A 69,346-nucleotide genomic window follows, 5' to 3' on the forward strand; every position below is an offset into this window, starting at 1 on the left:
CTGTGGAAGACACGGGAATACAGTATTGTTATTCCGGTAACACCATATTTGCTCTTCACTTTGGAGTACTCAAACACATCCATCTGTTGCTATGTAGGGCTTTCTCTCACTTAATCTTTGCTTGTTGTGGATGCTGTCTTTCAGACGTCCCTCCCAAGTCTACATTTGGAGATTAATCATACACTTAGAGAATAAGGGATCTTAACCCAGGGACCTATATTCATCTGTCCCACTGTTTGCCGAGGACATTATACAGATCTTCAGTGGGAATAGTCAGATGGGGGGGATTGATCTCAAAGTGTATCTAGGTTTTAGGTCTGAATGTGATGACGCAAGTATGAGACCAACAAACATCTAACTCCCATGAGCCTGTCAGAGGTCCCAACACACCATCTGTGTATCAAAAGTGGCTTCTTTTCACTGAAAACTTGTTCAAAATGTGTTACATTACATGCAGCATTTTAAGTCATTGTCAAATAATTTGTGATACAATGGCTGGAAACAAAAGACAAAACGGAAGAAAACCCATTGGTAGCCTCTTCGTCAAGCTTCTTTGTCGTATTTAACAAGTATCAGTAAGGAAGATCGGCGGAACTGTTTTCCAATAATGGTTTCGTCCGGTACCCCTTTGGCCAACTATTTTGGTACAGTCGAAAGGCGCGCGAAAGTTTTGTGGCAGCAATGGCGTCTAAAGCAGGTGGGTGTGTTATGTGCTGCTGAGAAGAAATACAACTGCGTAATTTAGTAACATTAAAGAGATGTGATATATTTTGTCTGGTTGATATATAGGTGTAGCGTGTTACATGACGGCTGTCATCTATTGTTTTTTTCTGAAACCTTCCCTGTAGGCTGCATGCTATCATCGAGCTAACGTTAGCTAGCTTCATGGTCAACAGTGGAACAAATCATTAAAACTTTATTTGTCGAAAAGATTTACATCAGCCAGTGAATGCCTTCAATCACACAAGTGTTTAGCAGGTTAACGTTATGTCGGCTACGCTGACTCGCTGCCACGTCCAACGTTATCTTCTGCAACACATACGCTGTAATTAGTCTTTAACGTTATTGAAAGCGGCTTCTGTCATGACAACAAACATGCAGCGAACATCACGTGTATTTAGGTCGTCGAGGGATTAAGCGCAAAGCTGAAGTTCAGGCTGAGGAGGAGAAACTCACCGTGGAGGAGAAGAAGGAGAGAGGAGAGGGAGAGAGCGGCCAGGAAGGCCAAAGGGTGACCATTGAACACTGGTAAGCAATTTATTGGTAGCACAATGTAGCCTGAATAAGTACTTATATATTTAACTTTTATTAAGCAGTAAATCACATGTGAAAGTAATACATTAACAATTTACTAAAATGTTAAAAGTACTCAAAAGTAAGTTGAAATTTCATCTTCCTCTGCTGTTACTGAATTTATTGTTTCTCCTGATACTGATTAGTGTGTGAGCAACCTTTCAATGTAGATACTCATGGCAGCATTAAGAGTTGTGTAGTTCTGGTTTTGTTTAGCTATTTCTTCAAAGTTCACACAAAATAGATATGTTGGATTCTAGTGTGCTTTAAGCTTGTGCTTAAGGACAGCAGGTGAGTAAATGTGTGTCGCTGCTTTGTCATATGCAGCCTTGTTCCTCATGGATATCTTTAGTAGCCTGCACAGATGTCCACCTGATGGCCAATCTGTTATTTCTGACAGTAAGAGCTGACGAGTGTATGGGCGTAATGCTGAGGAGGTGAAATCTGCCCTCCTGGCTGCCCACCCTGGGCTGACTGTGGTCCTCAACCCTGAGAAACCCCGCAGGAACAGCTTTGAGATCACTCTGCTGGACGGAGGCAAAGGTGAGGAGGGCGAATAGGGGAAATCCGGCCATTTGCTGTCCCCAAGGGAAAACCATCTTTCTCAGCCATGTGCCATGGGTCTTGTACCCATTAGTAGTTTCATTTCACCAAAATCACAACAACAAAAACAGTGTTAAATTAACAACTGCTTGCCATGTGTAACCGGTCTGGTCTGACACTCAGGTTTGCAGCTCTGCGTTGTGTTGTGGGTGGTAAGGAAGGAGACGAGGACAACCTCTGCCTTGCTGAATTGGGGGATTATTCTCTGTGCAAAGCACATAAAAAATCATTACAGCAGCTTCTCATGACCAGCTTTCCACAGCTACAGTATACCTCTCCTCACAGTGTCCGAAAACGACTGAGGTCTACTACTTCATACACTGCTACTCTATTTGATTAATAAAGCACCAAAATCATTCAAACTGCTCAATAAACTAAAATACATCTCTTTCAAACTGTACAATTACAATGACAATATGCAATTTAGGAGGCATTTTCCACCCCATCAGCGGCAATTTTTTATATTTTACAAGAACAACTGTGTACAAAAACAACATAAAGGGAGCTCACATACCTGTGCAAAGCACATAAAAAATCAGTACAGCAGCTTCTCATGACCAGCTTTCCACAACTACACCTTTAAAAAACAAGGGAACAATACAACGACCTGCGTGGAAAAACTGCCGCCATGCTCCTTTAGCTTAACTTGAGATCAGTAACTTAGCATGCTTCATAAAAGTGCTGCACTGATAAAATAAATAAATAAATAAATACAAACTTCAAAATAAATGTACAAGCAGCCGGTAACATGTGTGACCTGTACCATGTAAAATTTGTAACCCTATTTAGCATTTTCACTATATTTTAACACTTTATAGACAGGAACACCGTAATGCTTACCTTTCCTCACAGCATCCAGAAAACGACTGAGGAGGGTAGCGCGAATTTACTGGATGTGGTGTAACTGAAAGGTCGAAGGTCACACAACAAAAATACATCACATCAAAATAAAAGCTCCCAAAAATAAATACAGAAACAAGTATAAACACACAAAAAATCAAAATCACAAAAAGTATGAACAAACATGAAACAGAATTTGGTGAAATATAAACCGATTACAATTATACATTCACAACACATGCACATAGTTTGGTTTTATTTGTAAAGAAAGAAAAATCTTGCCAACACTTGTTCTCTGAGTGAATGTCTCTCCTGCCTCATTAAGCCATTCTCAAACAGTCTACAGGAGGCTGCATTTACCAGGAGGGCAGAATAGCCACCAGAGAGAGAGAGAGAGAAAAAAAAAAGTTTCCACAAAGAATAAGACGTGCCAAGACACGTTACTCCTGAGTCTAATTCCTCACTGTGTGCCATGTGTTTATTGTGTTAATGTGATCATTTTGCTCTGAAGGTTTGCACACCAGTTACTGCTCACTTTTTGAGCACTTAGCTTTTGAGTATCAGAGCCTACTCGTCTTAAAATATCCTGAAAGTATGTGATTGAACTGCCATCCTCTTGAGGCTCTTGTAACACATGAATAATATTGCTCATCTTCTCTATTGTCACTTCAACTGACCCTGTTCTATTCTGTCTCATCCCTGAAGAAACGTCTCTGTGGACTGGCATAAAGAAGGGTCCGCCTCGTAAACTGAAGTTTCCGCAACCTGATGTTGTCGTTGCTGCTCTACAGGAGGCTCTGAAGGCTGAATAGACATCCAGTGAAGGTTTGTCATTTCAGACGTAGAAAGAGGGCGATTTAACATAGATGCATACATACAATATCCGTGAAGAGCTAATGTTGAAAATGTCATTGTCCAAAAGGTTATTTAGCTTAATGTTGTTTGGGTTTTTTGTAAAATGTAAATTAATATGAAAAGCATTTCATGGAAAGGATAAGGAAAGATGGATATCAGCATTTATTTTCATCTGCCCCTGTGAAATGTTCACTGAAGGCCTTTGGCTTTCTTAGTTTACACTCAGATTGCTTGTTGGTTGTTGGTTGTTTTTAAGCAGCATCTTGTAAGATTCTTTATTTTGCCTAGATTCACTGTTCCTTTTTATATATATTTCCATATGTTTCCCCCGGAGCCATGTGTCATAATCTAAACTTGAGATTTCCTTTCATGTTGTTGCATTTTATGAGTCACCAGCCTCGGGGAGACGCCAACTGCTTGTTAGTCAAGCTTATGACATAGTGTCAACCTTCAGCAATTAGGCAATAGCTTTAGCTGGCTACTGCAAGTGAGTCTGAAAATGAAATGCATCCTAGTTTCTTCTCATGTGGAAATAGGTTTTAATAAACTACATGCAATCAGTTTCATTCAGTTCAGTCAAAACTATTTTACCCAGATGCTTTGCAGAAGTGTTTATGCTGCTGCTGGTTGATGCTGATGGCCTCATAAGTAACTAGGCCTGTGAAGCGAGAGGAGCTGTGGTATAATAACATTTAACAAGATTTTCTTTCTTTCTTTCTTTCTTTCTTTCTTTCTTTCTTTCTTTCTTTCTTTCTTCAGCCAAGATTTCAGGAGATGTGGCTCGAGGAAGCAGAATGATGAGGAGTGACCAATGGGATGCTCTCAGTCCCTCCTCTGATGGTCCCAGCTCCAACAGCTCACATCTTCTGGATACATGGTGACACCTAGTGGAGCGTCTCTGAACCGTCCTGATGCATAGTCCTGCTGTTTTTTATGTGTTTTTCTTCCATTTATCAACAGTTTATTGTGCTTAAATGTCTGTTTTTGGTAAATAAAGTGTTTGTTTTTTCTTAGTTATTGATTCTACTTTTTCTCTCTTCTCTGGCCAAGTAGTCATTTGTATGTTGGGAAGATGCCTGAAGACTATTATCCAGGTCATGGTTATCCAAGAGTGGTTGAATGTAGAGCAACTGCACTTGGTTTTTTAAAGATTATACCTCTCATCCAGTGGCGTCTTCGGGTCTGAGACTACCCACCAGTCAGTATGAACTGAAGAAACACCTTGCATGAGAGGCAAGATGTTTTCAGTTGCCCTCAATTCAACCCTCCTTGGACATACTGGACAAATTTAGAGATGAATCATAACATCTCATGTTTTGCTGTACTGAGTTGAATTGATACAACCATGAATGTATTCTGATACTGTGATTAAAAACATAAAATATACACCTCAAGACGTTTAAGCTCTGAATAGACTCAGAGGCACGGTGAAAGATATAAAAGATCATTCATTACATTTAATAAGCTCAATGACATTTAAAGCTTGAAGATTAAACTTGACTCCATCGCAACAAATATAAGTTTATGTTTCAAATAAAACTATTTTCGGGTGTAGTTGACAAGGTACTTGAGTATCTGCTAGTTTTACAAGGAAAAATCCTAACATGCACAATTTCTTTACCTAAAATGCATTACTAACGTTAAACTCGTGCCTCAACAAACGTTGAACACGATTGGTTGCTCAGGACGTGACCTCATCATCACGCGACCGGCTAAAGCAGCGGTTATTCGAGAGTTGGGAACGTACTTTCTTTCTGCAATAAAGCTTGAAACTAGTCCGTAAGTATTATATATTAAAATAATCATCTCGTACACCTTCACTTGACAATATGGGGGTAGTTTACTGACGTTTGTAGCGTTTGTAGGCGGACATTCTGTCTTTACAACTGATATTAGCATGGCTGTTAGCTACAGTCTGCTAACGTTATCTTAGAATGACCGAGCTTAATAATTCTCTCATAGTGTGCTTATCGATAAGTAAGCGTGCTTTAAAACTTTTTACATAACCCTTACTATAGACAACGCTTAAGCCAAGACTGCACTGTCTCCGGTGCGAAGGAGCAGAGATGCGTGCTTCATGTTAACCCTCAGTAAGGTTGAGAGTTGAGTTGCCACTCGAGATAAAATGAAATGCTTTTGGTTCTTTGTTTGAGTGGCTCTGATGTAAACTCTTTCATGAGTGAATATAAAGTTCAAACGCCACACTGTAAAAATTAGTATTTGATTGTTTAAATACAGCATTTATCTGTCTTCGTATAACCAGTGTATAACCAGTTTGTGCCTCTAATGTAACATGAGCCAGAGGCACAAACTGGAGCTGCTCTCTGTCATACCCCTCATGTACTAATTTGTCTTCTATATGTGAAAGTAATGCATGAATCGTGTGTTTATTTATGTGAGTCTGTGTTGGTGTGTGCTGCCATGTTGGCGCAGTTTCTCGTGTAAAAGAGATGATTATGTCAAGAACATCCCTGGTGAAATATGTTCTATACCTTTGTGGCTCAACTTTTGACAAACATCTGTCAATATTATCCACATTTTATAGAGTAAAGAAATGTATTAATACAAAACAAAAAGAGACATTAGAGACACCAAGATAACTTGTATTGTTGTAGTGATGTGTATGCATGCATGATATTATTTTCAGTATGCCATTATTGCCAGGCATTTGTATCACAGACTTTCTTCTGTCAGTCAGTCAATGGCAACAGAGGGTGAAGTGAAGACGAGTGAAGATGCTCCAACAACTGGGAAGGTCAGCACCAGGTTTGACCTGGAGAAGGAGACAGAACTTCGGTTTGAGGTGGAGGCCGGCGAAGCAGCAGAGCAAGTTGAGCTGGAGCTCCTCACAGGAATGGCAGAGGTGTTTGGCTCAGAGCTGAATCGCAACAAGAAGTATACATTTGGACCAGGGTCCAAGATCGCAGTTTTCACCTGGCAAGGCTGCAGTGTGAATCTTTATGGGAAGCCAGAGGTAAGCACCAGGAGAAGGGTCTATGCAAGTATTTGTTTTCGTGTGTGCTGTATTTTGGTTTGCTTCTTGATTAAACTCACCAATGCAATATGCTCTCACATTTAATCCTGTGTGGCTTTGGGAGTTTGACACTTGATGAATGTGAGGCTCAAATAACCAGCGTCTCTCCTTCATCACAGGTGGCTTATGTGTCCAAGGATACTCCCATGCTGCTTTACCTGAACACACACGCTGCCCTGGAACAGATGAGAAAACAAGCAGAGCGTGACAATGAAAGGGGGCCGAGGGTAGGTTAGGTAGGGTAGTGAATAAAGAACTATGTGCAAGCTTGTCAGATCCAATTGAATGCATTTTGCATTGACACTGAATATTTAATCAACCTCTCAGGTGATGGTGGTGGGACCTACAGATGTGGGGAAGTCAACAGTGTGCCGGCTGCTATTAAGCTATGCTGTAAGGGTGGGACGGAGGCCAACACTGGTGGAACTGGATGTTGGACAGAGTGGGGTAAGCTGAATTGGAGTCATAATAAACAACAACCCAGTCAACAGAAATTAGAGGAACATCACTGGATGATATTTGTATTATTTTGCATCATGTCAGTCAGACTCATCATCTTGAATTCATAAAAGCTGAATCTACAGCAAACATGGTATCTGTTTTATGGAATTGTTATGATGCCTTTCCTCTTGGTCAAGAAAGATCTTTTAGGTGCAAATCAGTGACCGACTGCTTGTGATGCACACAGTCTTTTATAGTATCTGGGCTTGAAGTGTTGACCACATCAGTCAGAGGGTGTTTCAGTACATTCTGCTCCTCAGGTGTCAGTACCTGGGACAGTGTCGGCACTCTGCATTGAGCGCCCAGCAGACTTGGAGGAAGGTTTCTCAGTCCAGGCTCCTTTGGTTTACCACTTCGGCTCTACAACACCAGGGACCAACATCAAACTTTACAATAAGGTGAGTAAAGAAAGATTCCGCATGTTTTTGAATGTAACAGCATGAGACCAAAATCTGACTGGCAAATTACAAATATACTCTGCGTTGTCATCAGTTATTTTGTTTTAGGGAACACTGATAGCAGTTTGTTTTTCTTTTTAATCTAAATTGCAGATTCTTTCTTTCAAAGGACTCTTAATTGACAGCATACACAAACATTTTCAAGACTTTTCTTTGATGGAAAAGCCAATTCTGTGTTCACAATAAAGTACTGATGATTACACGTTGATATTTTCTCCAAAACTGAACTAGGTTACAGGACCCTCTCTCACTCAAACAAATCTCAGAAGTGTTCCAGGATGCTGGCCGGATCTTTTTTGTACAAATAAAATTCAACTCAAAATGAATTGCCGTGTATCCCACCTTTTCTAACATGTTTTACTTTCCCAAAAGAGAACAGGTGCACCAAATCCGGTTACCAGGCATTAGATTGGTGCATCTTTAATGTGTTTGTCTTTGCCAACTTCAATCCATTCTTTTCTCATGATGCGTAGCTGACGTCATGCCTGGCCGAGGTATTTTCCCAGCGTTGTGAGGTGAACAGGAAGGCCAGTGTGGGAGGCTGTATCATCAACACCTGTGGCTGGGTGAAGGGCTCTGGATACCAGGCTCTGGTCCACTGTGCCTCAGCCTTCGAGGTTGATGTGGTGCTGGTGCTGGACCATGAGAGGCTCTACAATGAACTCAAACGAGACCTCCCTCACTTTGTGCGGGTTGTGCTCCTACCCAAGTCCGGAGGGGTGGTGGAGCGCTCCAAGGAGTGCCGGCGGGATGCCCGGGATGAGAAGATCCGCGAGTACTTCTACGGCTTCCGTGGAGTTACCTTCTACCCTTTTTCCTTTGAAGTGCGCTTCTCAGACGTCCGCATCTACAAGATTGGGGCACCATCCATCCCGGACTCGTGCTTGCCACTGGGAATGTCTCAGGATGACACGCAGCTAAAGCTGGTGCCTGTGACGCCAGGCAGAGACCTCACGTACCATGTGCTGAGCGTGAGCAGTGCTGAGGATGGAGAGGAAGGTGCTAGAAAGGGTATAGTGGAGAGCCCTGTTTGCGGCTTTATTGTGGTCACTTATGTGGACACGCAGACACAGGTGATGAAAGTGCTGTCCCCAGCCCCCAGACCACTGCCCAGACACACTCTGCTGATCATGGACATCCGCTTCATGGACATGAAATGAAGTAATACTTCAGGGAAGAGGACTTGGTCACAAAAGAATTGGGGGTCATGTTTGGTAGGGTTTCTCTTGAGAAGAAGTTTGTGATAGATGAGCTGTGTTTTGTTACGCTTTGCAAGAGCTACAGAGGGCAAAACAGAAAAAGACTGAAGTATAGAAATTGGAAGATGCTGTAAATTAAACCCCATTTTATCGACCACACTGTACAGATGTACGGATGGCAGTTGGTGGCAAGGGATCTGCTTTTGGTGCATTCACTGTTTTTGTGATGATCTGTTTTATAAACGGTGTTTTTTTTTTTCCTCTTGAGTAATACATTTTTAAACATAAAAAGTTCTGTGTTTTGTGTTAATTGTACTCGTTCCATGGTCAGCATTCAATCCTACACAAGCACTGTACATCAGTTCACATTTATTTTCACATGAGTAGACGAGCTACGAAAACATTTGTGTGTCTTACTTACAACTTAATCAAGCCTGGGAAAACTTCCACGGATTTTCCTGGGCTTTTACAGCCCCCCCAAAAAAACAAGTTTTCCAAACACCTGACAGCTCATCCCAGCGGTCATCAAATATTCTCCCAGCCTACATGCCTTTGCAATCATTCAAACATGCCATGTGGTGCCCAGACAAATACTGGATAACGTCTGTCATGATTTTTACATTTGGCATGTTCGTTTTTTTTTTTAAACCTTTATTCTCTTTGCCATTGTTTTAAACATTGGCTTAATCGTAGGCGGGTCTGTTGCGAAGGATTTGAACTGACCATCTGGGATCTGTGGTGAAAAACTTCACACAGAAATTGTTCAACTGAGCTGCTGTACTAAAACACTCTCTCAATTCCACATTTGTATTGCTTGTTTGGTCTTTCATAAGAAATAATAAATAATGTTAATGACAGTAGCATTACATGCTAATGCATTCTGTCCATTCACATTTGTGAAGTTATAAAGTGTCTCTGTGCAGGGCCTACTGACAGAAAGGGCCCACCGAATGGAGAATTTAATGTCAGAGTAATTCAATTTGATAACCCTTTTATTTGTTTATGTACATGTTTCATTTTTTCTATTTTTGTGCTGAATCGCTTTTGAATTCTGAATTCTGAATTTGATTAGGGAATGAATGATTTGTAATGTTTAATTGGCCGATCTTATGTAACTTTTGTAGGAATATTACATTATTGATTTATACTCCTTTCATACAGCTTTGTTGTGAATTACATTTAACTCAGATGGAGCTTAGTAGCTGAGTAGATATTTAAGAATAAATTGTGAAGCTTTCAGGTCATAATTGGACTCTTGGTCATTACCTTCATAGCCTTCAAAGCCTTTAGACAGGGCCTTCGCTGCCACTGATGAATGATATGTGTTGGACTTGAGAAGGAGTTTTCATTACACACAAATGAAAGATGGTGGGTTTTTATTTAGGAAAATGGGATGAAATGTTGGTGAATGAAAAGTTTACTCTTTTGGAGACCTGTCAGAAATTTCTTAGGAGGGTTGGGTTTTGCTCGGGGGATTTGAAATGATGACCTCAGTCATTACCACACCCAAGAGACTGCCCTGCCTTTACACCAGCAGCGACTGGTGACCTCTTCAAGTGAGGTAGTGTCTGCCTCCAACCCCTTGTCACAGGTTGAGTATGTCTATGAATTAATTAAATTGATTAAGATGAAACAATCTGAGAGTATTAGTAAAATTTACTAATACTCTCAGATTTTATTAGTAAAATTTACTAATACTCTCAGATTGTTTCATCTTAAAGGGAAAATAAACATTGCTATGCACTTACTTTTTACAACACTGGCAAACTTTTTGCAGGTCTGTCAAGTGAAATCTGTCTTCTTGTTCTACTGTTGTACCTCAGTTGTGTTGGGCTTCCGCCAAATGAATAAATGTAAAATGATTCTGTATTTCATGACAGAAACGCGAAGACTATTGACTACTTATAACTGACTGAAGTTTCCAGACAGAACTCCTGACTCAATAAGTTTCTTCAGTAAAACCGGTTCTTCAAAAATGGGTTTAGTAGGGTGAAATTAGTAGACATGTTCTTTCTTCTTGGGTAATATTTGTTTACCATTTTAAGACACATTCTTTTAACTGTATTCGGTAATAAAAATGGAAGACGATCACAACTGTTATTTTTCCTCATAGCAAATCACGACAATATGACGATGCAGGGCTGTTTCTTGAGACCACACCCCCTCTGTCTCTGATTGGCTGTCTATCCCACCTGAGCGACGACAGACGAGTTCCGGGATTCCGATGTCGGCCTAGCAAGCAAGCTAACGAGTTTGCTAACCGCTAAGTAAGCGAGGACTGTAACGACCGATCCACACCCTAGTCAAGACAGCTCGCATTTTCGCTGTTAGGTATGTCTTGTTTGTTTAACCTACTCTTCGTGGTGACTGTTTCGCTGAACGTAGCTACAGTTATCTTGTCAGCCGTTAATTAAAGCTACTCTGCGAGTGTAAAGCTTCCATGCTAACCAGGTAACGTTGCTAACTCTTTTAGCGGTGGTAAAGGACTGAGCAGTGTCGCAAAAAAACTTTCGAGGCTAGGTAAGGGCTAACTGATTAGTAAGTATGGGTCGCGTTTAAATCTCCCAATGTTACGTCCAACTAAAAGGTCGCAGAGTCTGTTATCGTTACTTAGTTTAAAAAAGTGAAGATTATCTTAATGAGGCTCATTGTGTTGTGAGCAGATTGTGGTAACGTTAGTTGCCTTGACTGAATCCGAGCACTGCCCTGGCCTGTTGTTTAACGCTTGGTCGATTTCAACGTATGATTCAAAGATGAAGTGATTGGCAGCCCAGTGCTACAGGTTTAAACAAGATATCAGTTAGCAAATGTCAGTGTGTCACCATTGCACGGAAAATTGATTAAATTAGCCGGGCCGGCCACTTAACGGTGTAGTTAGCTTGCGAACTGCAGATTGTTGCGGTGACATGACAGGCAAGGCTCGACATGGAGATTTTAGGATTAACATCCATTAGAGTGGGAGTGGGGCAGATGAGGTGATTAACAACGGGCACACTCACTGTCTGCCTTGGCCACAGCTCTGTATTTGTGAGTATTGATGATTGTTGAGAAGAGGGGTGTGTCCAAACTATCAGATTACAGTTACTCCAGATCCTTTTCCAGTGTGTTAACACCGCACGGACTAGTTTCATTTGGAGATGAGGGAAATTAGTCTGATGTGTGTGTGTGTGTGTGTGTGTGTGTGTGTGTGTGTGTGTGTGTGTGTGTGTGTGTGTGTGTGTGTGTGTGTGTGTGTCAAAGGCGGCCACCCCCGTCACAGATCGTTGTCTCCAAGGTGTTTTGAATTTCCAAAAGTGGGAGGTGTTTCATTTGACTACCTGAGGGCATTGAGATGACAGCTGTCTGTTCAACAACAGCAGGCGGCTGAACAACTCTGTTTATGAGTAATGCGTGTACACATAGGGTAACACAAGCTTTTAAGGCCAACATGTTTAGTTAGTCAGACTGATTGTTGTGAAATCAGAGTGAAACTTCTTTTTTTTTCCTCAGATGATCTGCCCTGTGACCTTACAAAGAAATTTTTATACATGGTCTTATTGTAGATACTTCTGCTTGCCGTTCTGCTTTTACGTGTACGACCACCACTGTTTATGTTGTCAATTTAATCTGCCAGGTATATTCTCCAGTTACTGCTTGGTCTGTAAAATATCAGAATACAGTCAGAATACAGTGAACATTAAAATGCCCATCACAATTTCCTAAAGCCCAAAGTTGACCTTTTCAAATTGCCTTTATTATTACCATCACGTAGGACAAACAAAGTGGTACATCTTTACAATTAAGAAGTGGGAACAAGAGGATATTTCGCATTTTTGCTTAAAAAATGTGTTGATTACCAAAGTAGTTGCCAATTAATGTAAGTGACTCATTTTGTCCATAAGTATTTGTAACATTTGTTTTGCCGCCTGACAGTGTCCTTTTTTGTTGTTTTTTTACAGTGTCATCCAACAGTTTACCCGCAGAGCCAGTGGATGAAAGACGCGGGGTAACAAGGAGAAAATGGACTAAAATGCATCAGACTATGTAACACCACTGCCGCGCATGGCTTTGTTGGAGAGCAAAATGGGAAAGGAGGTCTATTTGCAGAGAATCTGGAGGTGGGAGAGGTCTCTACACCCGGACCTGGCCAAGTGCGGTGACACCTCGCTGACTTACACGGCGCTTCTTTTTGGAATGAGTTGATTTTATCCCCATATTGACACAAAGACTGAAGGCAGGGGTCTCAAAAGATCCAAGGGACTCTGCTTGGCTATTTGAGCTATTTTAGTTGTCAAAGCAAGGCTAGGCATCCTTTTTAAAACATTTTTTTAGCAGGTTTTTAAGGAGAAATTCCACCTGGACTTTTGTTTGATATCAAGTAGCTTCCCGCAACTGGTTTAAAAGTGAATTTGTTTATTTGTTTTCCCCTGCTGACTTAGTTTGAAATGCTGGAACTTTCCCTCCTGCCGCTATCCTCAGTTTCTTCCACCCACCCAGTGCCTGAATAAGCCCTCTCGGGACAATCACAGAAGTCATCAGCAGCTGCTGCGCTCAATCCTCTGCCTGTTCTCCTCTATGTGCTTCTGCTCTCAGCCTGCTGGCCATCCACCCACTACCTCTATAATTTTCTTGGTCTTTTCTTTTTGCATTCATTTTCTCTGAGAGGCAGAATCAGAACTCAAGCACAGTGACAAGCATTAATGTAAGCACTGAGTTTCGGCAGTGGAGACAAACCAAGATTGCTCCAGTTGTAGTCGTGTCTGTGCTTCTGTGTTCATGCACAGCTGTGGTAAGGTTGCACTGGTGCCAGGGAGCAGTTTAAGATTAGATTTATTTATATTGTTGCACCAAATACAGTTACTTTAAAGCCATACAAAAATATTTATGAATTACCTACACATATTTTTGTATCATATTGCTCTTGTATAGTTTTGCTTTTATAAGCCTTTTAAGATTATGCACACAAATTAAATCTTCACAACAAGCTGTACACTTGCAAGAGAAGCTATATATTGCTAAATTGAAAAGAAGAATCCTCTGTTATTGAGCGATTGTATTAGTGCTGGGAGACATTTAGCGTCTGGACACAGAGAATCCCACATGTTTCCATTCAGTTGCTGCTTTGCATAGTGTTGGTTTCCAGTCTGTAGTCATGGCCCCTCCTCCCAAACAAACCCCATATTTGTCATTTTGACCTGGAAAGCACCCTTTACAGTAGGTAGACAGTAGATATCTACCTCTCTCTCTGTCTTCCTCTCCTCTTTCTCTGTCTCTGATGCCGGGTTTCAGTGGTGGGGGGGTTGGGGGAGGAGTAGGTGGCCCTGTTTCTGCTCCTCCCCGTCCGTTTCGGCCCAGCCGATATGTCCCTGTGTCTGCGGCCACCACCTTCCTTGTTGGGTCCACCACCCTCTTCTTCTGCTTCACGTAAGTATCTCTCTGTTTCGCTCATACGCGCCAACACACTTAAAAAATCAGGGCCCACCGTAAATCAGACGTGGTGTAAAATTGTGTCATTGCATAACTAATAACATTTTTACATATTTGTGTTTGCTGATTGCACGTGTAAATACCCCTATGCATTCCGTTTTATCTGAAGATGTCCTGATGTTTTTTGTCGTTTGTTTAGCCTTTACTTGCCCTCTTTTCTGCAGCACTTGAATTCAAACAGTTCCTCGCACACACAGCCTTTCATTTTTGGCCACTGAAGAGCTTTACTGGAGCTGTTTTGCAGTAAACTTGCACAAAGACTTATCAGCTTTCATTGATGGAATGTTTCTTGCTTTTTGTCTTGCCAGCAAGTGCAGGGATTCGAGCCTGCTTGTGTAACATCGACTTGCTGCTGTCTCTGTATTGAGAAGACAAGGAAAATATGTCAGACTTTGACATACTTGTAGTTACAGCAATTATATATCAAACTGTAATTTAGTTTCCATCCTTCTTCATACTGTCCAGGTGCCCGTGGTTGTCAGAGTATTTTTCCTCTGTCATTCCCATCTACATTGCTGTGATCTTCCTCTTCACCCTTGCCAACTTCTGCATGGCCACTTTCATGGACCCTGGAGTCTTCCCCAGAGGTAAACACGCATGAACAGTGTTCGTATGTCAGTCTTTGCCACGGAAAGTTAGTTATCTCATACTAATGATGTATGCACAATGCTGCTAAGTGTGTGATGTAACGACCACGGTCAGCGAGAAAGTCACTGCAATACCTCATTGAGTGTGCAGAGAGAGACCATAAGATCTGGTGTTATGATGACAGTAAAGCCTCACTGTGTGTGTCTTGTCTGTAGCGGAGGAGGATGAGGATAAAGAGGATGATTTCCGCGCACCGCTCTACAAGACAGTGGAGATCAAAGGCATCCAGGTGCGCATGAAGTGGTGCTCAACCTGCCGCTTCTACCGCCCACCGCGCTGCTCACACTGTTCAGTCTGTGACAACTGTGTGGAGGTACACGTACACACACACACACACACACACACACACACACACACACACACACACACACAGTAGTATATTAGAGATAAATGTCTTTCACAGTCGGGGTGGATGATACAGGCCCTGAAAAAATATCCCAATATTTCTTCTGTGATAATGATAGGACAAAATATGGAGCGCAACTTGTCAAAGATCCGGTGATGCTTTGCTGAGCCAGTGTAGTTTGTCTGCTTGGTTTAGATCTGACAATAGCTGCTGAGCTCTCCTGCGGGATTTTTGGCTCCACTCACACTCACCCGGGTGCTTCTGCTTGAGGTGGTGAAAGAAAGTGTTTGTATTGCCCCCTTTTGTTGTTACAGTTTTCTTGCACTTCTTGCAGATTACTGTGGTTTGTTGTGCGTCTGATCTTTTGTCACCAAAACACTTCCACGCGACTTAAGTCGCTCCCTCCTCCACCGGGAAGCCGGTAGCAATGTTACTTTCACTTTCAGCCATCTCATTTTGTTGTGTTAATATGACGTCATCGAGTTGGAGTATTGCCATTATAACAATATTATTAGTATTTTTTAATCATATTAAAAGTTAAAACATTAATATTGTGAATGATATGATATAGTACACCCTTATTTCACAGTATTATGTAAGTGAAAGTCATACAGGGAAACTGGGTGGAATAGGGTGACGTGTGATTATATAGGCTCGTTTTTGCCTCAGGGTTATTGCTACTCCTATATTTTTCACTTATTGATTGGATTGGACAGCACTAATTCTTGAAAAAGCTACTTGCATTACAAATACCTGTGTGTGTAATCTGTCTTGTCGTTTAAATAGCAAGTCCTGATTTCACAGTGAGCTTTTATAAACTCCTGTGTGACTTGACTGCTCAACCTAGATCTGATCTATTCTTAGTCTCCTGTGTGAGCATTAGAGATAGAAATTGTCTATTCATCTGATTTTGATGCGTTGCAGTGTTTGTTTGTCATCGTTATTTTCCGTTCTGCACTTTCTTGTCTGTGACCCTGTGCTCTCTCAGGATTTTGACCACCACTGTCCTTGGGTAAACAACTGCATTGGTCGAAGGAATTATCGCTATTTCTTCCTCTTCCTGCTATCACTGACCACCCATATCATGAACGTATTTGGCTTTGGCTTGGTTTATGTCCTGCACCACCGCCAGCAGCTGGACACGCCACATGCTGCTGTCACGTATCCTTCACTTGGCTCACTGCAGTCACAAAGATGCAGGACAACTTTTTGTATAATGATTTTTAGTCTGGTATTCATGTATTTCACTTATTTGTTGTAATCTTCTTGACCCTGTCCTCTCAGTATGGCTGTAATGTGTGTGGCCGGTCTCTTTTTTGTCCCAGTCGCTGGCCTGACTGGGTTCCACATAGTGCTAGTGGCCCGCGGTAGGACCACAAATGAACAGGTATGTACTGAGCTGGTTGTTTACATCACATTTTACATCACTGAATTCACCAAGAGAGATATTTTCTGTTCTGTGTCACCAATGTTGCCGTTGGATCTTTTTTTTTCCTCCTCCTCCTCCCTCTCACTGTAGGTGACAGGGAAGTTCCGGGGAGGTGTCAACCCTTTCACCAATGGCTGCTTGAGGAATATTTCACATGTGCTCTGCAGCTCCCAGGCCCCCAGGTCAGCCTCCCTCTCTGTTTACTCCCCTCCTTTAACACTCTGCTCCACAATTATTCTTTTTCCACTGCCCCTTTCTTTCCGTTGCTCTCTCTCCTTCCACTTTTCCACCCTCCCTCTTTTATTGTTCTTGCTTGTCTGTTTCGTTCATGCTGTGGTTCTCAAACTTTTTCTGGTATGCCAAAAAAAGTTCATGACCCCCACCCCCACAGTTTTTATCAATGGTTAACTTGGATTGAGAGCGCAACTCATAAAAAGGAGCCATGTTGAATTTTGGTGAAGTAAAAGTCAGCACGATAGCGTCAGCAAATGCTTATTCGCCTACATAAATCATATTCATTCGACTTGTGTGGCGTCTGGTGTTAGATGATATTTCTTAATAGAGCAATGTACTGCTCAGCCTGTTGTATGATTTGAATTAGGGTTGAAATGTTTGCCGATGTCCCTCTCACAGATACATGGGCCGGTGGCGGAGCCCTCAGGCAATGGAAGTACAACCACCATTTCTTAGACCGCCTCTCACTGAGGCCCAGCTAGAGGCCAAGGTCCTGGACAACGGAATCCAGAATGACCGACACAGCACCAGGGTGAGTGATGCTCAACCTAACAAACACAACCAACAACAAACAAGCTGTAATGTGGATGCAGGAGCGCCATAGATGTTGTCCTGCATTTTCATACATATGGGAAAACACTTTACTGCAAACATGGAGGGCGTTTCTGCCTGCTCAGTCTGCCTGTGTCACGGGATTATTGTTATTATTGTTGAGCACCCCTGCATTTTTTGCTTGTGGTGCCAGCTCAAAGGATATTTAATAAGCCCGCTGGTCAGGTCATGAGTCCTCTATTAGCGTGTCTGTGTTGGGTCCAGGATTGATTTAGAGATAATTATCAGTAACAGGTCTGTTCTGATGCTGAGCTTTGCTGATGTACAGCGGGTTTGCGGAACTGGGAACAACCAGGACAGATATAAAGCATCTTCCCGATGATGTTTGGGATTCAGTCTTCCAGCTGTGCCTGTCACTGTCTATTACAGTTTATGGTTGTGCAAAGGGCCTGTGTGTCCAAAGCCAGACTATCTGGTATTTACCAAGATGTGAATCCCTGCTGTGATGAATGTAGAAGAGGTGAGGCTTCCCTTATCCGCATGTCCTGGGCGTGTTCTAACTTGGAGAAATACTGAAAAGATGTTTTCCAAACCATATCCCTAAACTTTTTGACCTTTTTGGCACCACTGGAGAGGATGACATTCACCTGACTCCAATCAAATGCTGCACATTGTCCTTTGCCTCTCTTTGGGCCAGGTGTGCAGTATTACTAGCATGGAGAGAGGCTGCCCCGCCCACCCACGCTCACTGGATGAGGGACAAAGTAGCCTTTTGATGATTTTATATAATGTAATACCAAAAAGCCCTACCAAACATGTCATTGAGTTTGAAATGTTATCAGATGCTAAAATGCTGGAACATTTTACATTGATTATGTTGCGTTGTGTTGCAGCAAATGATGAGTTCCAATGTTTTGGCTGGACATCCCTGTGGTTTTTTTTTTTTTTCTAACTGTCGACCTCGCCAGACAACCTCATCACTCATTTCAATGAATGAGTTTTTGATTCAGCTCTGTTGTCCGTCCTCACGCGGCCTGTGATGCTGTATGTTTGCTAACATGACTTTTCTTCATGTCTTATCTAGTCCAAGAGTAGTCTAGATCAGATGGAGAGCCAGTCAGCTGATGCAGAGCCTCCGCCTCCGCCAAAGCCGGAGCTTCGTTACCCTGGCCTGCCTCGTGCTGACACGGAGGGTGAGACGCCTGCGCACACACACGCGCATACAGAAGCGAACCCTCAAAGTGCAGCCGTGGTACTTTCGTAAACAAGCTGAATGTTTTCCAACGGCAGACGCACCTCTTTCAAATGTCACTTTTGATTTCTCTCCACTCAGAGAGCAGCTTGTTGACTGAAGCTCCACCTACACCCTCAATGTACAAGTACCGACCAGCCTACAACAGCCCAGGAAGGAACCACACTGCCCTCACACACCCCAACAAGGTACATTTCAGTTTACACTTGCACGGAGCAATGCTCTGAATTATTATTAAGAGCATTAACAGAACAGTCATCTTAGAGTGAAGTCAACTGCATGTGGAACCACAGAGACATTTGAGACGTGTAAATCTAAATATTGTTTTAAATACTCACAGCCTTGTTAATTATTACATAGCATTGAGCTTTTGTTAAAAACATGCGGTTAACCTTATTGCACAAACAGAAGTGAACAAACAATATCCCATAGATTACTGTAAGAGATGGTCTGGGGGGTGATATGCCCTGCCCCTTCTGATTTCCTTTGTGGTTAATACCATGCCCCTCTTTTTTTTGTTTTTACTTTAAATTGATCATTCAGTGGCCATCGGTCGATCAGTAAGTCTCAGCTAGTGTCATCTGTGTGTGTGTGTATCCCTTTGGCTGTCTCTGTGTGTTAGAGTGGATCTGTCCTTTCCCCTGAAACTGCATTGACTGGAATGTGTAGTTCATGTACTGTATGTATTTGTATTTCCATTTACGTGTTGATACACACAGTCTTTGACATGCAGTGTCAGTGCTTGTTCAAGCCAGTCAGTGTTTCCAGTCAAGTAGTGTGATGATGGAGTAGAGCACCGGTCAAGCATCCAATTTCTCCCCACCACTTTTTTTTTCTGTTGAAATCTGTAGAAAGCTGTTTTTGTTGGTGCTATGTTATCTATCCTTTAGGTAACATTGTAATTTTCATCTTTCTCCCCCCCCCCCCTTCACTCCTGCCTTCATCTTCATCATACTCTTCCTCCCGCTCTCCTCCTCTGTACCTTTGGTCTGTTTCTCCTCCTCTCTCCTCTCCTCAGATGATCCGTGGAGAGAGTCTTGACTCTCCATCTCCCTCCATCCTCCAGTCCAGCCGTCAGCCTAGCTACCGCTCGGAGCCGAGCAGCCTGGACGGGGCCACAGTGGTGGGGGGAGGTGTAGGGGCGCGCAGAGGGGGAGGGGATAGAGGTGAGGGCCCCGGAGGCCATGGCGGGACTGCTGTGGGGATGTCGGGGGGCATGTCAGGGTACTCCCTGACTGGGCGCTCCTACACCTCCTACCCATCCTCTCTGGTTCTGTCCACTGGCGGCTCCCGCTCCTCCAGCCTGCGCTCAGCGCACACTGCACATAACCCGCTGGCCACGCTCCAATCAGAAGGCACCACAGACACCAGCTACAAAAGCCTGGCCAATCAGACGCCTCGGAATGGCAGCCTGTCCTACGACAGCCTGCTGACGCCATCCGAGAGCCCAGAGTTCGAGTCGGCCGCCCATGAGCTGTCGCCGCAGAAGCCCCATGCTCTGTTTCCCTCAGCGACTACAACAGGCCAGCCTGAGGTGGTGTCAGCCAGTACCCGGCTGCAGGGCTACACGTCACCCTTCCTCTCAGCTCAGATTGCCCAGCAGAGGGAGGGGCAGCTGCTCCAGGGCTCTGCCACTTTCTCCTCCCCTCACAGAGCCTACCTGCGTGCCGTCAGCCCGCCCCCTCCCTCCTCTGGGCCTCCTGAGATCCAGCACCTGCTCCATCATAACCAGGACTCTTATTCCCGAGCCTCTCGTAACCCTTCCTCTTCATCCTCTTCCCCTGGGGTACGCTCACTAGAGCCCCCTGTCTCCCCGCCACCTCGTGGCCTCTCCCTCGGCAAGTCCCATTCTTACACTGGGGAGGCAGGGCCTCAGCACAAACCTCGGCCCGCAGGAGGAGGCGCTGTGCTGGGAGGGGGAGGAGGGCAACAGGCTCCACAGTGAGTAGTGATCGGTCGCCAGATCCGTCAGCCTGCTACTCTTCCTCCTTGTTCTCCTTTTCCTCCTAATCCTCTTCTTCTTCCTCCCTGGTTTGTGTCAGCCCTCCTCTTCCTCCCTGATCTGTGTGAGTCTTCCTCCTTTACAGTTTACAGCCAGTCTTTGCTTGTTCAGTGTTTAGCAGTTGGACGTGTGTGTGGAAGTTGTGTTGGTTCAGCCAGTGGAATGTGTGCACTAGTGTTAACAGCATGCCAGTATGTGTTCAGCTCTGAGGAAGCATGTCTAGCCATGCAGTTATTTACTTCTGTCCTCGAGCCTTTTCTGTCCCGGTCCTTTTCTTACTCAGTGTAGTTACCAAATGCCTTAAAAGATCAATGGTAGAGAAACATTTTGCTGTTTGTGCTTGTTTGATGTTGTTTTTGAAATAGAACCACTCACCTCCACATCCATTTATCCTCTGTCCTCATCCCTAATCTCCCCCCCCAACTCCCCTCCCTCCTCCCCTTCCTGACGACTGTCCAATTAGATCCACCTCTCGCCCAGTCTTGGCCAATCACACCACATCCAAACCAGGGGGCGGAGTGAAGAAGGTGACAGGTGTCGGAGGGACCACTTACGAGATATCGGTTTGAGTGACAGACATCCTTCATGGTCTATCACAAGGAGAAAAAGGGGGGAAAAGTCACTGGACGACTTCCACTTACCTGAGCTGGATATTATTCACGACTGCAGGACCCTTTAGAAATGACTGTTCTTCGCGGCAACAGACTAAAGGAGCAGGCCTGTCCGGTACCCACTTTGTTATCTTTGTAACGCCACTGGCCACTCTTCTCTGCTAGCCTTTCAGATTTGATCAAAGAATAAAAAGGTGGCACTGGTTAATTTTTCACAGGATCAATTTGTCTCCATTTTAGCCACTTTGTGAGCCATAGGCTGATATGACTGTATCACCACGGCTGGGTACAGATATGTCAATAGAACACACATAGCTTTTCAATGATTTGCTGATTTTCTTTGGTACATTAGCACACAGAGTATTGACCACCGTGTCCGACACCGAAGGAAATGATGGCCTTGATCCGTCGATGTAGAATTTAAAGAGGGAGGATTTAGGACCGTTGACCAATAGCAACGTCGTTTCCTCCTCTGCCTGAACGGACCACACAACCTGTGTATCGATAAGTGTCATGGAGAGACGAACCTATAAACACAGTATCATTTTAGTTTTACAAATCCTTTTTTTTTTTTTAAATATTGTTTTATATAAATGTATAAAATCTTGCAGATTATTGGGTCAAATTTGTCAGGTATTGAAGATGACTTGATGAGGGTGGCAGGTGTAGTGTGTGTAATTATTCATGAAAGCGATTTCAAATCAGTTGCCTGTTTATATTTAATGGCTGCATCAGCCACTCATGAGCTCTTTGCTGGAAGTGACATCGTCCAAAGAGAACGATGATCCGGTGGCGGACAGCTGCAGTGGCAAACGGTCGAGCTTCACATTTGAAAGCCACAAAGAAATTCTGAATCACAGTTGCAGCACAAGCATCTTTGTGGAATGTACGCTTGTAACGTTTATGCTAGAGACATTATGCAAAATCTGTTTGTAGCTTTAAGATCATTGTATGTCTTTTTTGGTGTTTTTTTTTTTTCCTTCTTTTCTGTAATGTTTTGTCTGTGAGTCAGTCAAGATGCTAGCAGAACCTTATACCTTTAACAGATGGCCAGCCAAACAGGGGCAGCGGGGGAAGGGCTTATTTATTTCACCAGACAAGACAACGTTGTAGTTTTAGACACAATTTCAAACCAGTTTCTCGACCAGTTTGTTCTGTTATTGAGAAAAGAGGAAGTATGAATATTTTTTATGAAAAAAAAACAACTTATAAATGAAATTGTAAATGTGATTTGCCACTGAACAGATTTCTAAGGAGGGACTGGTTTGTAATTAGTTCTTCTTTTTTTTTTGCCTTGAAACCATTGATAGTGAAGCAAGCGCATTTTTGTTTTTTTCTATCGGTTTTTATTTTTTACACTTTTCTGAGCAAAAAAAAAACAGGGCAGATTAGATTTTGATTGACTTGCTCATTAAAAAAAAAAAACTTCTGTAAAGGTACCGTTTTTTTTAACTCAGCCATTTTAAGAAAGGAATAATCAGAGGAAGGGAAGTGCGTATTTGAGTTTGTGTCTTTCATGATTGGGCATTGCAGTAAAGGTTTTATTTTTTTATTTTCTTCTGCAAGGCCCACAGTAGTATTTGCCGTAGAATGTCAAAGCTGGCTGAATGTGGCACGTCTTTGGGGGTGAAGTACACGCTTGAAGCACACAAGTCTCATCGCTTAACCCAAACGACTGTGTTACGAGTTTTCGACCCTCCCAGGCTCCGTCTTTGGTGTGCATGTGATTTTTGTTTGTCGTGCTGAATGCTTCACTGGCGTGCATACTTGTGAGAATATTGTCAAACGCCCACCCGGTTCACGTGTGGGTGGCCACAAGAAAAGAAGCGTCATTAATGGCACAAGCAGCCCTCGTGTGGAGATTAAGAGAACCTGTGATACATTTCTTCCTGCTCTGGCCAAAGACGGTGGCCACTGAACAATCTGAAACTGTGGGTATAGTAAGTATCCTTCTATGTGAGATAAAATATTGCTATTGTGGGCTGTGATGAATGGAACGAGTTTCACAAATATCTGTAACGAGTACATTAAATACATTTCCAAAATGGCCTTACAAAGAATTTTTAAAAAGATGTCTTCTCAGAATAAAAAGGTCAAACTGATGAAAAGCTCAAAGCGTCATGAATCTCAGTTGTGCACACTTTATTTCCGTTTCAGCTCTCACCTTTTACTTTGGCTTTGAAATACGAGACATCGGTAAACACTGAAGGGGCAAAATACAGGGAGCGGTTTGCATGCAGCGATGAGATGTTGCTAAAAGTAGCCAAAAAAAACAATCATTACAAAAAAAGGCATTTGTTCTCAAATAACTTAAGGTCTGTAATAACATGTCCCCAAATCATTCCTCAGCTTTTGCATGACTGCATTCAAGCCTCACTGCGTCACACCCAGTCAGACCAGGAAAACATCCAGCTGGTCCAGCTGTTTTGGGGGGTATTTATTTGCCACAGTGACAGTTGACATCTAGTAGTGGTTGAATCTCTTTTCCTCTCTCTGTTCCATCATATGCTGGGCTTTGCAGTAATGTAAGGCATGGCATTATCAGCAGAACAGGAGAGACTTCACGCAGCCCCTCCCCAAAACGTCCTCCTCACCGGTCCTTCTTGCTCTCTGTGGGCTGCTCTGGGTTGTAAGTTTCAGGCGGGAGCTCGTCGCTGCCCCCCTCTGGCTGAGAGCCATTCTGCTCTTCCTCTTTCAAACCTCGACCCTTGTTCAGCTTCTTGGATTTTTGGAAGAGCTCGTTGAGGTTAAACTCTCGGATGATGTTCTCCTAGGGATGAAATATGCTTTATGTTAGCGTCTGTGAATGTGAGGCTGTTTCAAGCAACGCCTACTCAGTACATCAGGAGTCAGGAGTTTGTTACAGATCGACTGACCTCATTAAAGGTCCACGACACAGCTCTCCCTTTACTGTCCACCATTGGACGTCTCATAATTTCCCGCCCTCCTTGGAAAAGCACCAGTGAGGGCAGCTGCTTAGCCAGAGGAGAAGTACTAACCTTGTACCTGTTGAAAAATAATTCATGGGTCAATCAATACCTGCGCTCACTCAAAAAATCACAAACAACAGAGTGGCATTAAAATTACCGCTAAACCATGAAAGACCGGTGCAGGACAGCAGAGCAGAGAAAGTGACTCACGTCTGTGAAACCTCTCCATAGCGTCCGATGTCTACCTTCCCAAACCTCAGCCCAGCACAGTTGTACCTGCAGAATGTAAGGAAAGAAAGATGAAGGCCTCAAACCTGAAGTCTTGACCAAAGACCACGAGGAGGAACCAGGACATTAGTGATCTTGACTGAGACAGTGAAGCCCTCAGTATCGTGATTACAGGCTGGCTTGTATTTACTATCTCTTACTTGAGAGAAAGGTCCGCAAAGACAGGCGCGAAAGACTGGCAGTCGGAGGACCAGTTGGCGTAGAATTCAACAATCCAGGTGACACGGCTGTCTTTCTGCAGCTCCTCCTAATGACTCAAAGACACAACGTCAGATCATTTGCGTGTTGTTTCAGAACCCTGAGTCACAGCTGTACATCCAATGGCCACCGTGAAGACAACTGCACTTCATCACAGTCTGCAGAGAAACACTCACATCCATGGTCTTGTCACTGAAGTATGTGATGTACTCAGGGCCCATGTAGAGAGGTGGCTTGCAGGTCATGACGAATGCTGGAGACAAAGCAGAGATAAACAGACTGAAAACAGCGGCTGAATGTGGGTTTCTGTTTTCTGAAGCTTTGACAATCTCAGCTCAGGTTAATAAATCTACACTAAAACCCAAAAAGCATTGATTGAAGCTTAAGCTAGGGTGGCACGGTGGCGCAGCAGGTAGTGCACGTGCCTCAAAGCAAGAAGGTCGCCAGTTCAATCCCCCGGGTTGGGCGGGGTCTTTCTGTGTGAAGTTTGCATGTTCTTCCTGTGCATGCGTGGGTTCTCTCTCGGCACTCCGACTTCCTCCCACAGACCAAAAACATGCTCATTAGGTTAATTGGTGACTCTAAATTCACCTTAGGTGTGAGTGTGAGCGTGAGCTTGAGCGTGAATGGTTGTTTGTCTGTATATGTTGCCCTGCAACCGGTGTATCCCCTTCGACAAATGACAGCTGGGATAGGCTCCAGCCCCCTCCGCAACCCCGAAAGGGACAGTCGAGTATAGACAATGGAGGGATGGATGGATGGATGAAGCTTAAGATCCATAATTCAATCATTCACGTCCACAATACCTCAGTGGAATAGGTACTGATCAATTTCCCCAAATTTTGGATTATTTTATGAATATCTATCAATACTTCCATAGAAACTATGGGCAAATATATAGATCCAAGTCTCCATTTGGCTTTAATAAGGTCCTGCTTGGCATGTGAGGGCACCCCACAGTCTTAGTGTAAAAATAGGGCCACTTTGCTGAAATAAAGATGACTCTTCCAACATTATTAACATTAAGGGAAAACAGCAGATGTGCTATTTCACACAACAGATGCCTCTTATTAATGATCATCTACTAAAAAAGAGTGAATGCTAGACTAAATGTGTGACTTTCCTTCTCTGCTTAACAGTTTCCTGAGGGACACCCTGCATCTGTCATGGTGCTACTTAATAGCAAAAAGCATATTTTAAACATAAGATTTTGAGGTTGAGGTGACAGTTCACAACAGGGGTTATAAGGCCACTGACCGACACACAGCGACAGGTAAAGGATGCCGAGTCGAATGTCCAGCCTGAAGAAGAGGATGGTGTTGGCCACTTTACTGAACAGGAACAAGTTGCCTATGTGCTGCTCCAGAGTGACTGCGAGAGACAGGGAGACAGAGAGAGGGGGAACAATGAATGCAGCAGAGGATAACACCCAAGGTCAGAGGAAGATCACACTGCAGTGTTTACACAACAAAGCAAAGATTTTAGTAAAGCACCTCCTGGGGGTGGCTCGGCGCAGGAGCTTCTCCTGTTGTTAAAGGCAAGGATCAGAATCAGTTACTCATTAGGTTTGTTTGAAGTTTAAAAGTCAGGCATCATAGGACCCACATACCGAGTGTCTTTGTGAGATGTAAGTTGAACACACTCGCATTAAGTGTCTGAAGTTACAGAGGAGCATCATGGTGGTTCCCTGCTCCCAAACTGAGCATCACTGGCTTGGTGTAGTGTAAGCAAACACTTATCATGTTATGACATCAGCTTGTTTACACATAGACAAATGTATATTTTGTGTGTGTGTGTGTGTGTGTGTGTGTGTGTGTGTCTGTGTGTGTTACATACTCGCTCTCCGGTTCTTCATCATCACTATTGCACTGAGAAACATGAGAATCTCCAGTTCCCTCTGCAAAACACAACATAATACAACTTTGTGATCAGTGAGTCAATGAGCTAAGTCCTCTTACAGCTGCTAACTCAGCCCCACCATGTTTAGCAGCAGGTAACACGACCCCCACCATGCCGCATGCTTACCCAGTCGAAGTCGCATGAGTTGCCGTCCTCTCGCTGACTGGCCAGGTGCTCGCACAGACCTGGAGCCTTTCGGACCACCAGGAAGGCGACGGTCATGAGGAACGAGATGATATAATACGGTTTCAGCAGCCATTTGTATATCTGTGGTAAGTGATACAAGAAAGTACACAGTCCTGTGACTAAGCCCATGTTAGCAGACGCGACAGACGACCCAGACAGTTTGAGAGAGAATGACAGCTGAAGTACGAGCGCAGGTTTATGGACCTAACTGCGCCTGCGCGAAATAATGACACTCCGTGCCTTCTGGGTGCAGTGGCTCGCCGTAGATTTGGCGGGTACTGCAAAACGTAAACAGAGGAAGCTGAAAGATGGAGCACAGCGAAGTGGCAACACAAAAGGAGAGTGAAGGTAACGAATATGTTCAAGAGTCCACTGAAAACCAGCGGGATGAAGCTACAGGCGAAGCTTCAGCACAGGTGTCAAACGCTGAATCGGTTAGCAAGCCGCCCGAGGAGGCGGAGGCTCGGTACAACAGGCTGAAGCTGTTCAACAAAGTGATGCAGAAGAGCCTGGAAAAGGTCATCGAACATGCCAGGTAACGTGGAAATCTGTCTTAGTTTGTATCTCTCGTGTTGGTGTTCATCATTACTGTAAACTGCAGTGTAATGACATTACATGTGCGCGAGAGGCACAAATCGGAGTTAAATGGTTTTGAAGCTACCATGAGGATAATTTACAGATGAGCTGCTGTTCTGTGATTATAGCTGGTGTGAAGGATTTTCGAGTAATCAATAGATGATTTCGTTAATAAAATAAAGCCTGTTTTGTCCAACTATCAGTCCAGCAGCCAATATATTTGATCATCTAATGATTTCAGTACAATATTAGTGGCCATCAGGGGTGTATGACTGGGGGGGCACCAAGTGTGTAGGGCCCGCAAAGATACTTGAATGAATAGCCGTGGATGCAGGAGGTGGCTCATAAAGGATCCTGAATTCCCTGCTCTACCCCTGGTAGCTATACTGACTGCCTTCCTTGACAGTTTTAACAGATTCGCCAGCACATTTCGTCCGCTGTACAAGAAGAACCCTCAGAGGATGGAGAGCATTCACAAGCAGTTCATAGAGGAGCTGCGGAGGACGATACAGGTGTGCAGCACATCACATTAATAGGAAAAGAAACCACAAATGGAAGCGCTACTCTCTTGTTGTTTGTGAGACTTATTACCACCTGTCTTCATTCTCACCTGTGTGCATCCATGTCTGTGTCTGTGTGTATGAAGGAGGACATTGGCAGACTGATTGAAGAAGGCCAGTTGGAGCTCAAACTGAATGAGCTGGACAAGCTGGAGTCTGCCGCCAAGAACAGCCCAAGCCCTGCATGGTCAGAAAACAGCATTGAACTGATAAATATTTGAAGATTGAAAAGTTATCATGGGAATTTCCACAATTCTTTAAAGTAGATGCATAAAGACGGATACGTAGGGGAGCTCTGTGGACAGTAGCTGTGTAACAGTACCAGTAATTTGCCCGAGCATTTGTTGTATTAATCACTATTTAACATTTTATTGTCTGAACACTCTTGTATCTCACTATATAGGACCTGTAATACAGGCATTATATGATAATGCATTGGCTTTATTCAGTCCACTGTACACCGCCCTTGTGATAACATTATAATCCTTTACTGCCTCCCCTGTTAGGCGACCGAGTGGAGATCCTGAGCAGGACTTCAGCAGCTTTTTGATGCCGTACTATAAAAAGCAGGAGGCCTACATGCAGCTGGAGCTGAAAAAGATTCAAGCAGAGAACGCTGCCCTGGCACAGAAAGTTCAGGCTGGAAGAGAGAGCATTACTCAGACTGAACATCATATTTCTACAGCTGTTGATGAGTGGAAGGTGAGAGGAAAACAATGGAAAAAAAACATTCAGCATGTTTATTTTTATACTTAGATGATACATGTGGAAGTAAGTGTGATGTAATACTCCTTTCTTTACTCTAAAAGGTATTTGTGACATTAGATGTCATCATGTGGAAATGAATACCCCAAAGCTCTTTCACACAATGCGAAGAAAACCTATTTTAATTTTAGCCTCATGAATTCTCTAATTTCTTTAATTCTCTATTCATAAATAGAAATATGAAATAGAAGTCTGCCATGAGTGATAACAGTTTTTCTTTTTGATTTTCTTCTTTCACTTTTAGGCATCAGTCACAGAGTTTGAAAGGCTGGCATCTTCTCTCTGCCCTGCTAATGTCTTTGATGTGTGATCTTCAAATGATTTGACCTGCAGATATATCAGCTAACTTCACTGTACATATTGATTATCTTCACTGTGCCTGTTTGTCTGACAATGAATTAAAAATCTTGAAAATAAAAGTTGTTTTATGACCTCGGCGGCTATATCCTTGTCGGCCAGCATGCAGCTGTCATTATGGTAATGTGCGCGTATAGGTCTGGTATTACGGTACGTGACAATAATGCCACAAAGAAGTGAAGAGTCGAGTAGTTGACACTCCGGTGGATTCGTGGGGAGCTCAATACCGAAAAGTGGCAGACCACACGCTTGAAGAAACCGGCTTTTTCTTTTCATATAAATGTATCATTCACGATAGATATGACGGAAATGTTTTCAACTCTGTTCGGGCAAAATGAAGCTCAGGGACCGCCCGGCTCCTCGTCTCTGGGTTTCGGACCAGGGAAACCTCCACCACCGCTGCCGCAAAATCAAGTCTCCATGGCGGGGCAGATGCCACCGCAGCTCGGGGATGAAGGGCCTGCTCTGCGGAAGCCCGGAGCGATGAATGAACCTTTCTACTTACTGCGGGAGCTTCCTGGTACTGTTGTACTGTGATAAATATTGTGTGTTTTGTCTGGTATTTGTTTGTTAATTTTAAGAAAAAGCTGCGCAGCTATCAAAGGTGGATGTGCAGTTTGTAAACAGCTGCTAGCTAACGTTAGCCAACAAGATAAGTGTTGGCCAAAATATTGAGTAAGCTAATTATGTGCGTTAGCTTTTCATAGCTTGGCTTGTTTTTTTGTTTGTTTTTTATGTTATCTGCAACACTAATAACATTTCCAATCGTGTTTTATAAATATTAACTCCTCTCCTGTGGTTTAAAGTTGAATGTTGTCAAACCGCTAAAACCCCAATAATGAGCATCCCAGAACTAACATTAGCTGAAGTGGTCATCTGGAGAAATGTCTGCTGGAAAACATAATTAGCAGATGTTTAAATATGTTACATGTGTATACACTTGTGGCGTTTTCACGAGTTACACTGATACAAATCCATGTGTTTAGTGGGAAACGAGTTAACGGGCAACACCAACCTCATCACGCACTACAATCTGGAGCACGCCTACAACAAATTCTGTGGGAAGAAGGTGAAAGAGAAGCTCAGCAACTTCCTTCCAGAGTTACCAGGTGGGTTTGGGGAAGAAACACTGCAGCCGTGTTAATGACGGGGGGGCTACACACACCTGATTAGAAAACTTGGTTAAGATCACGATTCATGTTCAGAGTGGGACACCAGTTGTCAAGTGTGGTTCATTCTAGTGTAAATCAAAGCGCATTACATGTTTGCCTCTCATTCACGCGTTTACGCACCGATGGCGTCCAGGTCCTGCAAGGTGCTGGCCGGCTCATTGGAAGTGTCTTGCTTAAGGATATTTTGACACCTCGACAGGAGCAGTTAGGGATCAAACCAGCAACCCTGTCCATAATGGACGAGCTCCTGAGCCTCAGATGGCCTCAGTGACAGCAACAAGCAGAAATGTTGGTGTCAGAACGAAATTGTGTTGCTGTAGTTTTGACATTTTAAGACCACCATGAAGACCCATAACTCTGTTGATGGAGCTGTTGTCCGAAGAGCCACGGCAGCCCTGTCTCCTGTGGATGTTAAGATATACGTAGATATAACGGGTAAAAGACTGGTCTATGAGTCCAGTATTCAGGTCTGATCTGTGAATTCCCCACAAAAGCAAGGACAGTGGAGTGGAGTGGAGAAAACTATCAACCTAATGAAACCCGAACATGCCGCTGCTTTAGTTTTTGACTTTATCTCACCAGCCAAATGCTCCCTGATTGATTCATTATGTAGTTGTGGACACAGCTGAACTGTCTTGGCCCTTAATTGCTGTGTGTTCAGTGCTCACCACCTTGTTCTTTTGTTGCTTATATTTTGATCTTGTACTTTCTCTTCCATATTGCAGGTATGATCGACTGTCCAGGCACTCAGGACGGCAGCTCGTTGCGCTCTTTGATCGATAAGCCTCCAGTGTGCGGGAACTCCTTCAGCCCGCTGACCGGTGCTCTGCTCACAGGCTTCAGACTACACACAGGACCGGTACTAACTGAATACAGAACACACAAAAATGCTCAAGTCACACGAATTTTCATTGTGATGAAAGGGTATCCTTCATTTCTTAATTTTAGTGTTTCATTTGTTTTTCCCAGCTCCCAGAACAGTACAGACTGATGCACATACAGCCTCCAAAGAAGAAGAGCAAACACAAGCACAAACACCATCGACCGCAGGACCCCTTGCCACAAGGTATGACATAAACTTAACACGCAATATACACAAACGTAATGAATGTAACGTGTAATGCTGTCAGGCCACTGACCCGCTTGTTTTTGTCATCACAGAAACTCCATCAGACTCTGATCCCAAGAAAAAGAAGAAAAAGAGGGATGACGATCCTGACCGCAAGAAAAAGAAGAAAGACAAGAAAAAGAAAAAGGTAAGAAAATCTGTCAAGTCTTCTGTGTCTTCTGGGTAGAGATGGAAGGCCACCTGAGACCTTTATCCTGAGCTTAATCAGACCAAAACCATTCCCAGACTGTATCCTTGTATATCTAATACTGAGGTGGTAACAGCCTGTGTTAATTGATTTCTAGTCACTAGAGAGTGAAAGAGCTTTGCAACTAACTTGTAGGACACAGCCCTGAAAACTTTTGCTTTCTAAAGTTATGGCATACCTATTTGCAGTTTCCAACTTGCATATCTATCAGATCTATACGTAGTAACATTATCAGGAGAAAACTGGTGTTTAGCTTGATAGATATTCGGCTTTACTCATCAGCTAGTCACTATCTGACACATTCAATACAAAATGTATTGAATGTGTCAGCTCGCTGAACTGTACAATATGACCAAAATGTAATATTTATATATACTCATCATACTTTTCATATCTAAACCACGTCCATACCACAGTCATAGCCCCTCTTTTAGGTCTGAGCGCCTTATTTTGTCTTGGTCAGAATTACCCTGCTCTGTGTCCTGTCCACTCTCTAGTTTGTTAGTTTGTGTTGCCGTCATGCATATTTCCTTCTTGCATCTGTACTGTGCAGAAGAACACAAATATTGGTGATAAGGGACGCAATAAAAAAACAATTCTGTCGTCACACCATATCGTCATATCGCACACCCCTAGTAAATCGTAGTCCAAATTGCAGGATCATCAGCCCGCATGTTGAATATAACCCAATGCCTCACTGCTCTCTCTGTCCCTCTCCAGAACAGGCACAGTCCCGACCACCCCGGCCTAGCTGGATCACAACCCAACAGCAACAGCCTCAGATAGACAGGAGCCCACTGTGTGCACACCTGTGTTTGAATGTGTGTGTGGTTGTGCATTTTGTAAGAGGATGTGTGTGTGTGTGTGTGTGTGTGTGTGTGTGTGTGTGTGTGTGTGTGTGTGTGTGTGTGTGTGTGTGTGTGTGTGTGTGTGTGTGTGTGTGTGTGTGTTTTACAAATAATTGTATTATTGGGAGTATGTTTAATGGGGGGAGAGGCTGAATTAAATAATGCAGATGGTTGTATGATGTGTGACAGGAGCAGCAACACAGTGGATGTGTGTTTATAATGGAAAGAAATGTTACAGAGCAGTGTAAAAGGCAAAAAGCAGCTGATGAGCTGAGTGCTGTTATGAATGACTGAGCAGGTCCTGTATGTATGTCCCTCTTTGATTTTGTTGTGATATCTTTTGACCATAATGACAATATCAAATAAACTTTGATTATTATCTTTGCTCGTCTCCTTGTCAGATTATACGATTAGATACATGACAAACAGCTGATGCTCAGACACTTTGTTGCTGTAAGAGAACTTTGTGCACGGGTGGCAAAATAAGTGTCACTTGGACAATATCTTAAAATTCATACATTTATTTGCTTATCAAATGCACAAGCTGGATATACTGATTGAAGGCAGGAAAGAGAGGCATACATTTAGCAAGACAAACACTTCAACCCCAAGGCCAAAGAGAGTGTATGAGCTGACAGTCTTAAAGTACAGATAAAGCAAATGATTATTTTTGTTTTAGTGACAGTCAGAGGTGTTGATTAAACTTCAGCAACTATTGCACATACCAATTACAAAAGGGGTAAGGACAGGGAAGTCACATTAACTTGAATACCATTTGGCAGCTTTAATTGAGGTCTGACAGCAACTGAGAGGTACAAAGAGGTCAGGTAGTTGTTGCTCGAATTGCCCGTGCGTTGGCTTCAAACATTCCAAAATATCGTACTGCTGCAACAAGAGGAGAGTAATGATTGATTGAAATGCACTAACCAGCACTTGCACTAAACAACACAAAGTACAGTCTCAAGCATGGCAAGCTGAATCAACACCTGTGACAATCAACAGCAACCGAACATTACGATCAGAATGGCGTACACTGTGCGATCAATCACTGTGTTGTAAGGCGTTCTTGTTTTGCTCCCGTTCGTCCTCCTGAGGAAGGTGCCACGCAATCGACTAGCTTAGAGACACTACACATGGCTTTGGTTTACAGAGAAAGACGTTTGGCAGAGGCATTAATCTTACATTCACATCTATTACAATAAAGTCAAGAGCAAGCAGCAAAGGCACGGAGTCGATACAAAACAGAATCTCCTTCAAAGCGAGAGAGCATTTGAAATGGGTGAAACTGAATAAGAAAGATGGAAAGAAATGCAACAGACAATAAAGGAAACCAAAGCTGTCTTGACACTGAAATGGATTAAGTCAAAAAAAAATTATACATTACAGGTGATTCCATAAATCTACACGATACTGGTGCTGTGCACAGAACAAACGTACACAAAAGACACATTTTGTTGCCACTTTGGAAGAATGTACATTTTTTGTTTTGATCTGCAGCTGACTGAAACAGAGGGATGTTTTTTAAATGACTTTGAGCATCCAAGCAGAAAAGAATCACATTAAAAAACACATCTGACCACAGCCAGAGTCTCCTCAGCCATCAGTTAACGTCTTGTAATATACTGTACACACCCATACATAGTAAAGCAAGCAGAATATGCAATAAAATACCAGACACACCTCAGTTCTATTTACAAAAAACTATTTTGATGGAGGTTTGTTTGCACCAAAATCAATGCATGACTAAAAAAAAAGCAAAAGGGCAAAAGCAGGAAACACAGTAAATCATCTGAGTTTCATTTATAATTAGCAAACTACAAAATGACATTTGCTGATACTGAAACAAACGCTTCCCTTTTTAATGCTACTGCAGCTAGAGTATAAAAAAAAGACACTTAAATACATATTTTATACACACACTAGTTCATTTCTGTGCATAAAGCAGTACAAAGTGTTTATAACATTGACACACACTGTGTGTCACACGTTTTAAAAGTCAGTCTTTTTTTTCCTTGTGAAATTTCCCTAAAAGTGTTTTTCCTACATAAAAAAAAAATTCCAAAAATTCAAGGGCCGACTCCACAATGCCTCTACAGAACATTAATGCACAAGGAGAAACTGTACTGATTAAACCTGCCGGGTGCTTGACAATCAAAGTTGAACATTTCCTAATGCAATGAGAAAAGAAATCGAGCCGGAGTCGGTTGCAGAGAGACAGTAAAAAAGGAAACAGAGGAGGTAGATATGGTGTCTCTACAACCAGCCTATTCTTGCGTGTGTGAGTGAGTAAGTGGGCTCTGAATAGTGCCCCAAAAGCTTCTTTATGTGTACCAGATATTCTGTTCTGGTGTTCAGATGCTTTAAATTTTCTTTGATAGCTTGTATGCTTTTAAAAGTGTTTTATAGAAATATATCTTTCTAGCTTTTTGTTGAAGGGGGTACAGTAGAAACAGCACAATGTACTACAAGTTTGCTTCATTCAACTCACCGTTGAAACAATACTGAAGTAGAAAGTGTAACTTTCCTATCTTTAAGCTGTTCTTTGGTGTTAGCAGGGATTGTGATGATTATATCTGAAAAGTATTTCAAGTACCGTGATATCCGCAGTCTGACACGCAGGCCATTCCAGGATGTGTGCACGTGTCATTGCGTGTGCTTGTGAGTGAAATCTATGGCTTTAAATCACACTAATTTGGCTCTTTGACCTAAACCAGAATAAATAAACAGCAGCAAATGATGATGACACTTGCTTCTCAGCAGATCACAAGGAACTTAAAGTCTAACTCTGAGTCATAACAAAACATGGAGACTCTGCATGCACTGTGATATAGTTTGTGGTGAGCAAAATGTGCACCAGCAATGACCAAAAAAAACACAGGAAATATCAAAACAAAACACATGTGGATGAGTAGATTGCTGGTGCTCATTTTGAAGGCACATACCCAAAAAAATCCTACAATTCCCCTGATCCTCGGCGTCGTCGTGTCGCTCTAAGCCTCCACGGCAGCGAGGCCGTTGCTGTGAGGTTTGTAGCCGTTGGCCTCGCCGTGGTTGAGTGCCTGCATCTCCTGTCCGGCGGCCCGCTTGTCTCTGGCCTCCTTTTCCATCACCAGGTGTCTGCGGTGGTAGAACAGGTAAGCCGGCAAAAGGAAGCCAGCCAATGAGAGGATCAGCAGGCCAAGGTTGATCTGAAGGATGGTTGGATGACAGAGGTGGAAAAGTTACGCTCACGGTCACACAGTTCATGGTGGGTGTTTATTTTGTCAGTGAAAGTAAGGCCAGATATACTCTGTGTGTATCACATTTTCTGGGCTGAACAAGAAATTGGAATTTACCTTTACAACACTGGCTGTATTTAAATGATTTTTTTTGTTTTGTTCCATTTTTAAATGGAAAGTGTGGAAGCAAATTGGAACTTTTGGTTTTGGAAACAATCCAAACAAAACAGTACAGACAAAAACTTCACATATCAGAAAGTACACAAATCTGTTGTCTGCACACAGAATGTCTCACTACGCCCTCAGAACTGAGACACAAATATGACTCGAGTTGGATATAAGTGCGCCTCCTCACCCAGTAGGGGTCTCCGTTCAGTGGTCCCACCATGGCAATGAAGAGCGGCTGCTGCAGCAGAGCGATCACGGCGCTGATCATGGACTGGAGGCCTGTCAGGGTGCCAAAGTGGTTGGAGGGGTAGCTGAGGGGGAGATACAGGGTGGTTACGGAGAGTTTGAAACACCAAGAATACGCTGAGTCCCAGATGAATAGAGAAAAATTTGTAAAAATGAAAGTTTATTGTGTCTAAGAGCACAAATGACAACATCTTCTGTGAGTAGTCAAGAAACATCAGGGGTCAATGATTACACTGTATCATGTGATATGATACCACACGGCTTTGTTTGTTAATAGGCCGGACTCAGTATCATGAATATTGCTCCGACAGTTCATGGATTTTGCAGATAGAATATGATGAATGGTTGCACACATGGTTCAAATGTTTTAACACACATAATACAGCATCCCCTACCATTGTCACCACATCTGGTTGCTTTTATCACACTGTAAAGTGTAGCTTTATGTTTGGTGTTTATATGGTGCAGGAAACAACTCCAAATGGGTCAGGAAAGTGTCGACTGTTTCATTACAGGTCTCAGACGCACCTACAGGTAGCGAACCGGAAAATAAAGGCACATTTTCTCCTGTTCTTCTCCTTTGTTAAAAATATACGCAATTATAACACCTGCTTTGTGAACCATTGCACCCCTGAGGCTATGTTTTCCCATTTCCTTTAGGAGGTGGATGTGATAAACAGAGCTGCAGCACTCACACAGCAGCATAAAGGCCTCCACAGCAGGAGTGGATGAAACCTCGGACCATTGTGTGGAGGATGAAGGTCAAGATCTGAGGAAGAACAAGAGAAAAGAAGCAACACGATCAATGAATCTGAATACGTTCACTATTCATTCCTGACTTGTTTCTTTGTTCTATAGCTGCCATATTGTGTGTGTGTTTGTGTGTGTGTGTGCTACCTGTAGAGGCAGGTTGTCTATGAGGCAGCAGCATCCAAAAGCGATGAGCAGCACGTTGGTGAGGATGAAGGCTCTCATGGCGTTGGTCACTTTCTGGATCTTACTGTCTCTCTTGGGTCCACTGGTCTGTCTGATGGGGCCACAGACACACAGGAGCTTTAACATTACATGCTGGATCACTCCCATTGTAACTCACATTATATCTGTCAGCATTGTTGACTCTGCTGCTTTGAGACTGTCATGAAACTGTCACCGCATGTACCTCGACTCTGTGCCTGGGGGGACGGCCTTCTCCTCCACGCACTCCTTCATCTTCCAGTCCATGATGTATCCAATCAGAGGACATGTGACCAAGCACAGCAGCTGCAGCGTGCCGAAGATGGATGAGTAGAAACTCACTGAGGGAGAACAGATTAATATCAAAACATATACCAGAAAGTTACATGAAGTATACAAAGATAAAGCTGGATTATTACATTACTCACCTTTCTCTTCTGCCTCAATCACCAGCTGATCAGATGCTTAAATATAAAAACAAAGACTCACTGTCAGTAACCATGAAATAATGTTCAAAAGATTAAAAAGAGTGAATGTTTGCTGGGAATGTAGTTAAGGGTTCGACACTCACGATGCTCTTCGCCGTGGGTGACCATGAACTCCAGCATCTTGTTCATTGCGCCCATGAAGAAGATGATCCTCAACTGGGACATCCCCATCGTAACCAGACTCCACAGGAAGATGGGAGAGAACACGGAGCGACGGAAAGGAACGGTGTCTGAGGGAGAAGGACAGAGGAGGGTTTTATTCAATCTGAAGGTTACAAGTGAATTAATCTCTTTATTTATTGATAGAGATTTCAAGGTGGGTGCCCAAGATTAGTGTGTAAAAGCTCGCAGTGGAAGCAGCAGAGGGTGAGGATGCTCTGACAGCTTAAACAGAGCACGGTGTTTGAGATGTGCTAAATAAGGAGCTACGCAGAGAATCACTTGAGCTGTCAGCTGATGTGGGATATAAAGCAAAGGGCTGTTTGTGGACTTACTGGGTGCAGCGTCAGGTCCATTCGGAAGTTTCTCTGTGGAGCGTCGGACGTCTCCATTTTTGTGGTTCAGTCTCTCTCCAATCTTCTGCTCTGATAAAGGCAGCTCTTGCAGTGCGAGGATCTTACTGTTATATATAAACACACACACACACACATTGACGTTGGAGCGAAGGATTGATAAACTGATAAACACTTAAATTCAATGAGAAAACACACTGGCGGCCACACTCACCTGTAGTCTACCTCGTCAGGTGTTGGGAAGCCCTCCGTGGGCCAGTTGATGAAACAGTTGAAACAGACAAACCCTGCAAGGCCCGCCCACACCCACATGATCACCTGGAAGGACACACCTGCATCGTAGATCAGCTGGGAGGAAGACAGAGAGGGAGGAAGAGGGCTGTTATATTTATAATCAACTGCCTCTTGCAGTCACTCATGTTTATTGGCCACTTGGGGGCAAAAGAACAAGCAGAATAGACATACAGTATCATCACCTGGTAAAGTTATTATGGTGAACAGTTACTTGTTTTCACACTCAGCACTTATAGAGAAACATTAGCATTCATATTTCTGGTGACCTGATGTTAATTAGCCAAATGACACTAAAACGATCCAGAGGAGCAACACTCATGGTCGTGATGAGAGGCCCCCTTCATATATTTTTGTCCGAAAATGTAATTATGCTCCTTAATTTTAACTCCAACATATTCCAAAAGTTCATTGATGTAATACTATGGTTATTTATTTATATGCTTTATTTGAGAAGATCGTGGAGAATTTGTCAATATTATTGACCATGTCTGCACGTATAACGTTTGTAATTTACCTTGACTCCGGGGAAGGTGACGGCAGAGGAGGCATAGGAGCCAATCATCAGAGACATGACGGTGGAGCTCAGAGCACCAAACATGTTGGGGAGCTGCAGCGACAGAGGAGGGGAGAAACAAGAAGCAAATGATATAAACACACTAGATGTCACTTATCACAAATAATGAAACATGTTTATCTAGATCACAGTGAAATACATTAAACTTGTATATAAACTATAATGTCTATACAGTTTTTAAAAATGCAGTTTAATCAAGGTGCAGTATGTCCTTTTGACCAGCAGGGGGCAGACGGCTGCTTTGTGTAACAGGATGAAGCAGTGTAGGCAAGTTAATCAAGACAATGTGAGCAGTTCCTGGCTGTGGGTCGTTTGCACCCAGTCACACTTCTCTCTCCCCGCAGAGCAGACTCATTAAAAAAATATTAGTTTCCATGTCATGAGGAAACAAGAAACAAAGTCATGACCCAGTTTGCGTCCTGACTGCACAGTTCAAACACAGACTAAGCTATACTTAGACACACATCCACCGTCGTTATTCTTGCAGTCTCAACAAATTCTTTGGTGTAGGATTAAAAATGTGGAAGCCGATCTATAGGCAGCCCTTGATGAACTACAGAGGGCTTGAGGACCCGGCGTGGGAGCATGCATGACACACGGCAAAGCGGACAAAGTGGCAGGCACCAGGCACTAACACATCATATATCAGGTCGACCTATTTACAGTAATAAGAAGCTTAGTGAACATAACAATCACCTATTGTGCTGCCAGCACACCCAGTGTCCTTTGATAAGAGTTTTAAATGGGTCAATCATGATTATAAAATCACATGTGTGGGATTTTAAGTGTGCTGCATGACAGGCTCGCTATTCTCTCTCAGCACTGACCACGCTTTTCCAAACTTCTGCTGGCGTCACCTAATCTCTCCGCTGGGTCAGAGTTCACCGTGTATTGTCAGCGTCCCTTGCTTTATGCCACATGTGTTTGTCCTCACCCTTGCACTGCTCTCACCGAGGCCAGGCCAAATGACGTCAGATAACAGTTGGGAAATTGGGAACACAGCACGCCAAAAAAATAATGGGATTGGCACTTTTACACTAAAACTTTTTCCAGTTTTGGCAGTTAATGATAAAACTAGTCAGTCAGCTAGTTCCTTTAAGGACCCATAGAGGGTGGAGAGATGGATGTATAAAGGTGGAAGGATGTGGGTTGATGACCTTTTCAATCTGAAATTTACAAACTTTGTTAACATGCACTATAAATGCAAAACATGAAGATAAGAACTAGCATTTCAGTTTCCATTAAAGCTATTCAAATCTGCATCAGCTCATTTTTTTTGGCCACTTGGGGGCAGCACTACAGCTGCCAACAACACAATTATCACATTCTAAAGTTAATAAGTTGATCTTGTTGGCAAACAGTTGCCTATTTACACATCCAGCAGTTTGGTCTCTACCAACTCTTGTGGGAAATATCTTCCTCATTAGCTGCTAAATGTTCCGCTGCATTCACCAGCTGGTCTCTAACTTTGCCATTCGGTGTTGGGCTTCAGAGCTTTTGAATCTCCTGCACCTGCAAACACCACTGATGAGAGCAGTGAGAGTTAACGGTGAAGCTGCGTGCCAGAAAATCAAAATCATGAGTTAATGATGCTATAAATCTCTTTGGAGTCTGGTGAAAATTTGTGATTACCTTGTCACTGTTAATCTATCATGAATGCCTGCTGTTCGGCCATATTTGCAGCCCTGGTGGGTCATAGACCATGAAATAACTAAGAAAGGGTTTCTAAGAACTTAATACCCCAAATGTACATTCCTACAGCTGCTTCTGGCTCCTGAGTCCAGCAAGATGTCAAGATGGAGGCTTTTCTGTGAAAATAGGGAGTTTTCGTGTGTTTGCATGGGGACTGGCTGCCGTCTGAAGATTAGGCTGTGGTGACGGTTTACAGCAGGCAGACTGGTGTGTGTTGGAGTAGGAAGCGTGAGGTCACTTCAAGAGCTGACACAACAATGAGGCTGGCAGGTAAACAGGAAAAAAAAGCTTTCCTGAGGATGCTTCAGAGAGAGCCTGACTGTCTGAGCATGACAAGAAAAACATCCCAGAGAACACCCGTCCTCATTCAGCGCTTCTGAGAACCGAAATTCTTCACAGCCGGCCTGTGGTCACCAGATCTACAGCGCCGGACTCTCTGGCTGCAGAGGCTTGTGGTATGCAGGGGAGAGGGCCCTCTGAGCACACAAGGGGAGTTTGCATCTCTTGTTAATGTTAACGCTAAGATATTCCAGCCATGTGAGATGTCAGCTCACTGATGTTTGCCTTCAGAAGTGTGGTAGTGGGTTTGAGAGATTTGTATGTGAGGCAGAAAGCAAAGAAAAGCCTGACATGTACGTGTGCATGTGCCAGCAGCAGGTGTGATTCCCATCACTCTGCTCTGGCAGTTCTCATAAAATACATATCTCACACAGGGCCTTGCAGCACATGTTCTGCAAGCTAACATTGCCAGAAGGACGTGGGCAGAAACACGTGACTGTATGGAGGCACACAAGGGTCAACTGGTGTCAGAAAGTCACACACAAACGGAGCTTTGGCTGTTCAATTGTCACAACTAATCAGTTCAGGCTCTGCTCCTGCCGTGCTCACTCACTTGGGTGTTGTAAGACTTTGGCACTGGGTTTAATTAAGACCTTAATCGCTGAGAGAACGGGCCAAATAGTAGCTTAATGAGGACTGAAAGTTGACTGAATGTGTGGAGTGGAAGAAGGAAGGAGAGAGGTGTTGCGAGGGGAGAAAGGAGGAAAACGAGAGGTAGTGGGAGTAACACTTTTTGGGTCTGACTGATCTCCCCATGCCACAGCTGCAGCCCCTCTGTGGAAAGCCCAGCAGGAAACACTAAACCACAGCTGATTAGCACTGGTTCCTTCTCTCCACCTCAATTCCCTGCCGCCCTTTCTCGCTGTTCATAGGCTGGTCAAACCCTTATCCCTCACAGTGCTGGCACAGCGCTCTTGTCCAGCTGCACTCGATTTATATAACACACAAAAAAAGCAGCCTAAAGTAAAGACGGCGGTTCGACTGCCCTCTCTCTCTTAAGGTTTCTCACCCATAGCATCCCCACATCCCTGTAGTTACCTCTATTTGTTGAGCAAATCTAAAAGGAAGCTTATCCTCTCTCTCTGCTCGCGGAGACCAAAGCTAACACGTGAAAGACAGGCAGCTCTCGCTACTGAAGTGAGGAAAGCACGTTTCATACGGGCCCCTGCAAGCAGCCAGTAATGTTGAAGGGCAGTTCCGTGTCTCTTACGATAACTGCAAGCGGACTATCCTCATTCCTCTGACGCCAATGTGACACACATGGTAAGCATGCATGTAAAGTATGCTGTGCGCACTTAACATGCATCACTGGTGGTAGTTAAGTTTGAGAAGGTTGTGTGCTTCTGGTAGAACTCAGTGACTTGTATGAACTTCAAAAGCACAAAGGTGTGTTCGTACCAGTTAATGGTGCTTGAGTTCACTTTGAGGTAATCATGTCAACAATGGTGCAGTGTAAGATTTTTTTATTCTTTTTTGGAGAAACATGGTGCAGGCACACTGAGCTGCAGGGCAAACCTCACACCTTCATCAAACTAAAGATGGAGTCACAGATTGCAAACAAAGATTGCCGATGGTTCAGCTCAACTATCGCCTATCTTTCTCCAGAATCTGTGACTCCACCTTTAAGTGGCACCTCTTACAGTTAAATTTGAGATCCCTTATATGGAAGTTTGACATTTTTTCAAAACTAAGTGAAAACTGATTCAGTTTTTTCCTTCTCTTTGCCTTTTTTCTATCATATTTTATTTGTTCACTTACTTACCTTACTTCAACTTACAAGATAATTTATGAGCAACATTAGTGGTTAAAATATATTCACTTAGTTTATTTATTATGTTGAATCCAATGTTTGTCTGTTTTTGTTAAACTTCAGCATGAACACTCAGTTTCAGTTACCTCACTTTTGAAAAAGCCTCATCAGAGGAGTTCAGGACATTGTTGCGTCAATGTCCTGAACTCTGTTACAAACCAGTCACACACTGCACATTTACAGGTTTGAGCTGTCTTCAAAATGTCATTTTGTCTACAAATAGCAGAAGAAAATGTCAGCTCAGCTGAACTGTGACTCACTGTGTGACTTCATTTCCAATTCTTGTCACTGGTGCTGAATTAAAACCCACAATCCTTTGGCCTCTTGCTGTAATGTATCAGCTCCTCCTTCTGAGGATTTTTTTCATTTTCATTTCTCTGCCAGTTTTATGTTTTTATGTGCAACATGACTTGATGCATTGTTGCTATCCACATGGTAAATGTGCACACAACTCAAGTGCAAATAGTGTCTGCAGAGCGAGGGGGAGATAACTACCTTGATCAAGGTCATACAGGTGAGATTATTTCACCAGCAATGTTCAAAACTCTCCTGAAAGTTTAAAGGTCTTTACATGGAAAGTGAAATGCTGATGGTTGTTTATACTGTAATTTTTCCATATTCTACATACAATAAATTTCCATACTTAATTGCATCAAATCATATGGCAGACCCTCTGTATCAGGGGCTTATGATCCTCATTATGGCTGAATATAGAAGACGTCTTTCATTATTAAATAACTGAAAAGAACACAGATTCTCCTTGTTTTATAATTCATTATGAGTTATTACTCTAAAGCATGTGCTTTAAATCATGATGGCGTGTGTGTGTGTGTGTGTGTGTGTGTGTGTGTGTGTGTGTGTGTGTGTGTGTGTGTTTCTCAGAGCTCGTGCTCTGCCGTCATTCGCTCAGAACAACAACAGTGTGGAGGTCAGTTGATGCTGGTACACGCTGACCAATTAGAGAGGGCAAGAGAGACACAGGTGAGACAGGGACGAAGAGGAGGGGGGACCTGAACATTACTCAAGTGTGTGTGTGTGTGTGCGTGCGTGCGTGTGTGTGTGTGTGTGTGTGTGTGTGTGCGTGCGTGCGTGCGTGCGTGCGTGTGTGTGTGTGTGTGTGTGAGTGAGATATTAATCTTGTGTTTGTTGTGATGAAGAGTGTGTGTTCGTGGTTCAACTCTAAAAGGAGGTTCTCGTGTCAGATATAACCTAATTACTCATATGTTGCTGCTACTGATCACCAAAAAAAATGTGTGATTCTCCACTGTGTGTGTGTGTGTGTGTGTGTGTGTGTGTGTGTGTGTGTGTGTGTGTGTGTGTGTGTGTGTGTGTGTACCATACTGTGTGTGCGATAGGGAACTGATGTGACATGTTATTCCTTTAAATGGAATCAGACTGCAACTACCATTTATTGACATTATCAATTCATGTTTGGATTTTTCTATCAATCAATTATTTAGTCGGAAATAATCAGAAAAAAGTGAAAATTGTCCTTTATATTTTCCTATATTTTGGGACCAACAGTCCCAAATCCAAAGATCTTTGGTTTTCTATCATGTAAGACAAGGAAAATGATGAAATTCTCTAATTTGAGAAACTTAAACTCTGTCAGCTATTTGCCATTTTTCCTTAAAAAATCACGTAAATGACCATCAAAACGTTTGCTTGTTAATTTTCTCTCAGTCCATTAATTGATTAGTTGATTTATCGTTGCATCTCTGAAATGGAAACATTCCAGATCTCTTTTTAATGCACATTTCCTCAAAATCCATCTTGACATATTTGGTATCTCTGGAAAATTCGGGATCATTACAATATCTCAAATTTCTAAACAACTTGTGGATGAACAGAGTTTGTAATGACTGACCACCAAGAAAGGGATTTTAAAATGTCGTCCGTCCTAATCTCTTTCACCGTCACATCCTTGACATGGATGACATCTCAGTTTGGAACAAACTTATTTTTCCCTTCGTCAAACAGCCACGTCAGCTGGTTGTTCACACTGTCAGCAGCTTTCAGGGAAGCACGCGGGCACAGCTGAACGTCTTTATAATGTGAGCCAGTCTGCAGAGAGCCACGGACGGAGACATGTGTCTTAGCTTTTCTCTTCCAGGCTACAGTCGGCATGGGGAAAAGGTCAGAAGACGGGGTCATCCGTCCACTCTCAACTTGGACTTTCATTATCTAAACATCTGTTTCATGTTCGTCTCCCTGTGTGTGTGCATAAGCACGCGCACACGTCCGTGCATCCCACATGTGTGCGCAGTCATGTAGAGTTGAAAAGGTTTGATATTCATTTTCTGCTGAGTGCTGGGACAGAACAGAGAGACAGGAGGGAGAAGGAAGACGGGAAGACAAGAACAAAGGAAGAAGGAAGGAAGAGAGAGGACAGACAAGCGTGGCCTTGAGAGTTTTGAGTAGAGGTGAGTGGGCCGAGCTTCGGGGAGGGTGTGTGGTCCACTGGAGTCGGTTATTGGCCGAAACACAAATGGGAGACTTTCCATCTGGGAGAAGTCATGTGCAGCTCAGACGGAAACTCCGCGAACGTACACACACATGACAAACCCCAAATACCTGCCAGGGCACAGGGGGGTGGCGGCAACAATAAAAACGCTTGATAATGTTGGTACCAGCTGACACATCACACACAAACACACATGCCTGACGTGAATGTAAACAAACACAGCTTCCAGTCACAACACACACTGTTTCCTCAGCTGAGACAAATAGAGGCCTGGCAACGCTGAGACTGTCAGCTACCAGGAACATGACCTTCCATTTGTTCTTTCTCAGAATATGACTTATGTAACCGCAGTAGAGGCGTTTTTTGTTTGCAGTTTTAGTGCTATAATACAGAACAGGCTGCATAGTATTAATTAGGATAATAGTGCTAAAAATGATCCTGACAGCATGCAGATTTAACATGATGCTCTTGGGAAAGATAAGATCGAGGCGGTGCATTCTCTGGTTATCAGCTCAAAGGCTCATTTAAAACATTTCAAGATTTTTGATTTGTGTTTTATTCTCTTTACCCTGAAGCTGCTTGTACCTAGAATGACTGGCCCTTTCACAATAAAGACCACATTTTGCCCTGGGAGTCCTGATCAGACGGCTTTAAATACACTATAAATATGAAATACACTGACAGCAACTTTTGGAAGTGGCCAGACCAGCAGATACAGGACATAGTGTGAAAGCAAAGGCAGCCTTGGAGGTATTAGATGACCATCTAATTCAATTTGTGGTTTGGATGTAACACAACAAAGCTCACAAACACAGTCTGTTCCAGAGGAGAGTTGTCATGTTGTTCTCCTCCCCTTTCTCATTTTTTTATGTATAAAATTGGACCCACCAAATTAACGAGAACTGGCTCAGAGAAGAGTGATCGTCCACTTAAAGCATTTAGAAATGCTTTCAAAACCAAAAAAGACTCAAATGTGTCACTCACGGTGTAAATCTGAAGCTGGACTTTCCCGACAGTTTGAAAACGACTGCAGTGGATCCCGCCGTAATGATTAAAGAGAGACAAGAGGATCAACTGTTTGTAATCAGATGGCTGAAACTTAACTCTATGTCATGTATATCTGCAACACACTAATGTTAGGAGAGCGCAACATGACCAAAATGTCATATGCTCATACAGGTCGTTTCATACCCAGATGACGATGCATTTCATGATATAGCACATTTTCTGTGTCTACGGTCTGTGCTATTGATTATACATTGATCATAATATCACCCAAATATCAGAACTTGCGTATATTTATTTCTATTTTCCTCCGTTAATCAGACAGAATCTGTGTCTACTTCTGTTTGGTCGTGTGTCTCACCGTGAGCGAGGTGAAGGTCAGGCAGATGCCCCCAAAGCCGTTCAGGGAGAGAGCCAAGAAAATGAGCGCTGACAGAACTGCAGAGAAACACAGAAACACAGAGCTTCATCAGAACGAGGCTGGAGGACATGGCTTCCTCCAAAAGCCTCAGAAAGTTTGATGTACTTCTTCTGGTTATTTTGTTGGTTTTGTTCAGTTTTAATGGATACATTTGTGAGCCCATTTTGAAAAGAATTGCCCTGAGTCCTTCTAAAGTGGAAGCAGCAGTTGGTACGAGAGATCAATAAACGGGCTGCAGGAAATAAAATATTACATTTTTTGGTGGCACGCAGGCATTTTTCTGGTGTGTTTTCAATATCAGCCCAGCCACTGTGATTTAAATGAGGTGCTTTGGGAAATTCAATTATTTTGTGTGCTGTGGAGAGGTGTGGGCCTTTGTTTTCTTTGTTTCCTTTGTTGACAGAGGTTCTCCAGGTGGGAGCTGGCTCCAACACAGCTGGGACTCATGACAATCAAGCACAGCATAAAGACTGTGGAGTGCAGAGGAGTCATTGCCAGACTGTTTCTGTTGTTTGGTGGTGTTGTTAGCCATTTACTAGCACTACCTGTGAGTTTTAGTGTATATTTAGTTTTGTTTCTTGTGTGAGTTACCAGTGCTTGATCTCCTCAGAACTCAGTGAGTTCTGCTGCACTGATCTCGAGCTCCAACCTCTTGCCTCCATCTAGCCTCAAGCTCACAACCATCAGCACCCAGTTTCACCTGTGCCTCAACCACCACTTGCTCCCTACACAAGTACTCACACCACTGAACTCTGTGCGCTCCAGTGTACCTCTGAACTGCTCTCCACCACGTGCCTCACCTGTTAGTCCCAGACTTCCCAGTTACTAGCTTCCTGCATGCCATTCAAATATTTCACCCTTGCTCCCTGTCTGCATGTCTGCTATTGAATCTAAATCCTGCCCAAACGAAACATTGAAATGTGAAGTGGCGTGTGGAGAGGCTGACTGTTGGCCACTGTTCATAACCTGCTCCTCATTTTAATCACATTCTTCGTTCCCATCTGAAACTACGTGGTTTCAGTTGCAGCCAGAGGTGAATTGAGGTAGCTGCATAGACAGTGGTGAAAGGGGGAATGTGAAGAATGTGGGGAAGAGTGTTTGGCGTTTGCCCATTGCCACACCTTTACACACCTGTTCAATTTGAATAGATAAGTTTAATACCGGGAAACACACAACAGTCCAGTCTAGTCATCTGAAAGGAGCCTTGCGCTGCTTTGAAACTCTTAAAAAGCACTTTTGAAAGAGTAATTAGCTATGATTCTGTGCCACCAGAACAGCTTCAGTGCAGCTTGGCACCTTTGGCACTGATTCAGCAAGTCTCTGGTCCTCTACTGGAGACGTGGAACAACATTTCTCCTAAAAAATTTTCCCTCATTTGTTGTTTTGACGATGGCGGTGAAGAGCGCTGTCGAACACATCAGTCCAAAATCTCCCATAGGTGTTCAACTGGGCTGAGAAGTGGTGACTGTGAAGGCCATAATATATGATTCACAACTTTCTTATAATATCAAACCATTCATGCGCTATGGTGGGGGACACTGTCACCCTGGAGGAGACCATCAGGACAGCAATGTTCACAGGAAAAAGGTGAAGGCTCAGAACAACTTTGTATTAATTTGCAGTGACCCTTCCCTCTCAGGAGACAACAGACCCCCACAGCATAACAGAGCCACTGGACCCCCTCACTGTGGGGGCTGAGCATTGTACCGTTCTTATGGTGTATGCCACACCTACGTACGCATCCACCTGATCTTCTGTTCTTCCTTAATGCTCTAATGCACGAGCATCACGGCCATCAAATGTACGCTGCTGACCACAATTTCTGAACCTAATTACTGATGTCTTTTCCAATAGAAGTGAAGTAAATCCAGATATCCAGCTATAGTTACTGTTCCCATTAAAACACCAGCCAGTTAGCAGTCTTTACGACTTTTCTTCCTCTTGCCGCCTTTAGATGAAATCAGAATCAATTGGGCCTGCTCAGCATTTTCATACATGTTACAGGGCATGTATGAATATTATAGATTCTTATGTTTTTACCATTAGACATATGGGGACATAAATGACATCAGTTACTACAGTTTTATTTAGCTTTAGTTAACATAATATTCCAAATCCAGCCCTTCTTGTTTTATAGCTGTTTTGTATAATGTGATATATACAGTAATACAGGTAAATGGACAGACCCTCAGCAGAGTACGTTAATATGCAGAATGTCGCTTTTCCAGAAAAACTGCGGATTTTTAAGTAAATCATGACCTCAGGTAGCGTGCTTCCAGCTGTCACTCTAAACTTACACTGAACAATAAATGAGAGCCGCTTGTTTGATTCAGATTAACGTGTTGGTCACATACAACAGGATTTGAGCTTTCCAGATTTGCTATGTCACATTTTGCAGTTGGTTAATTGATATCCAACGTGTGTGTGCGTGTTAGGGTTTGTGTTTGAACTCACCTTGGGGATCGTAGGCAGACACGGCCATCATGACACAGGACAGGCCGAAACACGAACTGCAACAAAAGAACAAGGACGTTTTTAATTCTTGCATGCTACATCTTAGCACACTGAAAGTCTCTCTCTCTCACTCACACACACACACACTCACATGTATATATATATATATACACAACATATTTCCCCCCCCGGAGGGCCATGATAGACACACCAGAGGATAACTAACCACTGGTGACTCAACCGTCTGTGTTTGTAAATGTCTGAGTCATTTAATTCCCACATTGTTAAGTGAAACTGTGATGAAAATGATTCAGACAAATATGGCCAGCAGAAGTGGATATAAGCTAAACAATATTGTCCAACATAAAAAACAATAACACCACAGATAAGTGACTGGTTATCAACTTTCATTTCATTATCAAAACATCTAGCAGAGCTATTCAATGGCGGCATAAGTGCGTGTGTGTGACATGAGGGTTTTTTTTTTTATTATTGTTTGGCTGTGTCTATTTGTAGAAGCATCTTTCTGTTCTGATACAATGTCATATAATTAAATGAGAAAGTACAGTTGTTGTAACATGCTCACACCCAAGAAAGAATTTCACTACTTACTACGGAAACAATGTGCAGGCACATACTGTAGTGCCCCACCTACATTCATTGATTCACACACCTGTAGCACAAGCTCCCTCCTCCCACTTTGGGAATGTGATCTGTCTGCTTTTTCTAATTTTTACTATCAGCTGGGTAGCACCTGAGGAATCAATTACGGTTTTCTATCTCGCCATCATAAATAAAGGAAATCTGAAGGAGTCAAACCTCCAAATGACAAAATCAGCATGTTCTCATAAAGCAAATGAGCATCTAAATGTGTTTTTATGTGTTTTTGAATTAAAATGACCCTTTATCACGTCCAATCCTGCAGACGTGAACATTCCCTAAGAAAAGTGACACATCTGGGAGTTGTTTTACAACCATTACCTGCCCACCAGGCGAATTGGGCGCGGCCCAAACTTGTCCATCAGGATACCGAGTGGCAGGGTGGTGGCACTGAGCAAGAAGGAGCCGATGGTGAAGCCCAGATTCAGCATCTCCTCCTGGTCCACACAGCTGAGCCACTCCTCCACCTCGCCGGAGGAGGAGTTGCCAAAAGAGACGACGACAGACTCGTTCACTGCAGGAGGGTTAATTAGAGAGGTGAGTGATAAGAATACGTACAGAGAAAGCCCAAAATATAAAACTATTTAGAGTCTTTGGTGGCTGAAAAAGACATATTTACACGTCTATATATGTCTAATATTTACCCTTTATTAGTAAATTATAAAAAAAAATGGTTCCTCTCATGCATCTGAAAATAACAGCTGGCAGACAGATGAAATCAATGACAAAGAGTTTGCAAACGTCTTGACTAAGAAGTCATAAGCCATAAAAGTTGGAAGCCATTGTCTTAACCCCTCTGTGTAAGCAGTGTATCTTCCCCTTGCTGCATGCTGGACTTGCACATTAGGAAAATAAATGAGAATAAAGCATTGACGTTTAAGATTAATTAATTAAAACAGATTAAGGAAGTATTTAGTTATATTTTGTAACAATGCATATGTTTGGGGTCTATTAGAGCCAATAAGAGAAACTCAAACACACTAATTTGGGAGTTGGGATCTTTAGTGCTGCATAAACATTGCTGTCAACAGCAATCACAGATGTAGAGAATATGAAAATCCCCTATGTGTGTCATGAAGTATCAAGGTGATGATGCTGTGTATGTTTTTGGAGCCATTAAAGAGAAACAAAGCAACACAACATTTGGTTGCACGAAGAAGAGCTGCTACTTTTACCTGAGCACAGGTGGGAGTAGAAGCCTTCCCTCTTCAGCATGATGAGCAGGGAACCCCAGCCAAGCAGCACAGCCGAGCACAGCAGGTTTTCAATCACCGCTGTCACAGCCATCCACCAGCGCCTCCTGTAGGCCTGGAGGAGAGAGGGCGCCATCGCTGCTGCTCTGTGACCGAGGAGGGATGAGGAGGGAGACGTGAGGAGGGAGGAAGGGAGGAAGAAAATAATTAAAATGAGGTGTGATCATAGAAATTGGATGAGAACAACTGTGAAATGATTAAGCAAATGCAAAAAAAAAAAAAAAAAAAAAACGCAGCAAGAGTAATAAAGAGTTCTTGATTAACCAAGTTTTAGTTAATTGTGAAAAATGTCCATCCTAAGTTCCAACAGCTCAAGACGACGTCTTTAAATGTCTTGTTTTGTGTGATCAACAGTCAAAAACACAAAGTTATTTGATTTACTATGTCAGCAGAGTAAGAGAACAAGCAAATATTTACAACGGAGCTGCAAACTGACATTTTGCCATTATTGCTTAAAACCACTTTAACTCCATTGTCAAACGTTTTGCTGCTTATTTTTCCCGTTCATTGACTAATTGTTGCAGCTCCAATACAAACGGCACAAAACACAAACAATGACGCAATAAAATGACCATGAAACTCAACGGCAAGCATGAGATCATTCATGACTACATGACTAATCTCTCTTTAAAAGCTGCTCCAAAGTGAGCCTAAAAGGATCCCAGTCAGGATCTATTTTGACTTCTGTGGATAAGAAGTTCCACATCTTGATGCCCAGAAGAGACAAAAACCATCTGCCCACCTTAGCATTTACAAAAGGTCACCCTCCTCATCATGTTTTCTTCACTGGGGAGACTTGATGCAGTCCCTTGAGATGGGACATTTCTCTCAGTTTGCCTAATGAGTCCTCATGCGATCAGTCATTGTTTTGTAAATCCCAGTTGGGCACCTGACACCTTGTTCTTCATTGTCCTCAGAAATCCTCCCACTGTGCTGTCAACACAGCAGCTATTTCACCCTTGATTTTGACCGGAGGCAACAATGCCGAGCACTCGGTGGGTCTGCTTTTGTTCTTGAAATAGGGATAGCATCTTAAAAGGGTGACATTTCCATGCCAAAGCAGTTTGATTCAAGGTGTCTTTCAACAGCATGCAACCAGTTTGTCTGAGAGTCAAGGATGCCTCGTTAAGCAGAACAAGTAACGACATGAGTAAAAAAGCACATGAAGCATTTTTCATTTTCCTTTTTTTAAAACTGCAATTCTACTCTTTTCCTGAGAGTAATTTTGAGCCATTTTTCTTTGCCACACTTGCCATTTATACCTTCATTACAACTAGTTTGCTTTAAATGCGTGGATTGAATGCAGGGGGTGGAGAGCAACAAAGGGGCACCTCCACTGCAGATGGCGAATTGTCAGCTGCCTGGAAGAAAAACAAGCACCACCTGTCTGTTGACCACGATGCAATGATGACCGAGCAAATCCCAGAACAAGAGGCAGCTTCCAGTAACAATCCGTGCCCACATCTGGCCTCACAAGACAATATCTCTTCTTCTGTTGTCTATGTGACATACAGCATCGATAGTTGATTTTATTTTGTGTCTCTTTAATATATAATTTTTTTTTCTCTCTCCTTTTAATTCTTGCTGCTGTAATGAGTAAATTTCCCCTAGCTTGGGATCAATTAAGTCTTATCTTATCTTATCTTATCTTGCATACAGCAGCTACAGGATAAAGTGCTTTCTGTGCCTCCTGAAAAACACTGAGATCTCCTCTTTACCAACTTTGATGTTATGGTAATGACATTAACTTGTGCTGTAGCTGGTGGTCTGTTGAGCTTTCAGATTGGTTGGTTGCTGACTTCATTGTTAATGTTATTTCCATAAATTTCATCATTCAATTCATCAAGTTCTGTTTTTTCATGACTTTGCACTGGCCTGTACGCCCCAAAAAATGGTAAAATTGAAAGTAACTTTGAGTCATTTATTAACCAGGATTTTTTTTTTTTTTTTTTTACTTTTATTTGTGTATAGATTTTCAGTACCAGCAGTACCCACCACTGCTGCTATTAATGGGTCAAAAGTGAGTCATGAGTCAGATATAAGTAAACAACAACGTCCACAAACAAACTGAAACTCATGACGATATTGAGCAAACAATGTCAGGTTAGTCATGACCACCTGGAAAGGACACACACACACACACACACACACACACACACACACACACACACACACACACACACACACACACACACACACACACACACACACAGAGTCGGGTTTTCACCAAATCAGAATACATTACAGGGACTTAAATTCATTTCCTGCAGAATTATTTACTAACTCATACTGCAATGATTGACATTATGGGGACTTGCATTGTGTTCCCATAAGGAACACAAGTCAACACAGTGTGACTGTGAAAGTGTCCTCACAGCATAAGTAATAATGTATGTTAGGACAGGTCACCGGTCACTCTAACCTGTGACATGAGTGACCAACACAGAGACTCCAGTCATCCTGACAGGATCTCACACACACACACACACACACACACACACACACACACACACACACACACACACACACACACACACATCTGGAAAACATCTAAGCAAGAGACAACGATCCAAATATAACCAGCTATTCCATTTGGCGGAGACCCAGAGAAGACGTGGAACGGAACGGAGGGAACAAAAGTCTCAGCCCTTGATTTGAGGAAGACACGGGAGGGAGGGGGGGTCTGCAGTCAAGGCCTCAAACAGGAAACTCTTTAAGTGGTTTCTAATGAGGGCATCTCTTCAGCGTGTGTGCATGTGTATTGTATGGGAGAGGGAGAGGTGATCTAATGGGACAGATTTGTCTCTGCGTATGTGCTTATGAGGCGTGCATGTAATGGGATTATCCACAGCCCACTGAACTGCCTTTGTGCTGAAAGAGAGTTTGAAAAAGGGGGATTTCTATGTAACTGACACCCCATGCTGAAAACCCCTTCAGCACGCACACACACACACACACACACACATAGCTCCCCAACTCTCAGCAATGATGCGACACAGCAAGACGACGCTCATTCACTCAAATATTCCAAAACTCCAAAACTGTCAATCAACTAATTGATTAATGGACTAATCTTTGCAGCCCAAATGGAACTATATCTCAATATCGACAAAGTTCAGACATTCTTTCGCCAGTTCAAGGCTTCCTAACATCTGAGTGATAAACTTTAAAACACCAAACAATAACACAAACTAACCTTTGGAGGCAGCGATAGATCAGCAAGTGTTCTGCAAGTTAAAATTGCTGTTTTTGTCAAAGGGGTTTGGTGGCTTTGAAGACAGCATAGATTTATATAACAGCATCAGTTTCTGAGTGGAAAGGGTTGTTTCCAGCAGCAGTTCATAGCTTAGCTTCCATGCCGCAACCTACTGTGGGTGATGGGAAGTTGGTAGAGGGCAAATGTGAGGTATATGATTTAGCGGACGAGCAGGACAGTAAAAATTAGGTGGCGCCAGAGAGAATAGCAGCAATGAAAACGTTAGACATCAGTGCTGTCTAAAGCTAGAAGTAGTTTAACTTTTTGCCGCCCTCAGCAATGGACTTTCCAACCAGATGTTGCATAGCTCCCTAACACAAGTAGCAAACATGGCCGATCTGGATAACGGGAAGCTAACAACATTGGTGCGACAACAACAGTTACAGAGTTTGAAATCCTACTGAGACATTACAGGAAAAACTAAGTGCATTTCTCCTGTCTCTATTCATGCTGGAAATGCATGAATGACTTTACGTTTTGAAGAGAATTTAACGTGAATTTGAAGTTTACATAGAATATTAAGAGAAAGCATTTTATAGCTACATGCATTACCAGATTAATTACAGAATAAAAACATGATAGAATTTTTTTTCCTACTGTCCAGAAGGTGTTGTTTGCCTTAAACCATGTAAATGCAACATAAGTACCTCATACAACCCCATTTTAAGCAACCCTGAAGTATCCCTTAAACTAATCATTAACTGTGGTGCTGTGGTGACCATGACCTTAAAGGCAGGGACTCGCTACAGCAGCCCAAAAAACATGAACGTCTACATTTTAATGAATAATCTAAATGAGTAAAACCGGCACTGCTAATCAGGCTTGCAGTACTCTTTTAAACTAAAGTGTAAATCCACATTTATGTGCTGAATGTGCTGCTGCACCATTAATCCTCTCTATGTTCCCTCTGTCTGACCAACAAAAAGATGCAGTCACATTAAGTGCAGAGCTACTCTCAGAACTGACTGCGTGGTAGAAACCAGGACGTTAAGGTCATAAAGAGTTAGTTAATGTGTTAATCCTGCAGAACGGACAGACAGAACAGCCTTTCAAACATGAACAGGCAGAGTCCATTAAAGTCCTAAGTATAGAGACGACTGTCACATGGATTGGATTTGCTGTGGCTGCAACACACAATAAATACAAATCACATTCACGGTCACTGCTCAGGATGTTGAAAATGCAACATGGAGCCAGACTGCATGGCTGTGTAAGAAGGGCCTGGTATCAGTTGCTCCAGTGTGTGTTTGAGCTCAGGTTGTAAGACCGCATGCGACTGATGCACGACACGCAAGACATGCAAGCTCAGATCTGGACTGCTGCCTCCACCTCTACTTCTGCTTATCACACACGCTTCCTCTCTGCTTCCCGCCGTTTTCGTGCGGCTCATTACTGTAGCAGTTACTTGGAAACTGCCGCGTTGTGGAGAACAAGCTGACAGTTATTGTAAGACCTCAGTGACGAGGCCAACATACAACAAAGACTTGCAAACAAGCAAAAGCATGAAATGGAAATGTCTTTTGAGGGTTGGCGGACACTTGTGAGCCCTTGTCATAACACTGTGAAGTGTGTTGTGTGTATGTGTGTGTTTGGCAGAGCAGGTGAAGTCTGTACTGAGAGAAACACCATATAAGGAAGCTGCTTCCTGAAATACCTGAGCAGGGCAGCAGCTGCATGATGCAATGTTGCCATGACTAACTCCACTTTTATGGCCATGGATAGTTTTGGTATTTATAGGGGAGGGGGTTTTGTTATGTAGATTTTGGACTATTATGGTTAAAACAAACCTTTTCTACTGCTTCTGCATTAAAGATTTGAGTTGAATTCATCACGTGTCTGACTTTCTTTCAAGTCTTGGTGTTGCTGCTCCCATCCAGCCCTGCTCTTTTTTCCCCGCGGGGCTGTTTCTGACCTTGACCATCCATGTTTATCAACCTCTGCAGGACATAAAGGACCGCAGGGCAAACTCTTTATCCTCACAAGTTTCCGAGAAAATAAACCACGCACTCTAGGAGCCTCTGTTCCCCGAGGAGTCCAAAAAACGCAACCCCCGAGGCTGCCCGGCCGGCCAGCAGCTGTCTCTCCGCGGGCATGACCTCAGCGCGGGGTCCGGTTACCGGCCCGGCAGGGAGGCCGCTGAAAAGACCCGTCCCGCAGCAAGTCTGCTGCAGTGTTCACGTGCTGTCGGAAATGTTGGAAGTATGAGGTCAACTACATGTTTAAGGCCCCCAGAAAGTGGTGTCCCGTCACATGTTTCCTAAGATACTATACCTACCGACAGCTGATATAACTGCAAAATATATTCATAGTCGTGCAGGAATGATTAATCAGTTAATAAACAGAAGATTAATTATCAATGATTTTAATGATTGATTATACATTTAAGTTATTTGAGAATCAAAAATAAATAAATAAATCAAACTTCTGCCAGCTCTTGCAACTCATATGGTAGGATTTGCAGTTTTTCCTGTTTTGCTATTTTGTTTTGTTTTTCAAATCTCCTTAAATTAAATATGTTTGGGTTTTGGATTGATGCTCAGAAAAAAACTGTAAAGAGGTGTCACTTTGTTGGGCTCTGGGGAAATGCGATGGTTCTTTTTTCACTATTTTCTAAGGAGATATTTTAATCTATAACAACGAAAATAGTAGCAGCCCCAATTTGAGATAATTTTTGGTAATGAACCATGTTATAAACTTACTGTCACTGTAATTATCACCACCTCAAAGTTTATCTGAGTGGCCCCATGAAAGACAACCCACTTCAACCACATCATTTCTTACAAGCTTCTTTACTTCAAGCGTATTTTCTTTATTTGAACAAAATCACAAAAGGTTTTCTATAAAACCTGACTTTCGTGGGTGTCCATGAAGGCAACAAAAAACTGTATGTCTTTATCTGATAAACTCGAACGTGTGTGCGCCCGCCGCCTCTGGCTAAAACTGTAATAACGTTTAAATTAGAGTTTAATTGAACATATGTGTCTAATGAGCTCATAGTTTTACAAACAGGTCGAAGCATCGTGATAAATGTCCTAAAGCAGGAGTTTCACCACCACTCAGGAGACGACGAACACAGGAACTTCTATTAAAAGCGTGAGCTGCCTCCCATCGCGCGCTCATACTGTGGTTTTTACTGGCACTTTCACCTTTTCTGTGAACGCCCAGACTTTCAGCCTTTTTCCCCCTGCACACACTTCCCCTGGTTTCACACACATTGGGCACAGACTGCCTTTTGTATGGAAACGTTGTCAAGTCTCCGCTCCGTGCCACGTGTGAGTAAGAGCAGCCGGTTCGTCCCGCCGCAACTCTGCCTGGCTCCAGTTAATACTACACTTATTAATGTACAGCGCAAACAGAGGGAAACTTAACGGAGATGTCCGTTTACTTACTTGATTTGGATGTCTTCTCAGGGAGGAAAAATGCTTGAAATGTTTCCTTTATTTGTTGCTGACTGAGTGAAGAAATGAAAGTCTTCTCAGCTTCTTGTTGACTCTCTTTTATTTCTAAAGGCGGCGGGAGCCCGAATTACAACCTTTTCCCTCCTCTGCTTCCTTTTCTGTCCTGTGGAGGTTTCGTTATAGTCCCAAAGACTCCACACTTCTTTTCTCTCTCCGGTTTCATTACAGACTCCCCCTCTTTTTCCTCCTAATTTGACTTCTAATTCCCTCCCTCTTTTTCTGTGACTTTCTAAGTCACCACCCTGCTGCCTTTATTCGCCACTCCACAGGACAAATGTCTCCACTCCACTCATTCAATGCAAATGTCCGGCACAGAGCCTGCAGCTGGGGACTCCAAAACGCTTTTAAAACAAAAAAAAGTCACTCAAAATGAGTTCTGCATCAAAAATGAAGCTGTAGCTGGAATATTTCAAGCAATTATTAAAGCAAAAAAGCCCTTTATGACACCACCAAAAACAAATTTTACTACCTGTTGTCACATCAATTAAACATATTACATGTTAAAACACATACTGGGCTTTAACATGTACACCCATCAAGAAATCCTCTATATACTCTTAATAGACATGTATCCATACATATACTGTACATAACCACCCACTTCATTGATAAAAGTAATCCATTACTTTACCAATTCAACATTTATTTCTTTACAGCGTCAGAATCTGCAGAACACTTGATTTTCATGTAGACATTGTATGTTTCTGTCCATTGTTGCGTTTTTATACATATTTAAACACCTATTTTTTCTCTGATTTGTACTGAATGTACGCAAAAGTTTGGTTTTTTTTTTTCTATTTCTTTGTTTAGCTTTGCTGTCCTCATTTTTAGCTGTTTGTCTGTTTCTGTACACATACTTGGCCAAGAAAGCTGATTCTGGAGAGACAGCTCTATGACACCTCTCAGTACACTTGATATTCCCCTGACAGTTGATGCTATGTGTGTGTTGATGGACATTTTTACTGTTTACCCTCTCTCTGATGCTTAACAACTTTTTTGTCTACCAAAGCAAATTAGCTCTGTGATGGAAAAGAGGACACAACAAGACTCTGAGAGTCTGTGTCTGTGTTAAATTCACTGTTAAATAAAGTATGATACACACATTCTGACAAGTGATAATCATGTTTTAAAGATAAACTGTGTGCTACAGCTAGTGCTCTTACCCTGTTTACATTACGGACCAAAGCAAATTGTGTGTTTCCTCTTTGCCTGACAAGCTTATTGAGTGCATCCCTCATAAAATTGGATGTGCACCTTGTTGACATTCATGTCTACTGGCAGTCTTCTTCTTCCTCATCTTTGTCAGGCCACTGCAGTGTTCTTGGCACATCGCCGACAACTGTTGATCAGAGGAAGTGTGCAACAGGCGCGCTGGGCAGTGCCAACAGTTTCCACTTTTGAATCACTGTAAAAATTCACTTCTACAATTGTGCATTCAAGTGAGTCTTTTCTTTTTTCACTCGCTGAACTTATTCAATGTTTTCTTCCTATATGTTAGAATTTTTTGTATTATAAGTTGTTCATTTACTTGATTAGTTTCTATCATGTTTTTTTTTTTCATAAATCTTTTTGTAACCATGTTGTGAAGAGTGCAACATAAATAAAGTTCATTGTTATGAGTATTATTAGAAACTATTGGCAGGAATGTGTATTGAGTCACATGCGTCCTCATGCATATGTGTGAAAACAAATAAAATGGGGATCCACTCATAAAAACATTACTCTGTAGCGCTTCTAGTGGTCAAAACTCTACAGAGTTCCTTTAAGATCAATATTTCCATGCAGACAACAGTTACTGTGATTTCAGGATGACTGTTCAGTGAAGAGGCGGCACGACTGCACACAAAGTCAAAGGAAAAATACGATGAGAGTCAAATTCGCATGTGGTGCGAACTGACATGAAGACACGTCCACACGAGTTGAAAATGTTTTAACTTGAAGAATATGCACCTATTTGTGAATCTGTGAATTTGTAGATTACAGCTAACGTGCAGTTCGTACAGAGGAAGTTTGGAGCGAATAAATAGGTTACAATCAGTCCAGTGGTCAAATTCAAGTGATTGATGCAAGGTCAGAACTCCTTTATGCCTTTATAGATGGAAAAGCACTGTTACTGATCAGAGGACTTTTGTTTAAATGGGGACATCAGGTGACTTGACTCCGCCATGTTGGAAATCCAGTGTGTGGCTTTTTAAGCAATGCCCCTGCATTGCATTTATTCAGGCATTAAAGTGTCTCTGGTCTTTCAAACACATGGGTACAACTAACTACAGACAGAGGTGACTGAGGCCATTGGTAACAAAGCATAAAACATCTCAAACTGAAAATGCTGCTCTTCAAAGAGAAGCGACAAGCAGAGAAGTCAGTCAGTTTGAACATAGCGTAGCTCATCAGCTTATATCAGCTTAATGTTCAGTTTCCATCTTTATTCCTTTCTGGCAGCTGAGCTCCAGTAATTCTCTTGTAATTCTGGTTTCAGTACAAAAGCATTAGTCCTGCTTATTCACGGTGCTCACAGCACAAAAGAAAATCTGCTCCCTGCTGGGCTCTACAGGGAAGTGTCCAGTTTTCCATTTCAAACATATAGCAATTTGCCATAGGTGGTTCCTGAGTCACAGCTTTACAGTCGGTCATAAAACATTTGTTCCAGCTGCAGGAGCAAATCTAGGAACTCTGGGCCCCAATTTCTTAATAAAATAATCCTGTTGGAATTTCAGTGAGCTCTCTCCAGCTGTGGGCACCTGGAAATGCCACCTTTAACCCCACCTGCAAACTGCAATGTCCTTGAGAACAAGTCAGGTCAGTTTATACTCAGGTCGGCAATGTGCCGCTGAACTTACCCCAGAGCGGGGAGGCCTGATAGAAATATGTAGCTGGGTGATTATAGTCAGAGAAACTCCCCTGCAGCATTTCACCACAACAGGCCTCCATTAATTAATACCTTTATGAAACTCTCAATGTCTGAAACAAGCAGTGGCCACCATGGCTGAAAGCTTAAGACAATAAAAGACATATTAGTGGCTCAGGGTTATGACGGGCAAAGTACAGGGACTCGGTTACGAGACTATGAAGATTTCTAAACCCGCTATCTTTGAAGCCGTTATGCAAATGTTGTATGCAAATTCCTAAATCATGTTAGAGGAAATGCATACATGCCATTAATACATTGGCACCTAATGCTTCCCATTGGCTCCAAAACACCTTTAGCTCCATCAAGGTCTACTCAAGATTTCTATCAGAGCAATTGCTCATTCAAAGCTACAGTCATGTCTGAGGCTTTATTGCATTGTGTGCTATTGGATTGCATCATACTGTAGAGTTGTGGTGTCCACCCTCTTTAGGCTGTAAGTGATTACATAATTGTGTATATAAATATTTCTGAACCTGTTAATTGAATACATCAATTACTTGCCGTTTTATTTAAGTTTGTATCCAAAACCTGAGCATAGTTTAAATTCATTCCTTATATTTGCATGTATAGACATTTTTAAGCCCACAGTTATTGTTTATATTTAGTTTGTTTTTTTCTATCAGGAGTCAGGCACCCATTTCATTTTGGTTTTCATCGTACGCAGGAAGGAAAACTTGCAAGAGATGCGAATTTTGGACTCTTGATAGAGGGCGCCATCTGCTGGACAGGCAGCAGAACTGACCAAGGTCATGCAACTGACCAAGTCATAGAAAAGCCCAAAGAAGTCACTGATCCAAATGCACCATTTATTTTATCTTGCAGCCATTCAATAAGATGTTGTTTGTTTGTTTGTTTGTAATTTCTACAACAGCTCTGTAGCTCTATTATGGAAGCTACTTGAGGAAATATAGTGATATTTTTGTGTTCACGGATATGGTTTTTCTGTATCATAGGGAGGTCAGAGGTCAGGTCAGCTTCAAAACAGCACCAGTGTGTTTTTCATGGACGTTTCAGCCAGGTTGATGCTGGATTTAACAGAAGTTTATCTTTTCAGTGTAAATGATGTATGTAATGATTGGGGACACATTCAGGATCAACACAAGGAAATCACTCAACTGCAAGATGTATTAACAGAGCTTCTTCATGCAGCCATGTTGATTGAGAAATGTTCATTTCAAATATTTATGCTTAGACTGTGGGCGGCAATCACACGCTGTCTCTACATCCTGTTCACACTCAGTGCACTCTTATAATAACACATTAAAGTGGGGTATCAAAGCCACTAATTTACTGCCAAAAACTGGTACCAGAGTCTGCATGCACAGACACGGAAAACACCCTCTGATTCTTCTCCACAGATGTCTCAGAACGAGAGATTTAGCAAATTGTTTTATCACCATGAGCGACGGACAAACTTTGGACAAACAGTGCAGACTCTGATGAGTTGAATGAGGACATCTGACGTCCATGAATGACTCTGAATAGAGTGAGATGGACTGTACAGTGAGTGTGTTTTGACTGATTCACAGATGAATCTGCATGTTCGCATGACTGTGACAGGACTCTGATTTGTGTATTTTTAAGCAATCAAACTGCACGAACTATCAATCTTAAATGAGGTTTTAGTCTGTCACAGTTGAGTGGAGAAAGAAGTACAGAGGCTCCTCTACGGAGGACCCAGAGAGCCCTGCAAGTCCTGCAATGATTAACATGCAGGTGGTCAAGTGCTGCAAAGAATCACTCGAATACTTTGCAAATAAATAAGTGCATCACAAATAGAAACAAAAATTTGAAACAGAATAAATCAAACCCTTTAAAAAATATAGAGAGAGATTATGTGGCTGTTTGTTGGTAAGTAATGCTAAAAGTGTAGAGGAGATGAATTCCAACAATAAATTCATCAAATTAAAAAACAATTTGTAAATAAATTTGAGAATTTAACCTTGATAAATGAACTAGATTTTTGCAGACTGTTTCCATGAGACAGATGAATAAAGAGCAAAATATACCAAGAGATTATAATTTAAGTTCAGTGGTGCACACTTGTGTGCTAAAAAGAGAAATTCAATACAATAAGAAGAATGCATCTCAAAAAAAGGCCCAGGTTACAATGGAAATTATAATAAGGTTTGACTAAAGAAACATTTCTATCGGGAATTAATTAAATCTGTAAAACAAAAAAACCCATCATCAAAACTCCAGACGACACATTTTTACCTGATGACGATAAGCAATGAAAACTGGCTCCCTCATCTCAAGCGGGACATCTTGTATTTAGCCATTTTCAAGGAGGAATGTGTATTTTGATGGTGGAACGCAGAAAAATAAGCATATTGTCTCTGTGGGAAGCCACATTTTTTATGCAGCAGTCAAGGAACCCATATTTTGGGAAAGAACCCAAAACCCCTTAAACACAAAAATACTTACCACATTTAGAAAGAAGCATAGCTGCCAAACACTTCGAAATGGATCCCTCACACATACATTCCTCCCACTGAGGCACTTTGACCTACTCTCAGAACTTATTTAAGTCAAGAGATGTTTGTGATTTCCAAGCATGACATGCTTGTTTTAGTTTCGAACACTTCAGTGAGTGTAGCAGGCCCTTTTTTCACGGCAGATGTTCTGACATGTGAAAACAGGAAAAGCTCAGGTGAAACAAATTTTGCTCATGATTACTCAGCTCCCTCCAGTCTCTTGATAGTCCAAACCATGACAGTGAGCCAGCAGGACCAGGGGTCGAGAAATAGCTCACCTACATGGAATCCAGTTATTTTTGTTCCACGTTATCAATTTTCTGTGCTTTTGCTGCATTCAAGTTGCATGGGATATTCAAATGTTAACAATTTAAGAGCACCATCAAGATGGATGTATGGCTGCATTCATGTGCTCCTCGGGTGGTCCTATTTCCTGGAGTCGTTCTTCTGATTTTGGTGTTTTCTTGAGCTTTTAAGTCAGAATATGGAAACAACATGGATGCTACAAAGAAGATGTGCTTTATTTTCACTTTTTTAACTAATCTAGATCACTCTACATGCAGGGCAACTAACAGTTACAACATTATACCACATGAGAAATTACATCTGGGTAAAAAATTGCTATGCAGTACGTGAATTAATAAAAAAGTTTCTTACCATCAACTGAACATTCACTTTCATCCACCACGTTTCTGCATTCATCAGGTCAAAGTCAGGAAGTGCATTGCTAGAATTTTTGGACACTTTCTGAGGTGTTTTTCCAACTTGAGGGAGTGTTCGTGTGAATTTTCCCGGTCAGGAACTCATTTTTGTTATTATTCCAACACCACATGAAAGCAGAGTATGATACAGGGTTGATCATGTGTGGGTTGAAATACTGTGCACTGATAATATTACATCATATCCATTAAATCTGAGTTTAATTATACTGAACAATGGTCTTTGGCTCAATTGAAACTTCCATATTTGTTTGGTTTTCTGATATTTCCATATAAGTGAGTGCCAAGTGTGATACATCTGGAGCTCTCAGAAAAATCAGAGCCTCCAATTTGACATGAGCGCAACATTTTCCTGCTATCACATGCGTGCATGATGTGAAAAAGGTCTATTGTGTAAACTAGTTGACTGTCATGACTTCCTACGACACTGGAATAGAACAGAGCCATCATTAATGTTAAGAGTAACACCTGTAAAAGAAAGTCTGCTGTGAAAAAGGCTCATTATTTCAGGAGCTGTGATGGTTTTCTCCTCTCGCGAGCCAACAGACTGCACTTTTGCTTTTCTAATTGCTTGAATGAAAAACACCAGTGCTGACAACAGAACAAAAATAAGTGAGCTAATCAAGCCTGCAGATCCATTCCAAAGCTTTTGGCTTTGATAAGGAACATAATTTGCAGACTTTCTGATTGGCTTTATGGACAGTGGAGCTTAATCAAAGCCTGATGAATCCAGACGCTCTGACAATGCAGCCACAGCAATAATGCTACTATGTTTGACTATAAAAATATATCTCAATATGAATGCACCATTTGTCTTTCTGCCATAAACAGCAGGGATTTTGTTATGACGCCTACTGTGTGTGTATTTGCCAAAAAGTTTTCACTCTTAAGGATCACTTAGGTGCTTTTTGGCAAACTTCAGGCAAGCATTCATTTTTATTCCTAGTGAGCAGTGGTTTCTGTCTTGGTACCCTGCCATGAATCTCATTTTTCTCCAGTTTCTTTTTGATGGCAGACTCATGAACACTGACCGATGCCAAGGACAAAAGAAGGCTGCAGACCCTTGGATGTTGAAACAGGGTTCTTTTTGACTTCCTGTGTGATTTCTGTACTTTGCTCTTGGAGAGATTTTGGCAGGATGATGAGTTCTTGGAAGATTCACTACTGTCCCAGAGTCTCTCCACTTGTACAGTATGTTGTTGGCTGGGATTCACTGGAGTCCTGGAGCTTTAGGAAAGACTTTGGACAAAGTTCCAGACTGACAGGCGTCAACATCATCCCACTGGAGATGTTGAGGGATTGTGTTTGATCATGACATGACACAGCTCTCAGACCTGTGCTGATGGCTTTTGGCTTGGTAAAAGCCAAAGTTTCTCAGATGTGTAATGGTCAGGTCTCCAAACCAGACAGGCAAGAGGCACCAAATACTGAAATTTTTTCTCTGACTCCCACAATCTGACCAATCTCAATGTGAGACAATGGGAATGTGAAGTTATGGGAACACATCCACATTTTGAGAAATGTGCTTATTTGCATTCTTGCTGAGAGGAGGTCAGTATTACTTTTATATCTGTTTGCTAAATGTAAGGCAGACGTGTAGCTTATCTTAACATAAAGACTGGAAACAAGCAACAGCTAGCCTGGCTCTATCTGAACATCTATTTAACAAGGATTTATATGATAATATCTATAACTTCATGAACATACAAAATCCACCTACCTGCACGTCCAAAACCAAATTAATACGTTGCGTCTTGTTTGTTTAATCTGTGCAAAAAAGTGCAAAAGTCTTTATGCTAAGCTAACCAGCTGCTGGCAGTAGCATGTTTAGGATTTTCGTACAACCATAAGCATCAATCTTCTCATGTGAGTTTTGATAATATAGTGAATAAGCATATTTACCCAAAATGTCAAACCATTGCCTTAAGTTTACATATAACATGCATGAAATGGGTTACAGAAGCATGAACTATGTGTAAATTTAAAACATTTTTACTATGAATATAATACCCAAAAGAGTTATCATAGATCTCTCATTACTTTGTGTGTGTGTGTGTGTGTGTGTGTGTGTGTGTGTGTGTGTGTGTGTGTGTGTGTGTGTGTGTGTGTGACCTGAAGCCCCTTTAAAAGCAGCCCTGTGATACGGCTGCTGTTTGACATAGTTAGGGAAATTCCACCTTATTAGACCTAATTATCATTCTTCAATCTGTTTCTACTTAAATAAGGTCCAGACAGCAATCAGTGAACGCACGCACGCACACACACACACACACACACACACACACACACACACACACACACACACACACTCAAACTCAATGTGGTCTTAATTTTCATTAATGCGAGGACGGTTGGTGCGTTGGCAGGGGAGCGGGTGAGTCTCACGGTACCTGAAACATAAAACATATCTAATCCCGTGATTCCATTAGCAGAGGGACATAACACATCATTCTTCTCAGCTCAAAACTACACACAGGTGGTCAAACACACTCACAGCTTCTCCTCACGAGCCACTAATAGTAACGCTCACTGCTCGCCACAGGAGGGCAACAGAGGCATATAAAAACAGCACGGTGCTACTTTTTACAAGAGCAGTCTATTTAACCTCTTTAACTACTGCCCAGTTATTTATTTAGGAAACAGTACTGTGGGCTGAAACAAAAGCATTTCCACTGGGGTTATTTACCCCCTGGCAAGACTTGGAGCAGGAGCTCTCTCCTTAATCTAATCCAGTGCTCCCCTCAAACACAAAAAACGAAGCATGAATACATCTTTTTGACACATCTACTCAGTTCCAGCCTGTTGTTCCCTCCAGTAACTTGGAGGCTTTTCTATGCATCTCAGTCTTAAAGCCATATACTGTTGCCTTGTCCAACTTGGAACGTATTTCTCCATTATTCTTCATTACTGTGATTCTGCCCCGTATCTCATCAGTTGTTTCACTGCATAGCTTCATACATCAGTGGGTGCGGCGAGTCCATCCTGTAAGATTAATGGACTTAAATCAACCCGATAGCAGCCCCAACACACAAATGCACGCCTGCACATTGTATCATTTATTGAAAAGTAATGGCCAAGGTAAGAGCTAAACTGATGACAGATGACTTTAAAATGAACTGAAATTAAAAATCATTTGAATTTGTTTTAATTTCAGTACCTTCAAATTTCTCTCATAAAGTCTACACAGGTAATTTGATACAGTCTCTGTGTGAGGTTGACTCTATTCATCAGCTCATCTCCAAAACCACACAAGCACTTAAGGCCGACAGTGTTGCATTCGTGTCATATCATTTATACTGTAACTGCAAGCAGCTGTGTGGGAGAAAAAAAACCTCACATTTCTGAATCTGACTTTGTAAAAAGAACAAACCACTGGCAACAAGGCTGAAAAGCCACCATCACTGACTGCTTAAATGAAATATCAGCACTAGCACAGTCAATTCAGCTGATTTTAAGGTGAGGTCATGCTAATCCAATAGGCTTTTGTTAAATTCAGCACATATCTCCTCATGGCCTGCTAGCTGTCTGTTCTTTGTGCGCGTTGAAAACAAATCCTGGCTCTGAAAGTGTGAAACAAACAAAGTGGCTCAGACTGAGCCATACAGCAGCATTCCAGCCAATCAGTTCGCTGGACTCGTTAACAACATAAGTTAGTATCTGTTGGGGTTTCCGAGGTTGGAGAGACCTCCCAGAGTCGAAAGGCTTGAAGACGGATGTGGAGGTTTCTCTATTTCTGGTTGATGGGTCAGTGTTGCTGTGTTTTGTTGATTTAATGTTTGTGATTTGTGTGTCAGTTAAGCAAAGTAAAAGTAATTACTCACATTACCATCTTACTTTCAGTTTGCGAAAATGTGCTGTTGTTGTGATGTTAGCGATAGCAGCAGGAGATTTGTGAGCATCGCTGTCTGGAGCTGGTGTGCTGGCTCTGGGAAACAGTCCCATCTTCTCTGCTCGCTGCGCGTCCGTGAATTTGGGTGACGTAGCTGCTGAAGGAGCACCGAAGGGTGGGGTGTATTTGTTTGGGCGTTGAGCTCAAATATCAGCAATCTTTGTCCAGAATGGCTCGACCCACCTTTAAAAGAATGCCCTGCTTGTGTCTGGTTTCAACTGCTGACAAACCACTAGAAAGACATAAAACAACAGAAATACCCAATTTAGTCTATTGATGTTGGCAGTGGAGGTGACCTTGACTCTGTAACTTCACCACATGAAGGAGACAGCGAAGACACCCTCCTTCGTATGGGACAAACACAACACTTAGTGTGCAGTAGCCTGACAATATCACACAGCAGGTGTTGCAATAACACGAACCAAAAGTAATGTCTGGTGCAAATCAGGCTTGGATGTTAGCGAAAGGTAGCAAAGTGGAAGCTAGTTAGCTTAGCTTGGAAGCTTCCACTTTCCGAGTGAAATACAAACTTGGTTCATACAAATGCTGAATGATGAAGAGAACAGATGTGTAGGAACATGACCAGAGCTGTGTGGAAAAGGGGAAAAACAGCATCTCCTATCAATGTTTGTGGGCTACACGGGGCTATGACATGCTCCAGTCAGTAGTGCACCACAGCTGCTGCAAAGACAAACCTGAGTCGTTCTCCCAGAATGTCGACAATAGCTGCAATATAGTTTACATTTTGCTACACAAAAGAAATTGAAAATTTTCTTTGACTTCAGACCCTTTTTGCATTATCAAGCATTACAGATCAAGCAGGTCCTGCGAGCCTTTGAGGCTCCTTTTTGGAGCGAGGAGCCAGGCATGCTGGCAAGAAAGATGTACAGATTTATTATAACCAAATAAGACTTTGGTCAAAATTGAAAGAAGATGTGAGAATGGAGTCCAGGTTGAACGTGGCCTGAGTTATACTTTGGACGGGCATTTGGACCTTCAGGGCATTTCGCGTAGGCCCTGATTACCCTCCCTGCTGTTTCTTTGCACGCTCCTGCTCTGGAGCTCAATGGGCAGAGCATGGCATCAGCCGCGCTGTGGTTAGACTCCCACTGTGGCTCCTCAAATTGAAACTGTATGTTTGCGAAGTACCGAAAGACCAATAATAAAATGTATCCTCCAAATTGCTTATGGTGCATTTGTACCCTGTGAGGCGAGTAGGTGCCTAAAAGTAATTAGCACATTCATCGTTTTTTTTTCCTGCTGTCTGCAAACAACAGACACCACAGAGAGCGCTACAAAATCAAAGAGGTCCCGCTGTGCCGTTGGGCCTGTGGGCCAATCAAATGTCTCCCTCTGGCTTGAATTATGACAAGAAGCTTTTTAAGCCACGGGCACAGAGTCAAACGAACCCTAAGTGCGCATAAAACCAAGGCAGCACTAGTACGGGACAAGCATATTCGCATAAATATGAGATAATTACACGACAGCGTCACGACCGCCGGCGACAGCACATGATGGATGAGCCAGGGAAAGAAAACATGAACAAGGCGAGCGGAGAAAGAGACAGGGCTACTGGTGTAACACAAACTGTGGACGGAGGGATGGGAGTGAAAGGCAAAACAAAAGATGGATTGAAGGAGGAGGAGAGTGCGGTGAAGGTCTTAGC

The 69,346-nt window shown here is 42.6% G+C and overlaps 7 protein-coding genes across 9 annotated transcripts; 5 read left to right on the forward strand and 2 right to left on the reverse strand.

The window, feature by feature from the left end:
* Positions 1-654: 654 nt before the first annotated feature.
* On the forward strand, positions 655-4,604 carry selenoh (selenoprotein H). Its single transcript, XM_070962813.1, has 5 exons — positions 655-697; positions 1,122-1,248; positions 1,694-1,836; positions 3,442-3,561; positions 4,351-4,604. Exons 1-4 carry the CDS (start codon positions 682-684, stop codon positions 3,546-3,548), a joined length of 393 nt encoding a protein of 130 aa, XP_070818914.1. The 5' UTR covers positions 655-681; the 3' UTR covers positions 3,549-3,561; positions 4,351-4,604.
* A 683-nt stretch (positions 4,605-5,287) lies between these two features.
* Positions 5,288-10,027, forward strand: clp1 (cleavage factor polyribonucleotide kinase subunit 1). Its single transcript, XM_070962619.1, has 6 exons — positions 5,288-5,370; positions 6,286-6,565; positions 6,745-6,852; positions 6,953-7,072; positions 7,387-7,524; positions 8,058-10,027. The coding sequence occupies exons 2-6, from the start codon at positions 6,293-6,295 to the stop codon at positions 8,742-8,744; spliced, it is 1,326 nt and encodes a 441-aa protein (XP_070818720.1). The 5' UTR covers positions 5,288-5,370; positions 6,286-6,292; the 3' UTR covers positions 8,745-10,027.
* A 956-nt stretch (positions 10,028-10,983) lies between these two features.
* zdhhc5b (zinc finger DHHC-type palmitoyltransferase 5b) lies at positions 10,984-23,431 on the forward strand. Of its 3 annotated transcripts, XM_070962328.1 has the most exons (13): positions 10,984-11,114; positions 12,722-14,186; positions 14,715-14,836; positions 15,053-15,210; positions 16,232-16,404; positions 16,528-16,630; positions 16,763-16,854; positions 17,306-17,438; positions 18,543-18,651; positions 18,792-18,898; positions 19,729-20,651; positions 20,753-20,776; positions 21,176-21,307. In XM_070962328.1, exons 2-12 carry the CDS (start codon positions 14,038-14,040, stop codon positions 20,769-20,771), a joined length of 2,088 nt encoding a protein of 695 aa, XP_070818429.1. In that variant the 5' UTR covers positions 10,984-11,114; positions 12,722-14,037; the 3' UTR covers positions 20,772-20,776; positions 21,176-21,307. The 3 variants fall into 3 exon arrangements, with proteins under 3 accessions (XP_070818429.1, XP_070818428.1, XP_070818427.1); XM_070962327.1 differs by having other exon boundaries at positions 20,753-23,431; XM_070962326.1 differs by lacking the exon at positions 20,753-20,776 and having other exon boundaries at positions 21,176-23,431.
* Positions 23,432-23,464: 33 nt separating this feature from the next.
* tmx2a (thioredoxin-related transmembrane protein 2a) lies at positions 23,465-27,040 on the reverse strand. Its single transcript, XM_070962329.1, has 8 exons — positions 26,765-27,040; positions 26,576-26,636; positions 25,997-26,110; positions 24,916-24,992; positions 24,682-24,788; positions 24,464-24,529; positions 24,200-24,329; positions 23,465-24,093 (listed from the first exon to the last, which is right to left on the reverse strand). The coding sequence occupies exons 1-8, from the start codon at positions 26,951-26,953 to the stop codon at positions 23,914-23,916; spliced, it is 924 nt and encodes a 307-aa protein (XP_070818430.1). The 5' UTR covers positions 26,954-27,040; the 3' UTR covers positions 23,465-23,913.
* A 35-nt stretch (positions 27,041-27,075) lies between these two features.
* On the forward strand, positions 27,076-29,159 carry pmf1 (polyamine modulated factor 1). The gene is made up of 5 exons (XM_070963045.1): positions 27,076-27,359; positions 27,807-27,912; positions 28,047-28,147; positions 28,467-28,662; positions 28,970-29,159. The coding sequence occupies exons 1-5, from the start codon at positions 27,133-27,135 to the stop codon at positions 29,033-29,035; spliced, it is 696 nt and encodes a 231-aa protein (XP_070819146.1). The 5' UTR covers positions 27,076-27,132; the 3' UTR covers positions 29,036-29,159.
* An 85-nt stretch (positions 29,160-29,244) lies between these two features.
* med19a (mediator complex subunit 19a) lies at positions 29,245-32,802 on the forward strand. The gene is made up of 6 exons (XM_070962675.1): positions 29,245-29,602; positions 30,069-30,191; positions 30,980-31,113; positions 31,224-31,320; positions 31,416-31,510; positions 32,291-32,802. Exons 1-6 carry the CDS (start codon positions 29,383-29,385, stop codon positions 32,354-32,356), a joined length of 735 nt encoding a protein of 244 aa, XP_070818776.1. The 5' UTR covers positions 29,245-29,382; the 3' UTR covers positions 32,357-32,802.
* Positions 32,803-32,941: 139 nt separating this feature from the next.
* slc43a1a (solute carrier family 43 member 1a) lies at positions 32,942-57,810 on the reverse strand. Its single transcript, XM_070962051.1, has 15 exons — positions 57,616-57,810; positions 50,893-51,056; positions 50,039-50,231; positions 49,058-49,113; positions 46,544-46,620; positions 38,813-38,905; positions 38,219-38,352; positions 37,987-38,111; positions 37,576-37,722; positions 37,433-37,468; positions 37,210-37,345; positions 36,948-37,077; positions 36,746-36,819; positions 35,992-36,115; positions 32,942-35,606 (listed from the first exon to the last, which is right to left on the reverse strand). The coding sequence occupies exons 2-15, from the start codon at positions 51,044-51,046 to the stop codon at positions 35,409-35,411; spliced, it is 1,677 nt and encodes a 558-aa protein (XP_070818152.1). The 5' UTR covers positions 51,047-51,056; positions 57,616-57,810; the 3' UTR covers positions 32,942-35,408.
* Positions 57,811-69,346: the final 11,536 nt, after the last annotated feature.

The sequence above is a fragment of the Chaetodon trifascialis genome, chromosome 5 (genome assembly GCF_039877785.1).
Source record: "Chaetodon trifascialis isolate fChaTrf1 chromosome 5, fChaTrf1.hap1, whole genome shotgun sequence".
Lineage (NCBI taxonomy): Eukaryota > Metazoa > Chordata > Actinopteri > Chaetodontiformes > Chaetodontidae > Chaetodon > Chaetodon trifascialis.

What these genes read in the sequence shown, in the direction of transcription:
- tmx2a (XM_070962329.1), bottom strand. Translation starts at nt 26,953, where the DNA reads ATGGGCTTAGTCACAGGACTGTGTACTTTCTTGTATCACTTACCACAG. An exon ending in ACTCATGCGACTTCGACTGG is followed by an intron (nt 26,637 to 26,764) that starts GTAAGCATGCGG and finishes TGTGTTTTGCAG; the next exon opens with AGGGAACTGGAGATTCTCAT. An exon ending in GATGAAGAACCGGAGAGCGA is followed by an intron (nt 26,111 to 26,575) that starts GTATGTAACACA and finishes TGTCTCTCGCAG; the next exon opens with TCACTCTGGAGCAGCACATA.
- med19a (XM_070962675.1), top strand. Translation starts at nt 29,383, where the DNA reads ATGACGGAAATGTTTTCAACTCTGTTCGGGCAAAATGAAGCTCAGGGA. An exon ending in TCAGACTACACACAGGACCG is followed by an intron (nt 31,114 to 31,223) that starts GTACTAACTGAA and finishes TGTTTTTCCCAG; the next exon opens with CTCCCAGAACAGTACAGACT. An exon ending in GCAGGACCCCTTGCCACAAG is followed by an intron (nt 31,321 to 31,415) that starts GTATGACATAAA and finishes TTGTCATCACAG; the next exon opens with AAACTCCATCAGACTCTGAT.
- pmf1 (XM_070963045.1), top strand. Translation starts at nt 27,133, where the DNA reads ATGGAGCACAGCGAAGTGGCAACACAAAAGGAGAGTGAAGGTAACGAA. An exon ending in AAGGTCATCGAACATGCCAG is followed by an intron (nt 27,360 to 27,806) that starts GTAACGTGGAAA and finishes CTTCCTTGACAG; the next exon opens with TTTTAACAGATTCGCCAGCA. An exon ending in AGCTGCGGAGGACGATACAG is followed by an intron (nt 27,913 to 28,046) that starts GTGTGCAGCACA and finishes GTGTGTATGAAG; the next exon opens with GAGGACATTGGCAGACTGAT.
- slc43a1a (XM_070962051.1), bottom strand. Translation starts at nt 51,046, where the DNA reads ATGGCGCCCTCTCTCCTCCAGGCCTACAGGAGGCGCTGGTGGATGGCT. An exon ending in CCAATTCGCCTGGTGGGCAG is followed by an intron (nt 49,114 to 50,038) that starts GTAATGGTTGTA and finishes CTTTTGTTGCAG; the next exon opens with TTCGTGTTTCGGCCTGTCCT. An exon ending in TGACCTTCACCTCGCTCACG is followed by an intron (nt 38,906 to 46,543) that starts GTGAGACACACG and finishes CTGTCGCTGCAG; the next exon opens with CTCCCCAACATGTTTGGTGC.
- zdhhc5b (XM_070962326.1), top strand. Translation starts at nt 14,038, where the DNA reads ATGCCGGGTTTCAGTGGTGGGGGGGTTGGGGGAGGAGTAGGTGGCCCT. An exon ending in CCCTGGAGTCTTCCCCAGAG is followed by an intron (nt 14,837 to 15,052) that starts GTAAACACGCAT and finishes TCTTGTCTGTAG; the next exon opens with CGGAGGAGGATGAGGATAAA. An exon ending in GGAGGGCAACAGGCTCCACA is followed by an intron (nt 20,652 to 21,175) that starts GTGAGTAGTGAT and finishes CTGTCCAATTAG; the next exon opens with ATCCACCTCTCGCCCAGTCT.
- clp1 (XM_070962619.1), top strand. Translation starts at nt 6,293, where the DNA reads ATGGCAACAGAGGGTGAAGTGAAGACGAGTGAAGATGCTCCAACAACT. An exon ending in ACAATGAAAGGGGGCCGAGG is followed by an intron (nt 6,853 to 6,952) that starts GTAGGTTAGGTA and finishes TCAACCTCTCAG; the next exon opens with GTGATGGTGGTGGGACCTAC. An exon ending in ACATCAAACTTTACAATAAG is followed by an intron (nt 7,525 to 8,057) that starts GTGAGTAAAGAA and finishes CATGATGCGTAG; the next exon opens with CTGACGTCATGCCTGGCCGA.